Source organism: Echiichthys vipera (genome assembly GCF_963691815.1).
Source record: "Echiichthys vipera genome assembly, chromosome: 14".
In the NCBI taxonomy this organism is placed as follows: domain Eukaryota; kingdom Metazoa; phylum Chordata; class Actinopteri; order Perciformes; family Trachinidae; genus Echiichthys; species Echiichthys vipera.
The window spans coordinates 9,512,227-9,583,689 of NC_139839.1; the positions used below are offsets into that span (position 1 = coordinate 9,512,227).

Consider the following 71,463-nt stretch of genomic DNA (forward strand, 5'->3'; position numbering starts at 1 on the left):
ATTTTCAAACCAGCTACAACCTAGCATTTTTTCATCTTTATACAAGGGACCATGACAGAATTGTCTAAGCATACATGTCCCTAAGTTTTTATGATCCCCAGAGGGTCATGTAATCATTCTGTATAATATAAATGTGAAAATTGCCAAAATCGGATTTACAAGGTTTTACCAAACAACAGTGTTTGAAGTTGTTTTTTTTTACACAGGAATATAGAAGTATAAAAATATATGAAACAAAAAAGCGCTGTGAAGTACAAACACATATTCAAAGTGTAGAACTTATGAAGCAGGCCTTTCTTGCCACGCATTACTGTCTGGCTAACATACATCCACTACACACTCTCACACTCAAATACACCATGTCATACCACATACAGTATTATTCTGAAGATTAAGAAATGTATTTATATTGGGTTGAGACATGTCTATGGCTGAGGTGGATTCAGTACCTTAATACTGCCATACTGTAAATGTGCACTGTATTATGGGACTTGTTTCAAACAGTGAAAGCAAACACATTACAGAGAAATCATTTGAAACAAGCTCACTAAGGTACTTTTCATTAAGTACAATTCTTGGGTTTGAAGTTGTAGTTAGTGGTTGTCGTGTTGTTAGTAGTGTGAATTGTGCTGACCTGAGATGGTTGACTTTTGGGCCGATACTAAGGCATTGCTTGCCTCTTTATCACTTGTCCCTTTGTGTGTATGTGTGTGTGTGTGTGTGTGTAGTTATGTGTGTGTTTGAAAAGGTGGTGTATATCAAGCTGTATTTAGCTGATCATTGGTACTAGACATTGTAATACTTTTGCTGACACATTACAGCAAATACATGCTGCAAAATAATATCAACTACATTCATGAATAAATGTTACATTTTTGCCAAAACCCCCGAAAATGTGCATTGACAAATAGAGCATAAATTAACAGAAAGTGATCAAGTGACACTGTAAAATATACAATTTACATTTTCACATCAGCCTTTGCATTCTCTTAACATTAAAGTACAAATTATATTGAAAACGTCCTTTTTGTCTTTTCTGTTGAAAGCTTATAGGTATTTATTTACAGGAATAATATGTTCCGATTGATGATTAATAATATACTATCTGATATATATACATACCTATTTAAAGATATTTTTGGGGGGACATGATCCCAAATTTGAGTTCAACTCATCCTGTTATAGAAAAATGTACAGTGCCAATAATCAGGTTTCTAGTAGATCTCAGACTCTATCTGGATCTCTTTGATTATGTTTTTGTTTTTTCAAATATGCTTAAAAAAATAAACAAACGTTAAAAACAAGAAAAATAAGGGGGAAAAAATGTTTGACATAATCACCAGAGCTATAAACACTATAAAACAAAACATAACAATTTACTTACTATGCACTTCTCCATCGATCAACACAATGAAAAAATAATGCATTTTTATGAGCAACATGTAAACACCAGTGAGGTTATTGTAAATTCTGCACAGTTTTCAATCAAAGCTTACATTTCAGTTGTTGGGCAGTACTCGTGGAAATTCATCATTGTGTAACTCTTAACAGTTGTAACTGATACATAAATGCTTTCAGAAAAATGTCAATATTATCAATAACATCAATATTTGAAATACCAATCAAACCTACTTTTTACAAATTGTAATCACAGACGTATGCTTATTTGTGAGGTGAATGAAACAGAAAAAAGCACAAATGAAATTAAGCAATTCAGTGAGAAAGTAGAAAGTGAGCAAAAAGACTAATTACTGAACAGAGCATGCAGTGAGACATAACTGCATGTGGCTACATTTTAAGTAAACAATTAGAATATTAATCTTTAAGTATTCACTCACACCTTCACTATCAAAATGAATGGCATACCAGGAAAAATGAACCTTCTGAGTTGGATCGTTGTTGTTTTAGGTCAACTAAAAAGAATCATGTGTGACAAAGGCTCCAGTAACTTGTTCTAATTTTAGTGTGATTTTTGAAAGATATTTGGAGCCACCTTCAGACACTGTGGTATTCTTGTAGGTACAATATTCACACATGAGCCTTTATCACTCACAGCAACTTTAACTCCCTTGATGCAGAAAAGAGGTCATTACACCAGAGTTCATTCATACGGACATTGTTGCAAATCTTTGGGGAGAGGGATATGACACTCTTGTGTATTGCAGTCCTAGTTATACTTCTGCATTTTAACCTTGTTCTAACTGAATCCGAAAGTGTAATAATAGTCATACTTATAAAGTTCCTCTTAAGTGAGCCGCCATAAGCACCAGGTATAAGAAGACGTAACGCTGTAGCCTCTATGGCTTTTGAGAACCTGTGTGCAAAATCTTTATAAAAGCTGTTCTTTATAATCATCAATCCATTTTGCAATCTGGAAAAACCTATAATAATTATAATAATGTAACTTGAAAGTCATTGGCAACAAAAGGAAAATCATCTGCGTAGAAAAATTAGAATAATTGAAAATAATGGTTTTAAAAGATATTTGAAGTTTTGTGCTTTCTGGCCTTTCTGTGGACCAATGGAGTCCTTTTAGCTGTACCAGCTGTGTTCTTGTTGAACCATGAAAGAAATATCATAGGCAGTAAAGACTCTTTTCGGCAGTTGTTTTTTATCCATAAATTTGTATTCAAAAAGTGACAATAGAGACCTGGAATGGATTTTTGTTGGTCATAATATCACTATAATAAATGCTTTACAGGTGATAGTTATGTACACATACAGTTAAGTCGTCAGCAAAGGCATCTATACTATGTATATGTTTGCTGGGAGTGGAGTCTAATATGAATAATTCTAATAATAATAATAATACAATTATTTTGGTGAGACACATTTTCTATTTTCTCTCTTTTTGTCAACTCTCTTTCAGCAGTTTGACACAGTACACAATACTGACGATCCAAATAACTGTATTAGCTGTATGCTTCTTTACATTATATCATTTTTGACCATCAACAGGCTTCTTGAGTGCAATCTGACTTCAAACCTGTATGTTTTGGAATGCTCTTAGTTTATTACTTAATGACACCATATTAAAATGGTTCTTGAACTGAGAAAATGCTCACAAATAAATTATATAGTGCTCGCAGTATATTAAAGTAGAAAAAGATCTTTTTGAAATTTCTTTCACATTACGTTATATTGTAAATTGTCCTTTTTTAAGTAATATTGGTTAAAGTAAATGGACATTTGAATATATCAACTTGTCAATTTGTATCTAACTGATGATGACTGATATGATATTTTGGCAATGGATTGTATGATGTTAATCTAACATAATAAAAACAGAAAGTATGGAAACAAACTTTTTCAAAAAATACACAAGATACACAATTCACAAAATATGTAGAATTTTAACAATTACTTAGGAACAGGCACCTTATATGTTTGTAATCTCTCTTCTATAAGGTTTTCACGTGTTAGCCAGCAAATGTGGTATTCCAAGATATGACGGATCCAGTCCTGAATAAAGTAATTCAGTCCAGTTTTACAAATTCACATAAAAATGAAACAAACCAGATACAAGCAGCAAAATGAGCAACACATTTTGCTGCTTGTTCTTGCACTCACTGATGTCCTTTGTTTCTCTTAATTGACGTAGTAAAGCCAGTAAACAATGTTGAAGAAGGAGAAGACAGTTGGGAAGATAATCCTTGACCATTTGTCAATAGAGTTTACATCAGTCAAGTCTGGGATGGTGATCTTTAGTTGTGAAGCACGCCTCCGTAGTCGACTTTTCTTTTGAGTCATGTGGCACTCCAGAGTGTTTCGGCCAAAAGTGTGCCTGGCCAGCCCTGCTTTGCGGTACTGTAGAGTTGAGCTGTCGTATGTCAGCATGGTATTTCGTGGGTCATTGAGACCCAAAGCCAGCTCTGAAACGCCCATGTCATTCTTGATGTCCAGGGTTCCTAAAAGGATGTTTTCATGTGGGTCCATCTGGAAAAGAGTCAAGTTTGTTTTTCATGGAACATCATTCTTTCTTTTTAAATCACATTTTATTAAAATTAATGAAAAATTAAGTACAAAATTTCAAAAGAGTGGCAACTATAAGATTTGATTCTTCAGGATATATTAATTGACTAATCAGCAAAATAATTATGACAATGTGTAGCTCCTGATTCATTATTTATCATTATCTATTGTGTTTTAGCGTCTTTCATCTCATTTTGGTTTCATCTGTCCAGCACCAAACAGCAGACAGACAGAACTTTAGTGACTAGTTGATGAACATAAAGCAACATTTGAAAGTTAAAGAATCTGATGTTCTTTCTCAGGAGTTGAAGATCTACTTCTAGGGTAAAAGTTATGGACTATGAATCAATATTGTGTTCATATCTTTTTCTTGCAAGTGGCTCTCAAGAGGCATTCAAAAATGTAAATGTATGTTTAAGATAATTTGATATTTTTGAAATGGTTTCTGCAGTACCTTATTCTTTTGATCACCAAGTCCAATTGTGGCATCATCCACAAAGATTGGTTCCCACATCGAGTCATGACCGTCAAGATCCCTTTGTTTCATTCTCGCGTACAGAGTATCGTCTCTGCCAACTACATTCCCCACTAGCCACTGGATGCAAACAGAATCACCATGGTTACTTGAGCAACTGAAAAGTATGGAAGGAGGTTACATGTGTGTAGGCGGTATCAGTCGGCAACAAGGAAAATGTTATGAAATAATTAAATCCTTGAGTTCAGGAGTAAATGCAAATGTGTGGACAAACTGCTGCACAGAATAAAGCATACTGTAACAGAAGGATTCGAAACACAAGTGTAGTTTTAATTGTCTTCCTTTGGCTTCACTTTATATGGTATTAATACAACCATTTTTCTGCTCAGTGTAGACAGGGTTTGTATTAAACTTATATAAGCACACCCATGCACAGCCATGTTATGGTGGTTAGGTAGCCATTTTGCATCTCTGCCCCTAAGCATTTGGATCCCATCAGCTGGGAGCAAAAACTGGGAAAGTTAACACAACTCTCTCTAGCAAGACAAAGAGCCAAGTGGCTCTAAGACCTTCTTTTCCTCTGTTTCAGCTGGCAACACATCTTATTTAGATTTCAAACAGGGTTAGTACAAGCTTATTAGGCTGGCTTTCCTTCGCACAGTGAAGGGAGGAAACATTAGGTCAATCCTCCATTTGAAGTGGTGACATTTCTTTGCTTTGCTTGTAATTATGTTTCAGCTCCTTAGCTTTATGAATAATTAAATTAAAATGTTGCAGCAAAGTAAAGACTGATGTGATTTTGTGAATCGAGAGCTTAGAAAGTTGCTTTCACTTGGAAAAGTGACAATGTGGAGCTCCCACTGAGTTTCTGCTTGCCTCTACATATGCAGGTTTTTCTGCATAAATGAAGGCATTTTTCAGGAAATAAATATTCTGAATTTTGGGAAATACAGGTCGACAAACTCCAGAGGCAAGCTAAGCTACTCTTACCTTGTTTGGATCCATCCTCATCTTCTCGTTGTTGGCTGTTGTTAGTTTCTCAGCTGCCCTTTTCTGACGTTGAGGGCCCCGTCCAAAGAAGATGTAGTTTACCAGTGCGTACTCCAGCAGAGCCATGAAGACAAAGACGAAGCAGCCCATGAGGTACATGTCTATGGCCTTGACATAAGGGATTTTGGGGAGTGTTTCTCTCAGGTGGGTGTTAATGGTAGTCATTGTGAGCACAGTGGTAATACCTGGTGAAGAAAGACCATATACATTATAACAGAATATAAACAGTATAAATCAAGAATGATTTATAAACCACATATCAGCAGTTAAAAATGTACTTACTTCTTGCATTTTCCTATCTATTAAAGCAAGTTCAACAATCACCTGAAAGGTTTACTTACTGCTCCGACTGAATGTGTGCCAGGTTTAATTCTTGTGACTGCAGAACATCTTTGTGATCTACTTGATACCATGTCTGTGCTTGATTAAACCTGCCAGGATCAATGAACCCGAGGGGCTTACCGCCATGACTTCAAACCATGCATAGGGAGCCGGGCTAAAAGACATACACTTGAAGTGCTGCAGCAATTTAAAATTCAAATGTCAACCTCGGTCTTGTTCATTAGTGGAGAACTCCTACTGAGAAAAGTTGTAGACAGTTTTCAAAAACCTCGCCCAGCAAGCCGTGGGGATAGTTACAGTCAGATTGACTGTGCTGAGTTTGTGCTTATTATGAGTGACACACTAACTCTCATTGGTAGTGATTTAATTTCCTGTTCTTGTCATTTTGGCAGCAATGGATGTAGTTTGCTCAAAATAGTGTGTGTCTATGGTATTATCTGTATGCAGGCATTATAAATTGCATGAGAGGCCTGATTCTAAAGCTTAAACCTGATTTTCATATAGCGCTCACAAATCCTCCCACACAGACCTGTATATTCTACTGTGAAACCGCACAAAGCATGATTATTTAAGGCAATTTCTATTGAGAGTCTCAGTAAACAATTACTAAATTAATTTACATCTGTCACAAAGCTGTCAGGTGACTTCCGCTCAAAATAGGATTCAGACAATTTTCACAAGCTGTTGCTGCAAGAGATTAACAATAACAATAAATGATTCCTGCAGTACAGTGGTCATGTGATTCAGCCATTACAGGCCCATTTTAATGCCTCAAACCAGGCCAGAGTAAAGTGGTTCCTGAATCTCGTGTAGATTGGGGGGTGACCGAACATTTCCCACCTCTGCTGACCCGCCTCCATTACGGAGCATTACCTTTTTTTTCATTAAATCCCATGAATGCCCCCCCTCCCCCATCCCCGATCACTAAATGCAGCTCAGTCGTCAATCAGCGAAATTGCCTTGTCGACTAAAGCAAGGGACGGGTAGAGGGATGGATGGAGCTGGGTGGATGGAGTTGGGTGAAAATAAGACAGGGAGCTGCTGATAAACACAGTGTAAGCTAGAAGCTCGATACAAACCTCACAGGCTACACAGGGTTTACATAATCAAGGATGACGGGGGGGAAATTGTGACTTCCAGAAAAGCACAGAGGCTCTGGAATCAGAGTCGAAACAAATCAAACTGGTCATCCATCATAATACGTTTGTGACATACAGTAACATTTGTTGTACTGTGATAGATGTCACCCAAGGTGATTTTAAAAGAAGTGAGACATAATGTAGTTGCAGATCAATCCAGTGCCATTCTTTAAAAACCGAATAAGGATCGGAATAGAAAGTCCGAGCACAGTAATTGAGTACTGAATTTACAAAGGTAAAAATGTGAGGTACAATTTGAACACCCGTAACAACAGAATTCTTTATAATAAAAAGTCAGGGCCTTCACAGCCCTGCAAAGTTTATCTGTGATGGTTTATGAGTTTTTGCTATTTACCAAAAAATCTTTCACCTTAGACATATTTAATACAGGACACAGGTCAGACCTGTAGTATTGCTTTTTACTTTGTCAGTATATTCAGTGTTTAGGTTTGCTGCCGACCTGCCTGACTTGATGTGAAAAATGTTGTACATTTTTTTGCTTAACTTGGTCTCTCATCTTTATTTGCCCTTCAAGTGAATAATGTGAATGTAATGAGGTAAAATTGAGAAATAAAATAAATCTATATCTAGCTTTCCCTGGTCAGTCTATTTCAGTGTCAGTGCAATCTTATTTTAAGTGTCCGCTCCAGTGTTCTGTCAATCTGTCTCACCTAGAGCCACTCTGGCAGCAGAGGCATCATAGTTGATCCAGAAGGAGACCCAGGAGAGGATGGTGATAAGTATAGAAGGCATGTATGTCTGCAGGATAAAGTACCCGATGTTTCTCTTCAGCTTAAAACTCAGGGATAGACGAGGGTAAGCACCTGCAGAGAGGGGATAGGGTAAGAAAAAACAAAACAACAACAAGCAGAATAAGTAGTGTTAGGTGATAGATTTCCACAATGTTTGCCACAGCTGTCAGGTCTCCACAACTTCACAAATGCACTCATTTACACCAGGTTTTCCTTTTAGAGACAACTCCCTCCCAGTGTATATGTTTGGATTTCCTAAGACCTCAGGTGCTAAAGGCATGGTTAAATTTAGATGCTAAATCTTACTTTTTAAGGTTTTGGAATGTTAGTTTTGATTATTATTAGCAACCAAAAGCTGACTATTGGTAGGGGTAAAAAATCCTAGTTTCTGGTGTAAGTTACTTTGTTCACCTATCATTATTCCTAGATTTATAAATCATGTACAATAAATCCAATGTGGTCTGACATTGTTATCCATTTTTGTGGCAGAATAACAAAATCATGGTACATCTGCCTTTGCTACTGAACGCTACCATAAATTGCTTTTTAAGGTTTTGCTGGTGAGAAATGTCTCTCAGAAATAATCAAAATTAACAAATGTTTATTGCATAATATGTCAGTTATTTTTTGGGTTCATCTGTTAACATTTTACTCTCTCTCAAAAAAAGAAAAGCAAGTGAACAATCTTTATAACCCTGGAACTAAGGTAACATTTGTCGAGACAACCAAGTAGAAAGATACTCCATGAAAAGCATCAAATCTGCTGATGAATGTTTAGCACTTTGGCTTGATAAATTATTATTAAGGTTTTTGTAAGGATATCCTCCAAAGTCTTTTATCAACAATGGCTACGACAATGGTCTCTTATCCCTGGGTTGTCCATTGTAGAGGCAACTCGTATAGAAAGCCATGTTTGTGGTGTCCACCAAACTGAAGCATTAACTCTCTCCAGAATTATCCAGTTTCCACTGCCTGTGTTTGTGTTTACACACAATATTGTTAAAAGGTTTGATGGTTTGTCTGTTGAGGGTCCTCGTTTTTTGCTTATCTTGCTTTATTTAAAATAAGCCCACGGCAGGGGTTTTGATAAAGGCAAATTGTATCAGCACATATATTTCTCTCCTTAGGGAATTGGCTGTATTTTGATTTCAGTGTGTTACAAATGAATGGGGGAAGGCACCACAAGAGGAGCTAGAATACATTCAGAAACAGAAGATGGGCAACGGAGGAATATGTTTTAATGAAAGCCCCAACAACCCACCAGCCTCTTGTAATGTCACAAATCCTATTTCATTTAGCTAATGTTAGCATGAGCCACCGAGAGAATCCCTGAATAATTTTTTTATGAAGTGAACAAACAGCTTGGCTAAAAAAAATAAATAACAGGATGGAGGTGCAACCGTGAATATGTATTATTCATAAAGGAAACAATGACATTGCCTATCCTTGGAGTGGAACATGACACTTGTATTGGGTGAATGCCCAAGCACTTTTGCTGATGTTTGCATCTCTGGGAGCCCCCAGGTCATTCACTCTATTCGCAAAAGACAGCATGTTGAAAGGGAATCCCCCGTTTACCATATATTTCTATGAGGCAATAAAATCAGGCACACTGCAGGGACAAACTTAGGCAGTTAACAAACGCATGCACACATGCATACAAACATTGGGCCTCATGCATGAAATGTTCGTAAGCACTGATTTGAAATTGTACGTACAAACAGACGATTGGCGTTTTGTGCCGTGAAATATTAATAACGATGATGAAAAAGTAATTTACTTCATGAAAACAAAGAAGAAAAATGTTCTACAATTATTTCTTTATACATGTTTTAATTTTAAATGTTTACACTTATTAAATATTATTAGATCCATTCTAAATTATAATGAAATAAATGATATAATAATAAAGGGATTTTATTTCTTGTTTTTTTTAAGTTTATTTGTTTCTATGATTTGTGATTTGTTAAAAAGTGGGTTAAATATGCTGAAGAATCTTCTCAACAAAACTTCATTAAGTAATGTTTGTATCTCTGTAGAGGAAAAGTTTACTTTTTATCTTTGCTGTCCTGCAATTCTTATTCTATTATGTATTTCTGTTCCTTGTTCTTTCTATTCTTCTGCTGTCTGAGTTTAACGTGACCTGTCAAATGTCAGTGGCTAGTTGGTTTGCACACGGCACTGGGTCTGCTGCCCCATATGGCTTTGTTAGGGTGTTTCCCTTTGCTAATTCCAAATTGCCTTGCACGCGCATTCAATTTATACTCAGGGTAAGAAAAGATTGGCTGTAAGCACATATTTTAAGAATTCCACGTAGGCTTTTCTTATTTTTCCTTTTTAATGCTTTGTGCAAGAACAAATATAAGAGACAAATAAGAAAACATTCATGCATGAGGCTCATTGTGCATTCATCAGAAAGCATTATGTTATTAATAGGGTTATGAGGAATGTATGACCCCTGCAGACAAAACAAGCCGTCTTATTGGTTGAGTCTATGTACATCTTGCATTAGTGCTCTGCGCTCATTCTCTACAGTACCCAGCAACTGTATTCAGCAGAACTGCTGTCCTGCTTGCAATTGCTCGCTTGCATGACAAATTCATGAATATGAAAATGCAGAAGTGATGAATATTTAATTGTATCAGACAGCATTCTTTTTGTTTATTGCTGTTAAATAAGTCATGGTGTCTTTTGTCTCCTGGGATGGTATTTCATTCCAAGGGTTGTATGTGCATTTGTACATTTACATAACATTTCTGTAAATTATTGGATGCTATTTTTCATATCAGTAAGTGCAAACTTAGTCAATATTTGTGAATAGACCTATAACCTCTTTGCATCAGCATAATAATAATGAAATGCAACAACCCTGAGAGACAGAAAATAATTCAAGGGCTTTTTAATGAAGATAAAGGCAAAGTAAGAATAGTTAAGTGTGTGTGCATGTACAAAAATCGAACATATATGTTTGTAGGCAATATTTATCTAAGTTTTTTTTTATTGGATTGCATTATGTTGTACTAGAAATTATGTTTTTGTGTTTCCCTGTACATTCAACTATAATAAATACATTTCAAACTGTATGTTACCATTACCTGTGGAGAAAACAACATTCTTGGAGATGAGCTTATGATCCACAATGGAGAACTGTGGCAGTTCGATCTTGTCCACCCCCGTCACAGCATTGTCTCCTCCTCGCCAGTAGAACTCAATGTCATCTGTAGTATAGCCATCTGCAATAGGGTACAGATCATAGGATTTACTGAGGACTGTTAATGGTCTGAACAGTACATAGGTTCATAATCATGTCCCGTCTGGATCCCGTAAAATCCACTTAATTAATCAATATGCATGATTAAGTTTGCATTTGTCACCGTTTTACATTCTGATGACAGCAGACACAGTAATTGGTCTTCGCTTCACTGACGTTAAGCTATGAGGTTATCCACAAGGAAAGGATAAAACTACGTATGGATTTGTGCTTGTCTGCTATATTTACTGACCTTGGTGGTCCCAGATCCGTGTATCCCAAATTGGACTAGACTGGTGACTAAGAATGAATGGAGGTCTGTGAACCTAGCACCTAAATGCCATGACACTGTCAAGTGGCAGCTCTGTGTTGCTGTAATCGTTCAGTTAATGTGAGCGAAAGTTGAGCATGACATAATATTAAACACTTAGGACAAATGTTGATTTAACCTTGTTTCTGTACTCACACAGTTCACTAACATGCATACATTCAGCTGCCAAGTACAACCAGAGACAAGGGGGCCACTGAATACCTCCACCGCATTGTTTATGCAAGTACACCTCAACATCAACTGCTGAGGTACCCATGACCAAGGCAAGCCTATTCTCATTCTCAAGCCATTAATCATATCGACACGCACCCTCAGCGTGTGATATAAGGCACCCTTGAGCATCTGTATGAGACACACAGGGTTTTCAACAATAAAGCCATCCGCAGCTATATAATACAAATGGTATTGGAGCAAATGGTCCAGAAGTGATAGTGATGAAGTTAGTGGAAGGAGGAAGCCCAGGTAGTTGGGTGGTCAAACAAACACAGACTGTTGTCTGTTGAGACTGCTGTTCGTGTCCTGATTGTCTCATGCCCATCACTGTAGTTGCGTTACCCACCTACTTATTTTAACTGCCCAAGATAGTTTGGTTTGAATTCACACCGTTAACTACCTGTTCCCATTAACTGTAGTGGAGCAACACAGTAGGACGGGCAGTGTGTTGACAAGTGATGGCAAGGGGTCCTGACAAAGCATCTGATGTGACGAGTTTGGATTAGAACCGGTTAGATAGGCACATAATGACGTCTCAGTACGGTTATCTTGACAATAACTGAAATATGGAGAGTATGTTAAAACTATAAATAATTAAATGAAGTCAAACATACAACATTCCATATAGTGGCTGGCGGAAACCCTTAAACATGTGGCTACCTATGAGTCAACTTTATTATGTTTTGTCCCATGAGTAACTAAATAATTAAATACCAAGAGAAATAATGATTAAATAACCAGGCTTGGAATCCATTTTCATCTCTAAAACCCAGTAAAATCTGCAAAGGGACAAGAAGCAAGTCCATTAATATTAATCTGAACCAAAGCTACTCGCTCTTTTGCGCTCATTTTGGTCCAATCAGTGGAGACATGGACAGCAATGCGGCTAGTGGGCAGGAGCAATAAATGATTGAGTAACATTGTGCTCTGTAGTTATAGCTGAAGACAAGTGCTGTTAAAGAAAGAAGGAAGTAAAGTAGAAATGTTTCATTAGACCATGAAACTTAGCTCTTGCATAATCCACCGCCTAGTGCCTGCTTTGGTGCAGCTGACATGTCTGTTGACTTCAGGTCATAAGAGGTTTGATCTCCAAGAGTGAAGAGGAAGACGATGAGGAGACGAGGAGAGACAGGAGACAGCTGGAGTCCGTCGATTCCTTTAGAAGGGTCGCTCACTATTAAAGCCAAGCTAAAACTATGTGAAAGTCAATTAAAACATCAGTTTGCTGATATTATATTTTCTACATGGCTTGCAGCGCTGGATTGTATCGGAGTTCTGACACTGAGGAGTGTATCGAATCGTGACCTTGTTCTACTGAGAGGCAGGAGGCCCCGACTTGCAAACCACTCTGCTTCCTCAAAACAAACAACTATTGTGTTTTAGTCTCATGAAAAAAAACTGATCAAACTGTTCATTCGACTGGCTCGTGATGTGCATTTTGCATTTTAGATTAACAGCAGGGGATGGACTGCACAACCAATCAGGAATGTTTTCAGTAACACAGCATGTAACATGAAAATCATTTGAGATGGTTGCAACAGTTGTTACAACTGCATGTCTGCTGCAATGGGGATTTGCGTGCATGTTAGTTGAGTTTGCCTGAGCGATTATTGTTATATCATTTGAGTGCAGGCATGGAAGTTTACTCTTTTTTTTTTGCACTAGCGTGTGTGACCATTACTTTGTCAAAGCTGATGACAGGGAGATTTAGCATCTAGAAAGTGAATTAAAATGACTGATTTGCACGAGTATGCACATAATGGGTGCGTGTGGGATGGTGGTGATATAGAGGCTAGACTTGATGACAAATGAAAGCATGTTTGAGGGAACAATTTAGAGATGAGACACCCACACTGTTTCATTGATTAGTGCATATACCATAGACCGTTATGCTACACCTCCTCTCCTCTTTCTCCTCTTCCTCCTCTGGCCTTGTCTCCTTTTATCCCCCACATTTCTTCTCTAACTTGTTCTGTTTTTATCTCATTTCCTCCTACCATTTTTTCCATTTGATTAAACTTTTCCCTTTCTCTCCTCTCTGTTATTTCTGTCATAACTGCTATCTTGTGTCCATCTATCTTTTATTCTACCTTCTTTCTTATCCCCCCCTACTCCCACCCATACCCTGCTCTGCTTAATTAATACTTGTGTGACCTATTTAGTTGCTCTGAATTATTAACACAGACTCCTCAGTGGCTGCTTTTAACACCCTCACACTCTGACATCTCTTGGTCCTCTCCTTGAAAGTGGAAGTGCTCACTTCATTTAAATATACTCTTTTTCACTAAAACCCCCAACAAATATATATTTCCAAAACATTCATGTATAGTATAGATTCTGTACTCATGTGACATCATCACCTAACATAAGAGGCAATCAATAGATTCTCAAAAATGTTTTCCAAAGGAAATAAGTAGCCAAAGGAAGGATGGAAAAAATTAGATTAATGTGTTCTCTTCTCTCAGTTACAGTAAAAAGCCTGGCAGCTGTATTTTGAAACAACTTGCAGACGATTAAGTGCTTCTCTACTAAGTGCAGAGTATAAGGAAATTATATTAGTTGAGATGGGATGAAATAAAGGAAGGTCAGGGGCAGACAGATATAACTTAATTCTGTATACATTTCTTAAGTGATAAAACCCCGACTGAACAACCTCCTCGACTTGAGATTCAGGATTTAAATTTGAGTCAATTCTTTTCAGTCCCAGAAGATCGTCTCCGGAGGATCGCAAAGCTCATTCCATTGGTGACCCCCTGTTCTTTGCTTGTGTGTCACCATCAGGGTCAAACACAGGATATATAAAAATGTATGGGAGATTGCCGTTACATTTACAACTAGAAGGGCACTCACCGACCTCAGGCAATGCATGCCATTTCTCAATGCAATGTTATTGCTGTGTTAATGCATGTTAATGCATTAATGAAAGTGAAAAATAATAAATGCATCTGGCCAGTGATTCGGATCCACTCAAAAATTGTAGGGGTTCTTCCTCGACCCATGTTACAACCTTCCACCAAGTTTCATTAATATCGGGTCAGTAGTTTTTCCATCATCCTGCTGACAGACAGACAAACAAACAAACACACCGAGCTGAAAGCAAAACCTCCTTGGCAGAGGTAACAGTGATTCCCTGTAGAGGACGAACCCTTTCAGTTATGCACCACCTCACACCAAAATGTCCACACTTCTTATGATATATCTCAAGATCTAGCAGTCAGATTTTAATCTGAAATTCTCAATCTCAACGGAAGGAAACCTTTCATCTTAATGACCCCGTGGACTTTCTCCTGGCACCTTTGAGAGAAGCTCTACAATTTAAACAAAACAGTATATGCAGATATTATATTGAGCTGTTTTTTAAAAATGCCCACAGTGTCTAAAGATCTTAAATCCAATGGAAGAGAGTTCTGAAAGTAGTAGGTACAACCTGAAAAGCACAGTTTCTTTTTGTTTTGAGCCTCGAAGGAGGAACAACCAACAAACCCTGGTCAGGGGACCTCAGAGACCGGCTGCTGTTGTAGGGCTGTAGTAGCTCTTTGATGTAGGCATGCATCTGACTACGTAAGGTTAATATTACGGAGGGTAGGTTTTACTGAAGAAATACAAAGCCAGTATTTTCAAACACCTTTGGGTAACACCAGCTAAGGAGTTAACAATCATGTGTGTACACACATCCAGTAAAGAGAAGTGGATGTCATCAGAGTCTATTATTTGAGCAGGCCCTCATATTTTTGACTGCCCAGCTACCCAATCCACTACCCATCTGACTTTTCAATTTTGCATCACCTCACTTTCATACTTGAGTTATTATGTAACAGTATTTGGCACAGATAGATTACCCACTGTATGCAATTAATTGAAATGAGTGAGACTGAGGAAAAAAAGAGATAAGTAAAAGAGTAAAAAGAGTAAAAAAGACATGATCTGTAATACATCGCAGACAAGTAGGAGTATGTATGAACTAGGAAACAATGAAATGAGAAAAGATGAAATTAGATCCTGGCATGAGAGGCAAACTCATCCCTTCAGAACAAAAATATATATATATGGGTGTGACAATATGTATTTTACGCTAGCACAAAGGCTTCTCTTATGGATTCCAAAGTCTGGGAGCGTTGGCAGACCAAAAATAAATGAAATTTTTCACGATAGCATCAGAGGAGATAGCAATACAATACTAAAGCTATTTAACTGGGACTCTGGCATATCTCCCTGACCAAATCTGCTCCCGGGCTTTTTATCAAGCTTATGAAATAATATCTCAGTTGATTTGTTTTAATGGGCAAAGACAGATTTTGGAGGGGGATAAAACATTGGCTTTGATATTGCTCTGGGCAAAACATAATCAGGGACAACAAAGTTTTTTTGTTTTTAAAATGATGCTGTGAAACATCATAATAAAACAGTGCACACTTTCAAATATGGAATAAACACCATTGCCATTGTGACATACATTTCAAAAGGCCACACAGATGCACTAACAACAATCACAAAAATCCTTTTAACCGATTTCCTTCACATCTATAACGAGAACAGATGGCTTTTTATGATTACAGTGTTTACAAACCTCGCTGAACATGTCGCAACAGATGTCAAACCAATTTATTCACCATGAATAGTATTGAAGATTTTGGATGCTGCACCACCTAACAAGCTGAGATTAGTCCAGAAAGCACACAGAGAGTCTGTGGGAGTGTGTGTAAATGATGACATTTATGATGCATAGTGTCTATTGAAAATCGATACACAGTTCAATCTAACCCAGACCTGTAGCGTTCACAATGTATGCAAACACACACACACACACGCACACACACACGCACACACACACACACACACACGCACACACACACACACACACACACACACACACACACACACACACACACACACACACACACACACACACACACACACACACACACACACATATGGGCAAGTAAAATAGAACCCCCTGAACAACTGGCTGCCTCTCGTGAGCTGAGAAGGCTACTCCACTCTTAAATATGTCTCAGATGAATTTTTTATTTCACGCAGTTCAAAGCGACTTTAATGTTATTCCTGGTGTCCAATTAAAAATGTCTTTCTAAACTTTTGCAGTACACAGCGAGCTGCAGCTGACTACATGCCTGGACAGGGACAGAACATCTAAAGATAAGATAAATAAATAAGCCATGCAAGCCCAAGAAAACCATCCACACCCTAGAGGATGAGTGCAGTTTCTAAAAATGTGCTCTGATGGGCACAGATAGCAAGAGAGGGAGAGATAGAGTGTGGAAGTAGCTCTGTCCATATGATGTGCATCACTGGTGCAGAAAATATAACTATTACTTGGTAGAGATGCTGTAATGAAATGATAGTTTCATTGTGAGTGCACAGGCACTGTGTGAAATAACAGTCGCAATATGCCTTTCACTCCCCTCTCAGGAATAAACAGGGATGTCTGTGCATGATGTGTGAGGATGTGATTGCATTGGTGACTGCAAGTTTGTCTTAATTTGTGTTCTCTCAATGCATTTTCAAACCACTTCAATTCCCAATTTTGCTCCTAAAGTGCCATCTGCAGTCACACGCTGTATGTTAAAGCTTATGCAGCTGATCAGGCCAGAAAAGCCTTTGTGTAGTATTCAGTGTTTAACGACTCAGTGACCCTACTCTTGCTATGATTTATTGAAAAGGTGCACAGCTGCTCTACTTTAAGTCAGTGTAACATCTTTAACCAGCACTGGCTTCCTGCGAAGGTAGAGCAGCGGTGTGTATACTGTACATTGTAAACTGCATTACTGTAACAGTGACCCAGAACATCAGCAGGTTTAACCCTTTTCAATTATGCAAGGAATGGTATTTCCTTGTACTGAGGTAAAATCTTGTGTGGTCTACTACGCTAGTTCTGGATCACGCATGCATTATAGAGATGCTGAACAAGTAGTAGCAACACAAATACAAGGAGAAATGGCTATAAACCCAACCCTTATCAGTTACTGCTAAACGTGAGGTTAAGGTAGCGGGGTCTTAAAGTGATAGTTCGGCTTTTTGAAGTGGGGCTGCATAAGGTACTTATCCATTGTCAGTGTATTACCTGCAGCAGATGACGGTAAGCATGTCGCCGTTTCAAGAAGCAGACTCATAAGCTGCTGTGGATGGGGTCATCAGCTGCAGTGAAAAGTTTTTTAGTCACCTTAAAATAAAACGTCCTACTAAAAAAATTACCATCAGCTTAGGTGAACGCTTTATTTTTAGAATATTCTCACTGCTTTACCTGGCCATCAGATAGCCCTCTCCTTTGGCACTACATTTTCTTAACGTATTCCTACACATAAGTGCAACTGAGGGTCAAACTCTGTGGTTTATGGAATAAAAAAGTACAAGAAAATAAAAATGAGTGATAAAGATAACAGCTACAACAAAATACCATTCACTGTGAAGACAGACGGATCCCTTTATGAGTTCACAGAATAACTTTTGCAAAAGGTAGACTGAATCTCTCTGGAATCTTGAAAAAAACACTGTCTGTGAGCAAGTTAAAGCTGTGAAAATATTTTAACCATAGCATTCATTTAACTGAAATGTATTTTTATGCGTGTCTCTTTTAAATAGCTAAAATATGTTTAGAGTGCTGCCCCCGGCCAAAGCTTCTGGGTTGGGACTCCTGTCTGCATCTAAAAACAGGCAGCAGGCTAACTGTCATCTGCTGTAGATAATACACTGACTATCAATTAGTACCTCATACAATCCCACTTCATATCAGCTGAGAAGAAGAAGTTTATCTTGCCTTATATATATCTTATATATATATATAAAAACAACACAGCAGGTGCAGTGTATTTTTGTTATGAATTCCTTGGAGCAGTAACAGCATTACAGATAACAGCTGAGGAACAAGGAAATATACATTTTACCTTCTTTCATAAACTATATTCATATCCAGGGTGTAATTCTTATGATCTAGCTGTAGCTTTCATAGTTATCACCTATGTTTATAGATAAGCCAATAAAGAGATCCCCATGAGTTATTATGAGCAAAGAGATAACGTACTGTCTCAAAGCCCTGGCTGGATGAGAAACTAGGAATGAAGGTATGAGAAAACAAGATTTTCTTAAACTACAGGTAGAACTTCTTTTTCACAATCGACCACACCAATTTCCCAGGAGGCTACTTGAGTCAAATTTCTCTAAAGTAACAGTACTTTTAGAGTGAAAAAGTCTGGTACTCCTTCCATCCAGCATCAGTCAGACTCTTTCTCTCACACTGTTGTGCAATGTGTATGTATTGCATTGTTTTTATTCTTTGTTTATTTCATCCTTTAAAACTCCAAACAGTACAAAATATAGGTGAGAAATCTGTGAATCTATCAAACCATTAGTCACAGATATGGCGGGAAAAGTCCTTGGGCTATCCAGAATGAATCATTTACAACTCTCCATCCCCACCACTACAGTATAAGCAGGAGGTTTTTCCATTACCTCCCTCTGTGTGAATTCCACTTACTTATGTCAAGCATGCTACAAATAATGAACACACAGAACATGATCCCAGTCCATGCATTAAGTCCTAATGTTACAGAAAATCAAAAATGACAATAAAATGGTACAGTTACAAGGCTTGTGTTTTGTGCAGTTTACGGAAGAAACTCTAGCAGTAAACAAATGCATTTGATGCTCTTTTCTCCAGGCTCAATTCAGCTATAATCAAGTCCAGTGTGGTCTCAGAAATGTATGTAATATTTCTTTTTATAAAATGACCTTTAACTTAACAAGTGACGGAACTGTGTAAATTGGGAAATGAGAACTTTCTGAATGATTAATGCTCTGTTATGATGTGTTGTGTGTGGATACTTGATAACGATAACAGATGAATACAGTTTCTTGGAGACTTGAAAACAATAGAGTGGCTCCACCCCTGCTTGCACAACATAACCGTGCTGATACAGCAACCGCTGTACTGAAACAGCTTATTCCGTGATTAAAAGTTGTTAATTACACCAGGGCCAGCAATTTAACTTTTGCTTAAAATAATTAGCAGAGATCAGCATTAAAGGATGAAAGCTTGATCCATTAAAGTTCTCCGACGTTATTTACAACCTGTCAAAACTTATTAACTCACAGGCATCACTCAGTGGCTCAATACCAGGATATTAGGAGACATTGGAGCAATCAAAGTGAATGGAAACAAGTCAAAGAGAGAGAAAGAGCAGCTACTGAAATTACAACACTGGAAAATGTGCGAAAGAAGAGAAATGACCAAGGGAGACAAATAAAAACACAGAAACAAAAGTAGAGACTAGGGTGGTGTGAAAATTCACAGTCACATTCAGAGAGGAGAAAAAATTAGCCTGGCAATTTGCGAAAGCGTTTCAGTTTAAAAAACCTCTCAGTTCATTTTCATTTTCTATGAGGCGATAACATTTGGTGCAGATCAAGATGCCCTTGGACGTTGTTGCAAAACGACATAGTGCTGGGTGCAATGCTTGGTCTGTTTCAAAGCAGGAAAATACTTGGACTAGAAAAATTCAACCATCCAAACTAATGAGTTGAGTCATATAATGCAACACTCGATCTAAGTCAGTCCAAACCAGCAGAGATCCACTTCATACAGTTGCTTCATGAGCTCCTCAACTCCTGGGACTCAGATGAAAGAAAAACGAGGGAACGTGTGTTTTTTGTTCTCAAATTATTATTGGCCAGACACATCGCAGTTTTAGTTGACTGCGATGTGTGCACTTTGCAAGTATACTGTACACACATATAAACACCCACATCTTTGCATGCACGCACACTCACACATGCAGCTGCAGTTACTTTTCCCAGGTCAGTGCGTTTTAAACTACAAACCTGTCACCAAATTAAAAGAGAAGAATGTGTGCTCAGGGTGCTGATGACTAGCTGTGTTGTGAGGCACACTCAGTTGTGAACAGCCAATGTTTCTCTAGGTCTCCCCCTAACTTGCCTATCATCTTTCCGTGAGCCATGTTCAAATAAGTACTTTAAATGGACACTACGCAGTATGAGGTGACATTTGCATTTGCAAGCGCTACACTTTCTCACCAGAGGCCCGTCCAATTAAGTTTGATCAAGGTGTTTTTGCTTGTTGCACCCCTTGGCAAATGAAGCTATAGATGACAAGTAAGTATTCTTGTGCGCGTTTCTAAAATTGAGGATCCAAAAATAAGGCACAAGAGTTTGTTTTTTCCTCTTGATTAGTAGGAAAAATATTGTTGTTCAACATATATATAGATCTACTGCCATATATCCTTTTTGGATTTGAGAAGATCCCTAGTCTGTGTCTGTGAGTTCCTCCATTATCGAGATATTTCTGACATATTTCTGTCCACCGTGCCTTTATCAAACATAAAGGTCATTTGAATCTCTGCGTGAGTGACAATTGTCCTCGATTTCAGGTTCAGTAAGGGGTTAAAGACACGCAGGATAAATCACTGGCAGAGGTTCAGTGATGTTGTTTCTTAAATGAACAGTTTAGATTTGATAAGGAGCTGTGATGCCAAATATACTGTCATAAATGAGAGGGGGAGGCCTGTGGAGGTGGCCTAAACTCACCTTGTCAAAACTATTGAAAAACAAGTTTAATTGGTTTGTCCCCTCCTGGTTTCCTTTAACAAGAATGTGTCTCATCCTAATCTGCCACAGCTTGATTTCACTTCACTCTCTGTTGGCGGATTTCCACTATTGAGGATGGATATAATGTGTGTTTTAATTAAGCATTTTATATAAACAAACTGTTTTCATGGGAATGATAAGATTTGATGCAATATGTATTGTATTGTATGTACAGTTGGTGCAGTTGGTTTATGTGCGCAACCTGCACCAAGCTTAACCATTCCAGTCCATTAGCTGACTAGCATACAGTAGAGCATTCATGCATTCCTGTAACTACTCACAGAAGACAGCAGGCTGCTGCTGGACAAATGGCCTGTTTCTGGGTACAGCGCATTTTACAACTTGGCTATGGAGCTGTGTGCATCATTAGCTTTGTATACAGAAATTGCCAGGTCTTACTCTCACATCTAGTGGAAATTAATATTTTTATAACAACAATGACTCTGTTACCACAAGCACATTGCTGGTAGTATCAGGCCTCTGCTTAACTTTACTCTTTAACTGTAATGTGCCGCCTTGAGTTAAAAAAAGACTTAAATGGACTCCTTTGCTCCTTTATGCTCTATTTCCTTTGCACACTAGTTCCAGCTGTAGACTTTCCAGTTCACTTGTTCAGTTGAGTGTAACACTCTTTAACCATCTCTACAGGGAAACTAAAGATTCAGATTCAGATGCAATTAGTTATCAAGTTGTGACGGAGGTTGAGCAAATTTAATTATCCCTGTTGTAGATGCATGGTGAGGATACCCCCTTTTACCCCCCCCCCCCCTACTTTCATCCCTCAGTGTGCCAGAAACTAACGAGTTAGGGTCTTTGGCATTTAAGGAGCAGTTAGCATAGCAAGTTATAAAGAAATAAGAAAGTCATGTGAGAAATATAAACCTGCCATTTCAGGTTTTACTAATAAAGTCTAAAATGAAACTAAAGACATCCATTATCCCACACTGCTACTGAATTGATGACAAGGAGAGACCGATGGAGACACAGTAAAAGTCCTTGGCTGCCTTAAAACCTAACCTTAAAACCTAGGATGCTGTGGTTAAATAGTTGTTGATGTAAAGGTGCCACAGGATAGCCCTTATGATGTACTGATCATAAATTGCTGTCATTCGAAACTGGGTTGCAGCTTTGAGCAGCATTAGCAATTGCTCTACTTTATCATTGCAGCACCATGGACAGCGTACATTACACTAAGTAGTCTGCCGCTCCAGTGAAGTTAGAGACACTCATTGAGCTATGAACATTACCTCATTTAGTAAGAGCTATCTGATAGCTGATTAAAATGATGTTACCTAAACTCCCACCAACCGCACTCGGCCACATCAGTGTAGGCGAAAAAGATCCTCATCTTGGAACCAATTTTTTTTATGCAATAAAAACAACTCTACAGAAAAGATCTAAACTGACAGAGTTCATGTTCTTCCTAGTGCAGCAAACTCGGTTGAGGGTTTATTTTGGAAAGGAAGAATGCCTCTTATTTTCCCAAGGGAAATACGGTAAATTGGATGGGAAGGATTATGTTGAAAATATTAAAATAGAGTAAATCCTTGTATTACAGAAAAGCATATATTGTTGAGACTCAGTGCAGGTCCAGTCACACAACTCCTGACAGCTGACTGGACAAAGCTGAGGCCGTGCCAGTGTATAAGAGCACAGACCCTTACTCCAGTCCAGAGGTTTATAGCACTGACAAGACAAAAAAAAATAATGAAAGGGAGGAATTACTCACAACTCTCTATCTCGAGTGTGCAGTTTTGCTCATCCAGTGGATACCTTCTCAGGTCCATCATACAAGCAGCGGTGGTAGTGATCCTGAAAATAAATGACACAATATGTTCAATTCATGGCAGTGTGGAAGAATTTGATAGACAACAACCGGCTGTTTTCAAAAAGAAAAGTAGAGGTTAGGTTCATGAATTATAATAATATATATGGAAAAATGTTAGTACAGTTCAACCTCATTCGCGAAAGTACTTATAATAACATCCCAATAACATCCCACAGAGCATTTATCATCCATTTATTATCCAATCAACCATGAGAGTAAGTAAGCATGACTTAAAATCTTCAAAACCTAAATACGGGGGCCTTTGAGGGTTAAGGGGTGGTGGCAGCAGTGGTGTGAACTCCACTGGGGATTACAGCACTAAAACTAATCCTTATGTCCCAGTTTTAGCATTGTTTGGATAATCCTGTGGGTCCTCTGTCAGGCCCCACCTGAGATGCGATCCACAGCAGGGATCAAACTCACTGGGACAGCAGTGGTAGCTATAGGCCAGAGATAACAGTGGAAGTGTGTGCACTCTGACTAGTGCCTGTCATCATGAAATATGTGGGATGACATCCCAAAGGATTTACAAGGCAACACTATTGCTTGTATTTAATACTATTAGCACTAATTAGTACTGACAAAGGATACGTAATATAAAACTGCAACTGGTTCTCTGATGTTTGTCCTCACTAAGAATCAAAGCTCCTTTCATGTAACAAGTTCTTAACCCCTGAATTGTCACTTAGATTGAAGAGTCTTCAGTGTCAGTGTCAGTAATGAGGGTTTCCTTGGCATGGAAGAAATTCAGTGTTGATTTATTTGATTTATTCTCCATTCAGTTTGTATTTCTCTTTGTATTATTTTCTATTTTAGTAAGAAAAACACCTCAAACGTTGATGTTTTGACTACCTTCGCAGCCAAAAGAGCCAGCTCATCAAAAAGTCAAACACATTGATATAAATGATTACATCGTTGTTCGAATTATTTGATACTGAGCCTGTCTTTATTTAAGGACTTGCTTTAAACACACAACTGACATTTTTGACAAAGCGAACCACAGTCTTGATATCCATACTCTAACTTATGTTGCATTTGTAAAGCGCATACATAGTTTGTGAGTAATAAACTGCGAAATGTAAAAAAGCAGTTTAAATCTGGATTATTTATGTGGAATCATTGCTCATGAATCTTATATATATAAAAAAGAAAGGTTTTAGCATAGTAAGTGCTTTTGTAATAGCTGCAAACACCAGCTGACAAGGAGCTATAGCCTTCTTCTTCACTGCCCCGATCTTATTTTGTGTACATATGACAGTATATTAACTAGTTGCCTTCCAATCTCTATCTAAACAAATAGACAGGGATGGATAAAAATGGATAATGGCAGCAGCCAAGCACGAGTCAATAGATAAGGTTATGCTGTCCATCAGACTTTGTGTAGGGAACATAAGGATAAGGCTGGGAGTATTAGGCTGCCATTCTTTCTCTGGCTCTGGTCTTCTGTGAGAACTTGACTCCCACTGAGGGACTTGCCACAGAGCAGCACAGCATGGTGGGTAATCGTCTAGGCACACCTGACAAAATAGATAAATTTGTGCCAGAGGAAAGGCTCATCTTGAGTCCAATCCTCTGTGTTACACAGCAGAGATAATCACCCTCGTATGTCTCTCTGCCTCTTCTACTCTCTTTGCTTTCTCTGCTAGTCCATTACTCAGACCAACAGCCACTGGAAGGCCAGTCTTTTTTCTGTCCCATAATCAAACTTTTCCCAAAATCCGAGCAATCTCAGATTAATGCAATTGCATATTGGACAGCATTTGTCAGTAAACTTTTGAAACGACAATGCTCCAATACTTTCACAAAGCCAATATGGTCAGTTTGAGAAGCATCCCATTCTGTCTGAAAAAATGTGTCTGTGTCAAAGCAATCAAGCTCTCCACAGGCAACACATGGTAAACTATGGTATACCCCTCCAAAATATCTGTTATTTCAAAGTTCTCAAATTTTTAAAGGGGTACTGGAATTCACCCGAACTATTGTACTGTATATCATCTTCTCACACTTAATGATGATGATGTCAGCCACCTCCTCGAATACAGAAATGACCAGTATACGGTTCCCATAAATAACAAAGAAATGACCAAAAAACCCCATAGGATATTGTGCCTCATGACCCAAGTAATGATGTGATCATTCCATCACTGTTTTGGCTGACATGAGGGTGAAAATAGGAGGGAAACTCAAGAGGACAGACCTTTCTTTACGGCAATCATGTTGACATGTCATAGTAGAAAAAGGTGTATTCAATAAAATTCATGATAACCGCATTCTACTTAGGGGAGGGCCTGATATTGTGAATGCTTAATGGAACTGATCTATTGTTAATGTTAGTATTTTCACCCGTGCTTTTACTATGACAAGTCAAAATGTCTGCTGTGATTTTCTGGCTAACTAATTTCATTTATATTCTGTTTAAGAGATGTACGCTGTTTTAACTGCCTGACATTGTTTCGTTGCCTGGTGTTACTTTAGAAGAGTGCAAAAGCTACAGAAGGTCCTCAATTAAATGTTGTAAACATACAGTAGTTTACAATGGGTGGCAATTAAGGCTCCTAAAGAGGAAAAACATTTAAAAAAAAGGCTTTAAAAACATGCTTATATTTCCCTAGCAAGAAACCTCTTGCAGTCAAATAATGAATGTACACTGGCTGTTTGTTCAAAGAGCTTGTGTTTGAATTGTACAACGTGTATAAATTCAACAACTTCATTTCCCTTCTCCTACCAACAGTTGCAGGGGTTTATTTGATGATCCTAGTAGTTTTAACAGTGTTAGTATTTTCACTGAGAAACTGCTTATTTAGTTGTTATGGGATGATCAAGGGCAAAGAAGCAAAAGAGACCACAGGAGTGTATAGATGAAAAGAGAGAAGATGAGAGAAAGAGACAAACTTGATGTCAGATGAGACAGTGTTGGGACTATCATAACAGCACCTTTTAAAAGCAATAAAGAAGTTGTAGGGATGAGCTATAGCATTAACATGCTGTTTTATATTAAACACCTCAGGGGTTTCCACCACCCAGAGAGAGGGGAAGGTTGTTTAAACCTAAGAGGTTAAGATACAGTCTCCTTTTCTTTCTCTCTTGTCTCCTGTCTTTGTCAGCGTTTATTTCTCTCTGATGGATTTGCTGCTGGTGATGGAGCTCTGTGGCTTCCAAGTGTTTAACCAAGGAGTAAATTGCCGGTTACTTTCTGGCAACTTTCTGATCTCTGTGTCATGATGGAGTCAGCAGTGTAGAACTGAGAGCAAGAGCCTCTGTCAGAGTCTTTAAAAAGATAGTGGAAAGGTAAAGGTTATGCATGTTTCCGTGGGGTTATAGGTGTGCATGTTTGTTATGTTGCTGTCACTCTGTGTGATCTGTGTTTGCAGCTGTCTCGCTCTCCATTTACCCTCACATACTTTCCAGCTTGTCCCATCCATTAAATGATGCAAAGCCGATGCATTGCCCGCCCGGTCTCAGTATAGTCCTTGGTTGCTTGGTTACTGCCTGAGAACACTGCCAACTGCTCCAACTGAGCCCCATATGTTGCATCACCTGCAGTGACCCTCCATATTTACCAGATTGTGCTCGAAGACTTTGTTCCAGGACGTATCAAACTTGTGAGGTCAAATCAGGGCCAAGTAGCCTTAAGGGTTTCCAGCAGTCATTGGGATGCAGACCAAGTAACACTCTCATACTCAAAACAGACATGCTTGGTGGAAAGTAACTAATGATATTTACTCAAGTGCAGTACTGAAAGAGTATCTTCACACATTTCAGTACATACCAGTACATATTTGATATAGTTTAGCATACTTAAGTAGCATTTGATGCTACTTTATACTTTCTCTTTTTTTTCCCACAGTTATTTGCAGACAGTCCTCACCAAAAAAGAACAGTATTTGATCCTTCAAGCAGCTAAATATGGCCCATATTTATGTTTGTTAGTAGGCCGCAACCTCTGGTGGCTGTGCTTTGGACGCATGGACACACATCAGTGTACAAAAGAGCACCTAAGTCTGAATAGGGAGGAGGTCAGGGTGGTGAATGGGTCAAACAAACACAGGAGACCAGAGTTGTGTCCTGTATTAAGCCAAAAGTCAACGTTGGCTTTTTAAAGCTGACCAACGTATCAACGTTCGTACCTAATCACATCACGGATGAAACTACTTCACAGATTTACGTCATCCCCGCAACAAACATACAAATTTTTATGCAAACTATGATCTTTTCTGAACCTAAGCAAGTAGATCCATTTCACAACGTTGCACCATGTTTAAAACTGCAACTGTTTCACAGAGTTCAATAAAATGGTCATATATTTTGTTTTTTCAAGAGTCATCGGCAAACAACCTAGTCTGTCATTTTGTTATGAGGAAGTGTTATTTGACAGCAAAATTCTAATTTTTTTTGTTACTTGCAGATTCCCATATTACATATAAAGCATATGATAACTGTTTAACTTACCTCTCACATGACGGCCTCACCCCAGCTCACACTCCATTAGTTCCCCGCGACTAGTTTATTCATTGTAGTATTTCTTACATTGTGGTACGACCACCTTTACTTCCATACATCATCTGAATCTGGATCTTCCATTGGGTTTATTTCTGTGAGTTTTATTCAGAGACACAACATGTGTTGCAAGCAAGAACTGCATTTTTTTGATATTTAAGATAATGACAGCATTCAGAGAGCACTCATCCCCCACAACCAGCTGGTCCCCACCTACAGCCTTCCAATAAAACATAAGGAGTAGAATGCCCACGGAATCAAGTCACTCAGATGCAGTGCCATTAATTACATATTCAACAAAAATCACTGCTATTTAATGTTGGAAGGCAAAATATTATGTTTGCCATTTACTGTCAATATTTAGTCAACCTTATATGGATTATAGCAATCATACATATATTATCCCTAGTCCCTATGCGCACACTCCTCAGTTAAAAACACACTAGTCAATTCAACAAAGAATAATCAGGCATATCCTGCAGCAAATAACCCTGATAAAGACCAATGGCAGGACCCTCCTTTAGATGTGCCATCTCAGGGCTACCCTGCTTGAGAAATACTGAGAGGCACTTCTGTTGCTTGTTTTGGTTCGCCTTAGCACTGTTATTATACTTCCTCAAGTCAATTTCTGCTATTTGCTGTTGTTCTTCACAGGTAAAAGGATGCCCTTGAAATGGTGCATTTGAAGATCAATGTGGGGTTGTTACAAGTTGTGAGGAAAAAGAACGCTAGTTTGTTTGCCAAAAGACGTGTGCACATGAATGCATATCAGCTCACAAAGAGGTGCAGTTAGCCTTTTAGCCCCCATAATGAATCCCTGGGATGAAAGGGCAATTCGATTCATGTGTGTGTGAATATTCATCATCCGTTTGTACATTATCTGTATTTCGCCTTCTCTACTATCTGCATTTGTGGACTGCATCCAGTTACATATCCAATAACGAGCCTCAATGATAAGATTTGTCTCTTCATCTTGCCATTTACAGATAATGTGACTACTCTTTCCTTATTAAAGTATGCATATTGCGTTTCTGTGACAAATTAACTATTAACCTTGATGCACAGATTACTATGAACCCTGCTATAACCAATAGTTAGAAGAAGTGGTTCTAGGGACACACCTTTTTATTATACCCACCTTGTAACTTAAAAGTTTTGTCATGATGGGCACAACATTATTATATCATTAGAATCTGAGGATTCTCATAAATCTGAAAAATGATGATGATGTTATTCCTCTAAAAGGGCTGTACTTGAAATAAGTACATACGGACGTTTTGTCACATGCTCTAACATCGTGTGCTGCCAGACCGGCTATCAAAACAAAGAACAGAGGTTTCTCGGTTCTCAGAATACAACACACACGAGGGAAAATGACTTCATTCTTTGCTCAGGACACCATTATCCACTATATCTTTACATAGAAAGATACACATTTGTTTGCTGCTACTGTATAAATTAATGTTCAGTACAGAATCTTAATAAGTTGTAAATCTATATTCAGCTGGTCAGCACTGTCGCCTCTCAGCATAGGGGTAAACCGGTTGAAGATGGATGGATGGATGGATGGATAGTCTGATGTTGCTTCATAAAGTAACATTGCCGTCTACCAATCATTTAGATTTTGTTAAATATTTAAAAAACGTTGAAAGAGAATGTTTCACATAGCTCAGGTAACGTATTGCCTGTTTCTTATTCAGAGAGAGCACTTGTTTTATGGAGCGATACATGCTGAATCTATTTTTTGTTGAATAACAGTTTGTCTGTCCGCCCACCACTGCGTCACTGCTGGTAGCCTGGCAACCTCACAGTGACAACTGCGACAGGGAAGTCACGACGCCTGGGTGTTTTTTACCTTTATTTATACAGCGAGAGTACACAGAGCAATGCTCTCTTTTTCAGGAACATCTTGATAAGTTACACATTCACACCTGGAAGTTGCCCAGTACAACCACAGTCTGACCTGCTGACCATTGAGAAGCTCCACTGGCGTGGTTGGGGTTAGGAGCCTTGCTCAAAGGGCACATCAGTGGTAATAAAGAGGAAGGGGCAAGAGCTGCTGACTCACTTAAACCGATGACCCTCCGGTCACAAGCTGGCTTCTCTATAGGCCACCACTGCCTTGTTCACCTAGAAAACACCTAATTCCTCATATAACCACAAACGGTTGTTTTATATTTCTATTTTTGTGCAGGATAAACAAACAAGACACAATGTGTTTGTTAGAGAGCTTTAGAAAAGTTGTTAGGTGTATTTCTTAACTTTGAACAGAGCCATGCTGGTTGAACTGGCTTCCAGTTGTTATGGCTCCACCTATGTTCTCAATGCACAGACATGAGAATGGCATTGGATCTTCTCGTCTTCTTCTTAAAAAATAAGAAATTATATTTATTCCCCAAACATACTGTAAATGCATTAAGAATATTACATATTGTATTTTGATCTGTATCCTATTAATGATAGACTTGCGGCATTCTAATTTGCATGACACTTATTATTCATATTTGACTTTCTTTGGTGTAGGATTTAACTCCGGATTTGTGCAGTGACCCATTTTTGTTTTTTTAAATCTTAGGGACTAGTTTCATGAAGTCTAATTCAATTTACAAGCATAATAAGTTCAATAACTCCATAATTTGTATTAGGCTTTCAGGGAACAGTAACATGCTGTATCTGCATGTGCTGGGTGGATTTGTGTGCACTCATTGAAATGTGTAAGATCCCATGACCTAATTCAGGATTTGCAAAAATCTGGTTGTCCTACTTACATGATATTGAGTGTTATGAGTGATGGATTTCTTCTCCCAGTTTCAATCTAATCCCACTTCATCTAAAGTAATATTTGTGTTCCATATTCCAAGTGATTATGGATTTTCATTTGCATACTGGATTCAAGAGTTGGGTTGATACTGTAGGTTATTCGTTTTAACTCAAATGCCTCAACGGAGGGAGGATTTGTACCATTTGAGTTCCATATTTTAATAGTCTGACCCTTACAATGTGCTGGTGCCTGTTCAGCTTTCTTCCATATGTTTTTCTCTACTTTTGAAGTAGAACAGTGCAATGCAATAATCAAGCACCGTTGTTTTTAAATGTGTAGCAGAAGTTGCTACAGTACTGAATGTCATTGATTTCCCCTGTGGACTGAGTGTGTGCCAAGGCTGTCACTGATTTTAGTTTGAAAACTCCCTTAATTCCCACATTGCAGTAAATAAATACAATTTAAAAAACATAACTTTCAAATCTATCAATCGCTTTGCTCAGTGCTGTGTTTAGTGTGAAGGAATCTGATGTGTAATGCTTATCTTTTACATCAAATCTAGGGTCTGCCGATCACTTTAAACTCAGCTATGATCAGAAAGAATGGCTATGTCAGAAAACCAACTGTAAATTTGACAAGATGATTTGGTTTTTACCAAGAGGTTTCTGATTTAATCTGAAGACTATAAAATGTATCAGAGCGTAAGAAATAACTCTAATAAATCCGCTTCTTATTCACGTAGCACTCATGAATGCTCTGACATAATTGGACACCCCATTCAAGTGAAAGTCCCTTGCCTCTGGTAATGATACATTTAAGAATCTCATTACTGTAACTTTGTTTGGCAGAAAAGTCATCCGTGGGTAAACTCAGGAATATATTCTGTATCATTCTGACAGTTTTTTTCTTTTTCTTTATTCATTTAATTCAAGGCCTTGGCACTTGTTTCATGAAAAGTATGACATGACTGATCCTTGATCTGAGATAGATAGTCTAAGAAAATGTAATTTTCAGATGGTGAGTAGCTGTCTGGATTAGGTGCTGCACTTAATGTCTCTTCTTGAAATGTGTCTCTTTCTTTATACTCCTTTTCTCTAAATCTGCTCTCCATTCCCCCCCTTCTCGTCTACTCATGCTGTTATTACAACATCCACCATAACCAGCAACTATTTCCACTTCTGTTATCATAGAAGTGTTCAGAATCTGACCTACTTTGACTTCAACACAATACTTCAATCAAACCTTGGCAGAGATGTTTCTTTGGTTGACATGAAAGCAGTAGAAGAGACATAATGTAACCCTTACAACATGCTGAGCACTGTTACAGGACATTGGGTGAGTAATGAAGACGGACAGCGTTGATGAAGAAGACCAAGGAGAGCAATACTGACAAGGTTTCTTTCTATTCCTCTCCTTAACACCTCTCTCTATCCTTCTTTGTCTCATTGCCTCTCTCTTTATATATTTAATTTCACTCTCCCACTGCAGTGCCAAAGCACTGCCATAATGACCATTAAGATGTTATGGTTTTCAATAACCTTTTTAATAGTTTGGGCATCAGAGGCCTATTTGAAAAATGAACTGATGAGACATCAGTGAGGTGTGAGAAGTGCACTGTAATCATGTTAACTTTGAGCAGTTGAAATTCAGGAGGATGGGTCAATCAATTTATATTGTACAATAGGGGGTTTGTTTCCAGCAACTGGTAAACAGATGGGACATGGCATATTAACATATCACACATGCAAAAGTCTCTGCTTGGGGAAATATTCAATAAACCATCTATGTGTGGGATCCCTGAAGAATTTTTACAAAGAAAAGACCAAACTTGATGTTTTGTAAAAGTACTCCAGCCTTTGTTTTCACTCTCATTGTCTCAGAAACTCATCTGTCACACTACATTTTGAGAATATTGTGAAAATCACAAGCATATGCTCTTTAATTGTACCCTGGTAGGAAACATGACGCAGATAAATGGGTGTTTCAATCATCTGACAAAATGTCATTCAAAGTCCATCTAAAATCACAATTGGGGGTCCCATTTTGCCGTCAAAAATATACCCAATGTTCAATTCTTTGTAAATGGCTTTTTACAAATTGAAAGGAAGAAAAGAGGTGAATATCAAGTATGTTCATTTTCCTCTCAGCCACTGAAAGAGCATGTCAGTGCATATGATCAAGCAATTAAAGGGAAACAAACAAATGTGTGCTGCAAGTTGTAAAGCTCACAAGCCAAGGCCGGACAGTGTTTTGATATCAGAGGTATTGAAGAGTGAGAAATAAAATCAACCTCTAAACTTGCCTTAATAACATTTGCAGTGAATTTTTTAAGCGATCTAATGTGCTGCAGCTGACCAGCCATTTAGCTACCTATCCTGCAAAACTGACATCATAGTGGCAGTGCACTGTTCTCTGGTGGGTATTGGTCATTAATTCACCAAGCCGAACTGCAACGCAAGACGTGTGGAAGAAGGAAACATTAGCAACAAAGTGAATGTAAGTTGTTGTTCAAAGCCTGTGGCCCTTGTCGCTGGATGGCCTTCAGTCACTTTGATTTGCCTTTGATAGAATGATTAAGTTACTTATTTATGCAAATAAACTGTTTAAAATGTAACAATTTAATTGGTCGGATAAGGATAAATTCTCCATCTGGGAAATCTCAAGTAACAAAAGCATTTCAATTGGTTAATGCAAGGATAAAGGGCACAATCACGATCAAAAAAATAAATAAAATATAGCAGAAGTTTCTCTCTTTCAGGTTCTAAATACTTTCTCTAGGAGAGAACACACAACAATGCAATTCACAGAGCAAATGTGAATGCTGTAGCAGGAGATTATGCAGAGACTTTTATAAAACAGTTAAATTAAGTGTTACAGAAGCCTTTAGTTGTTGATGTGCACATGTCCTGTAAATGAGGACACAAGTAGGTCACTGCATCATCATAATTTTTGCCCAGGGGCAATATTGCACCCTCACATCAGTAGTTTTCTTCATCCGGCTCTAATGAGCTAATTACTGACTAAGTCCGATGCAGCAATCATTGACTCATTGTTGTATTAGAGTTGGCAGAAATTGTTATTTATACATCTATATTTTTCTCCCAGGTTGCATGTTTACTTTTAAAAAATTAGATAGTTGACTGACAAAAACATTAAACATTAAGTGTGAAGTATTTGACAACATGAAGTCCAAATTACTACAATTTGTGCAGTGTAGTCTATCATTAACTGGTGCCGTACTAGTGCAGCATGGGAGCTGTATTTTCCTGTTTATTGTCACTTATTTAACATTTTGATCTTGTTGGGTAGTCAAACATGTTATTTTAAGAGATTAAATCTCACCTTAGACCGTACAGTACGGTACCGTCCGGGTGCAGTCGGATCATTCTATTTTTCACTGTGACACCGTGGACAAATGATTTCTTGTCGTTGAGGAAATAGGTGTCGGGGACCCAGAGCTGGTCGGCCACCCGGTTATCTAAGGTCAGGTTGAGCGGAATCTCAGAGTAGGACAACCGTTTGTCTCGCCAGGCCTGCTGGAAGTACATTGTCAAGGTGTAGTCCTGAAAGTGCAGAGAGGGAGAAAAGGAGGACAGAGAGGAGTAGGGAGGGAAATAGACAAATAAGGGGAAGGAGACCGATGAATTGGGCCGGGAAAGGGAGGAGGAGAGATATAAAATAGAGAAAAGATGGAGACAAAAGAGAGAAAAGAGAGAAAAAAGAGGGTTATTCCAAATAAGAGACCATTTTACACAGCTGCTCCATTACACTTTTCCACTGCAAGCTCTCCGATTAGACCAGACTAGGCTTCAATATTGAATGAAGTTCACTTAAAAGCAAATGGAACACTAGGAGAACAGGCCAGAAAACTCTTGGTACAAAGCAATGGGGAATTCCTTCTTTTTATAGAGGTTGAGACAGACAGTGTTAAAGAAAGTGTGAATGTGTCAGAGGGGGGAAGAGAGACAGATGGATGTTTTGTGTGTGTGTGTGTGTGTGTGTGTGTGTGTGTGTGTGTGTGATGATGTATGATACAAATGTGTGTGGGGATTGCTTGCTTTGTTAGTTTGTGTATGCGTGACATACGTAGAAGAACAAGAAAGAGAGACCACATGTTCTTGACAAATTACAATAACCAGTAAGCAACCTCAAAAATCTGGTAGAATAGCTCCTTTATGCTCTATTTGCTTTGACAGTGGCTGTCTTTCAGGGATTAAGTATTGCTTGTGAAATGAGTTCACTATGTTGTACTTGCATAACATATTCACCCATTTTCTTCTGGGTTTCCCCCCACCTTGAGAATTGGTAGAACATCCTCGTACATCACATCAAGTTGAGCACCGACAGCACGCAGCCTTTGATGGACTGTATATGTCTGACATCAAAGTGTGTTGGACATATAATATGCATATTTGCCTTCATCACATGCATGGATAGGATGAGGAAGAAGACTTTGCAGCGGTGTGACTGAGGCAAGCTAGTGTACATCTATTTTATGTGGACATTTAGAGCTTTTGACCACTAGTTGTGCTATAGAGCAATATTTTGAGTATTAGAGTAAGTGCACAAGGTTGCAAATCTACAGCATATGCAAATGCAGGTTTCATGCAGTTTTGCTGATAGCAGTTGGTAACACTAGTGTGGCAAGAGATGTACCACTTTGCCAGCAAAGAGTGGAGAAAATGAAGACGACTATCTACAAAATATTAATGTCAACCAGCTCAGAAAATGTTTTATTAGGAAGGAAATGCATTTTATAAACCTCAATAATGCATACAACTTAGAGTATTATGATGAGGAGAACTGTGAATTTAAACATAACTGTTTTTGTGTATAAAAACAACATGCTTTAAAGTCAAATTCATAAATATTCAGAGCACTGACAAAACACTGACAAACACAAAATGCCATCGTTAGGTTAAGGCAACACAACCACTTGTTAAGGATTAGGTTAAGATAGTGGGTGGGGTAAAATAAGTGCATTTGTAATCTAACTACATGAGCAGGACAAAAACCATGATCTGGAGGAAAGTCAATGATTTGTTTAACCCAACCCAGCTCCTTATGGAGCCTTTTGCTCTCTTAATCTTGGTGCACTTGCTCTGAGCATCTAATATCACCGCGGATGGGTTTACAGTTGAAAGCCCGGTACGTTTGTCAAGCAGTGCCAAAGTTGACACCCTGGGATTGAGAACAGGCTGACTATACAATGATACAGTTTTCTTTTGTTCTGATGGCGCACACACAAAACCCCAAACACATACAATAGGTTAATAATTTATAAACAAATAGGGGAAGTTTGATAACTTGCAGCAAAATTCCCTTATGTTATATCTAGGACACGATAAAAGCGTCACGCCAGCAGTCAGATGCTCATGTAGCTCACTGAAGTAAGTAGCCCACCAATCATCCATGAAAAACGAAGTTAAATAAACTTGCTGTCTTAAGGAACTTTTTGTCATGACTGGCACATCCACTTCCTGGCAAAGAGGCTGAACATGCATTTTTGAATATGCCCGTCGGCTACAGATCTGACATCCCACAGCACCTTGGGAACTGGAGGCTTGGATATTGACTGGATGGAGTCAGGAAAACAACAGCAGATTTTCTCAGTGAAGCCTTTGTTTGACTTAAATAGGTTTTGTCATGTTGTTGTCTGTACCTTACTTGACTTGAGGTGTTGATAACCACATGTTAGAGAACTGAGTTTTTCAAAAGACATAAATAGTATAGTGGCAATTCTACCATTCAGCACTATGGGGACTTGGAATGGGAATAGACTGATTTCAGTAAATCCAGGCGGATGGAACTGATGGAATATCTTTTTTTTATTTATAGAATAAATGCTGAAATTTTTTATTTAACTTAGTTTGAAGAAACACATTTAAAGGGGTATATGTAAAGGCTTAATTAGATGTTTTATTGTTGCACCAAAAATTAGGCAGTTCCTACATGAAAACATGGAAAATCTGGTGTAGGCAGTATTTTCTCACTTACAGACTAAATAACATTAGAGGTCTAATATCTGGGTGGCTTTACCCTTGCACCAAAAGATCCTTGGCTGCACGTGCTTTTTTCCCAACACTTCCATCCCTTGTTGGTGGTTATGTAACAGCTCACACGCTACTCTTTCTGGCGCGGTGTGCTGAAGAGATGCTTGTTGCCATGTAGACCTCCTAAACTACCTCCGCTACACTCATCAGTACACACCATCAAACAGGAGGGTTTACTGTGATGTATGAAACATCAGAGGCTTCATCTCTTTCTTGTGGGCACACACATACACACACACACACACACACACACACACACACACACACACACACACACACACACACACACACACACACACACACACACACACACAAGCACACGCACACACACACACACACACACACACACACACACACACACACACACACACACACACACACACGCAAACACACACACAATCTCGATAGAAATGAAAATGACAGCTTTGGTGTGTTTCAGTACATCATTTCTATAAATACCACATCAAGAAATTATACATGCACCATGTGTGAATCAATGCATTTTGTGCATGTGGGTCTACATAGATACATGTGCTATTTGTGTATTTGTGTTTGTTGTCCAGGAATCACAGCCAGTGTTGAACAGGGATAGAAAAAAAACAATGCAGCTGCGATTTTTCACCCGGAACTGTGGATGCGATATATAATATTGCAATATGTAACAGCATGGATTACAGTAGATAGCAAGAGTCATGATCTTCTATATTACATAATTTGCCAGCTTCAGAATTCTTAATAGGCATAATTTGTAAAAGCTATCTGCCACTTTATCATATGAACAACTCTGCCCACCACAAAGTCCACTTTTCTGATTCTGAGGTGCTCTTAAGTAGCTTTGAAAAAAACCTGACAGCCATGATGGAGTAAGATGGTTCTACGCAATGTGGACTGTAATTATTACAGTGTGAATGTTTATATTGTCATCCCTGAGAGCCTATTATGGCAGGTCTTTCTACATGAAGAAGTTTTGATTTGCTTTCTGGGAGAGGGAACTGTGTAGGTGCCACTGTGGCTAGTTTACTGTGAACATAAAGCTCTCCTCAAATACAGCCATAGTGTGCCCCTCTCTTTTTTCCTCTGTGGGAGGAGGAGGCTGTAAATCACCAGAATAACTGCAGTGGCTGTGTGCATGTAAGTGAAAGGGAGGCTGTCATAACAACAATCATAATGAGCATCAGTACATAAACTATATGTTGGAGAGAGAAAGAGACAGCGGAGGAGGAAAGGAAAGGACAGAGAAAGAAAAGAAAACTGAGAATGATGCCCGAAGAATGATGTTGGATTTATGAGTGCAGAATATACTCTGCTGCCAAGCTGCCAAGGAAGGGGACAATACAAAGTGATCATTATATTCTCAGACTCGAAACCACTGCCAAATGTGACGATCCATTAAAATGAATAACTAATATCCAGTCCCACAGAACACCTCCTACTGTGTTAATGTTTCTTCATTTTGAAGATTTTCAGTTAAATACATTTCTTACGAATTGTGTTAAACACACTATAGTATTTAACAAAAGCCAGTCAGTTGATCAATCAACTGTCAGTGCTCAATTTTTCATGCTAATCGGGTTGTTTTCTGTTCTAAAACCATTTAATCCAGAAGTATAACTCATAGAACTGAAAATGACATAATTGAAAGGGAAATTATACAATATACTTCTGAACAAACTATCCACACCTTAAAAGAAAAGGTCTATCTATATGTAAAACACTTAATATAAAGGACAGTAAGTACTGCTGCTTTGTACACTAAACATGTGCACTACAGCTACATCATTATTAAAAGCCTGCAAGGGTGCGCTCCACTGCGGGGGGGAGAATCTCGCGCTGTAAGATCATCTCTATTCAATGTGCCTATTCTGCTCACCTGACCCACTGTTGGCATACACTGTACACTGATGGATGCACTGTCATCACCATTCTGCAGTGGCTGTCTGAGTGAGAGAGGAATATTGAACAGCCTACAATTATTCGCTAACACATATTAAAATTCCGGCCTCGTCATCTGGAGTCATCTAACCCAGAGACACAAACGGGTGAAAAGCCTCAATTAGTCATAATGACTAGGGTCCTATCTGATATGAAGGCAGTTTGGGCCACATGTAAGCCTGTAACTGATATTTACACTGCTTGGAAAATGCTTCATATGCAGATTGTGGAAGATAAAAGAAAACATTTTGTAAAAATACTTAGCACCTTTAGGCAGTCTCGGTCTGTTCAGGTTCAGATGGAGAAACAAATCTGAAATGAAAGTCTGACGAATGGATTTTTTTACTCAAGAATACACAGTGAATGAGGAAACCTAATAGCTGTAATAAAATTACCATGATATAGTGTTTGTGTTTACTTGGTTAATTATTAGTCAGGAAAACTGCTTAACAGATATCAAAACTGAGCTGCTAAGTGGTGAATTTCATCCTGCAGTGCAGCAATGGCTAGCAAATAACCAGCCGGATCTCATCCCCAGGGTATAAAATACCACGGTTTTGTGATGGCCTTTGGCGTTTGATATCCACGCATGAGGCATCCTTGAGTGTCTGTATGTAAACCCACCCACGGCAATATCATACGCCCAGAGCAAATTCTCCTTAAGTAAGCTCTAAAAACTCTGCCAACCAAGGAGAACGTGATTCGTGTCACGTTTGTGTTCCATTTGTGTACAGTGCGTCACTGTCATGACATTACAAACCTTCTTATTTTAACCCCATTCATTTTTTCCAAAGCCTTACCAAGTAATGTTGTTGCCTAAACATCACCAAGTACGTTTGTTTGAATCCACAACGTTAACCACGTGTTTCCCTGTGTTTAAAGCTGTGACTGTAGTGGAGTTTTGAAATTGATAAGTGGTACCACGACAAATAACAGGTTGCAGCGACACTTAGATGTGTGGTGGTCAGATACATTTTAAAGCGACTGCACTAGGATGTGAACGGTTGGGAAATGGACATTTAAAGAATCAACTTGTGATCACCTATTCTGTATGCCAAGGACGACCTAATGTTCCTCTCTGGAGCTCTATGTTTCTTACTTGAAGACTTTATCTGTGACAGAGCACAGTTCACACACTCTCTAGTCCCATCCTGATGATGTGTTCCCAAAAGTACCCTTTGTACGCTTCAAGTTCGTGATTCATTACTGAAAGGGCATATTTTACAGCCAGACAGAGGCAAATATTCCAGACAATACAGTAAATGCTTGTTCAGTTAGCCCTTCAGCCACCCAAATTGTGTTTCTTTTCCAAATAGTTCAGCTGTCAAAGTATAAACTTGTGGAGAACAACAAACAATTGGAAAAAAAGATGTTCCAGCTGCCCACTCTGACCTCGTCAACCCCACTCATCCTCCAAGCTGCCCTGTCCACTAACCCCTCACATCTCATCTCCACCCCCGCACCACGTGGCTTCTCTTGGGCTGAGAACAGCATGAAGAACTAATATTAAGCCATTCAGTTAGAATGTTCTCAGCCCTCCTACAAACTTTACTTTGTGTATGATTTAATTGTTACAACTTTTGTTGTATTTGATCATGTCCCTGGATTTTCCTTTCTTTTTAAAAGCAAGTCCTAAGAAATGAAATCAATATGTTGTTTTCATTGTCTTCCGAAATGAGCCTTTTGTGATCTACTACCTCTACGGTTAATGTTTGGCTGGGTTTAGGCAAAAATGGGCTTTAATCAATACTTTACAATATTGCATCACATCAGTATGTATAATAGGAAAGCGGATGCTTTTAGTGATGATAATAATAATGATGATGATGACGATGATTGTTTTTAGCCACATTTAACAGCTATTTTCATATTAAAATATTATGAACACCCACTGTATGCCCAACACAAAAGGGATAAAGGCAACATTAGCAACTAGCTCATACATTATGTAGACAAAAACAGAGAGTAAATGGCCAAAAACAACTGAATGCAAATGTTGGTGTGTATGCTGGATCTGTAAATAAACAACTGTTCAGATATAACTGCCCCCAAGTGGCCAAAACAATAAATTATTGCAAGTTCACAGCAAGAAGGTTACAGGTTTGCGTCCCGGCTGGGGCCTTTCTGTGTTGAGTTTGCATGTTCTCCCTGTGTCTGCGTGGGTTTTCTCCAGGTTTTCCGGTTTCCTCCCACAATCCAAAAGACATGCACGGGTTAGGTCCTGTCCAGGGTGGACCCCGCCTCACGCCCAATTCCAGCTGGGATCGGCTCCAGCCCCCCGCGACCACAACAGGGACAAGCGGTTGAAGATGAATGAATGAATGAATGAAGTTCAAAGTTAGGGAAATGTTATAGTTCGGGTATAATACGGTAAACATTAGCGAACAACGGGGTCAATATTTGCGTTGCCTTGAGAAGTCATTCTTAATCAAACATAGGTCACATTGGGCCTTTTGAACAACCAAACTGATACTGTCGCTTTTTTCAGTGGAGGTCGTCTTTTGATGGAGCAGTTACGATATAAAATGGAGGAGTATGAGGAGGACAAGTTGAAGGAGAAGTAGAAGGACAGTAAGCGACAAACTGAAAAAATGTGGTGTGAAGGGAGGAGGATGAAGGAAGAAGAATGGATGCTTAAGTCTGCAGGGAGAGAGAAAAGAGAGAGGGATCAGAATGAGGATGACAAAATAGTGAGTACTGGTTAATATCTCTTTTTTCCCACTTCCCTTGAAGCCAATTTTCCATTTCAGAGATGTGGAATGGTGTGGTGAGTTTGCTGGAAGGGATGGGGGTTGGGATGGCGCGGTGGGCGGGTTTTAGAGGGGGGTAAATGAAAGGCACTGGAAAGCTCAGTGGAGCAGTGATGCAAATTACGTATATTCTCAAAGCTCTTCACTTCCAGTCTCTGATTTCAGCACCAGCAATGACTTCCCTCTCCTACTTTCTCTCCTTTCTTTTATCCCTTTCCTCATCCATTCCTTTCTTCCTCTCTTTCATGTTTTTCTTTGCATTTCCCCCCTCATTCTTTTACACAAATCTCTTTCCATCTACTTCCCCTATAGTTTCCCAATCTCTCCTATAATCCCTCTCCATCCCTCCATCTGAATCTCGGAGGAGCTCCTGTTGCATCTACTCGAATGTGGTTAGGAAAAAAAGGAAAGCGGGAACACATTGGCGGGGAGTGTGAATGGCTTGGATCATTACTGCTAATCAGACACAGCCTGAGCCGAAGGGAGAGAACAACACAGGTGTTGGATCAGCCTCTGGGGTGCTTTATGGGTTTTGAAGAGCCCCATAAAGGAGTAAGATTTGAATATGTCCTCCTAAAAACTAACTAACATAGAGCTTGTTCATTTCCAAAACTAGCATATGTTGCATTCAGGTAAAAGCGCACCCAATCAACCACATGATTGATTGGCAAAAACTATGGACATGATATCGTACAACTATTGACAAACCATGTAATTGCCATGTCACTTTGATATTGATTTTATTTGTGCCTTTTTCAAAAGAAGTGTTCCTCTAAATTATTTCTATAGTGCACTGACCTTGACTTGTGGTACCCAGACCTAAAGAGGACTGCCTCTGAATCCTCATCTTATCTCTTTGCCCCTCCTCTCTTTGAATTACTTTTAGTGGGGATCCTTCCACCACTCAGCCACATGTCCATGTACCACACTCTATCATCCACCTACTTCAGTTCCTCCAAAAAGCCCTCCAACAACAAGTGGCTTTCAATTTCCTGTGTCCCGCAGTCCTCATGCCGTCAGCGACAGAATATGAGGAACCTGGCATAGGGCACAGAATTTCTAAAGAGGCCTAATAATAAACATGCCTATCCCCACAGATATGAGTGACATAAATTTCCCCGGTCTCTGGAGATCAGTGTACAGAGTCCTTAAGATTCAGCTGTGTATCTGGAACCGGGTGTGCACTGCATGTAGTAAATCCACAACAGGAAACATAAAGGGTCTGCTTCAAAGGTTTCATTTGCCCAGTTTGCTCCAGAATAAATAATGCTTGTATATTTAACCCAACAGTCAGATTGACAGCTTAAACATAAATCTTAAAATATATCAAAATAGACAGAACATAAAAACAAACAAAAAGAAACAAACAAAAACGACATTTCCCTGATAAAAGCGCCTAGACTCTGTAAACTTTATGTATGTTTTTTCCCCTGGAGACCGTTCTTAGTATATGACATGTCACAGATTAGATGACAGATTTCATTAATGCACAGACTCTTGTTTGTTTACTTGTACGATGTCTAACCTCCCTTTCCATCACACACTGCTCCTCCCTCTCTTTCTTTCTCTGTCTCTTGTCCCTTTCTCTTTATACCCATTTTCCTGCAATACTCTTTCATCATTTACTCTGGCCTGGGCATAGCTTTCCAGAGAGCTTTCTGCTGAAGGTGAATCAACTTTAGAGGAACCTTTATTTTTCTTCCTCAGAGCTCTCCCAAAGCAAAGGTCCACAGCTTTGCCAGTTGGCAGTCGTACAGCTTAAACTGACTACATACAATTTATTAGAGTCGATCTGAGCATGCGCAGGCCCTTTTGTATCCCCGGAGAGGAGTAGAGTGGAGTGGCAATTCGGAGAGGGTTTAGTGGGTTGTGGGGGGTAATGGGGAAGAGAAGAGAGCCCAGAACGGAACGCAAATTATTAGGGTGGCCTTTGTATCCCACTGGAAGACAGGGGGGAAGTTGATTGAGGTTTCACTCTCAGCTGTCATTCAAACTCAATGGAAGGTTAGCTCGCCAAAGAGATGGAAGAAAAATGAGTCTGTCTGTGCACGTCATTTGTCCCACTTACTGCTTTCCCTGCTTGAGGAGATTGTGGGTGTGTGTGTGTGGTTCGGGAGGGCATGGATGTTAATACATTGTGTATACGTGTTTGCATCATTGTGCAGCTAAAGATGTATAACTGTATGTTCTTTTAAGTCTAAACTTGCCAAATCTCTGTCTTTTTGGTGCTGTTAAAGCTGTAGACAGCTGTCCTTTGACTTCCCCACATACACGATGCACATACAAATACCTAGATGTATCCCACATCTCATGCATTATGGAGGTCTGGGGAACTGAGGAAGAAGCTGATTGCTATTCAAACAGAGTACCAAGAAGCACACACCACATCTACACATTGTCAACAATGAGATAATTCAATATATAGACATCTGTGGATCGATGGCGCATATAGAGCCAGAGTGAGTACAGAACACTGGTTATCAACCTATATCTGAACAATGTGTGTGTGTGTGTGTGTGTGTGTGTGTGTGTGTGTGTGTGTGTGTGTGTGTCTTTGACTGAATGTCTTTTTTCATTGTCTGTACAGAGTTGTGAGAGTCCAGATTTGATGGCCTGCGTACAGCAACTCCTTGAGCAAGGACACCCTTGAAGAAGCAATATCTTCTCGCAGTGGGACTGACCTACAAGAGGCACAGGGGTGCTTTAGGAGGTGTCAGATTGAGAATGTGTATGTGTGTGTGTGTTTCGTGTGTGTCAGTGCGCGTGTGCGTTTTGGCAATGACATACAAGGATAAAGATAGAGACATTGTATTGTGAAAAATAATTCAATCACCTTCACACTACTACGTACCAAAAACAAAAATTATAGTGACGTGAGGGACATGATGACTAGCTGTAGAGCCATTCTTGAATACAAGCAAACACATTTTTTTCTCTTTGTAAATTTAGAACAGAAAAAAAGGTGAAATTGAATGGCTTTCCCTCAAACTGGCTTGAATAAAACCCACTGGAACCTCAAGATATTTCTATCAAGAATAGAGGTATGGTGCTGAGAGGCATGAGTGCTCCAAATGTTTTTTTTCTTAAACAAGAAATAGTCCTATAGTAATGCTAAAAGTATGGAGGACTGTGTATTCTGAAAAATGTTTGTCCCGAGGGCCGTGCTCGTGCAATAAACTATGCATGATATAGCAAAACATTGTAGAAGTTATAAAATGGTAAATGATGACGGTAGAAAATGTTAGAGCTAAACCGGTGATTTGTTGTGTGTCACACTGAAGTAGTTCCCCTGACAAGCAACGTAGCATACGCGTCACCGCTCTTTAAAAGTTTGGCATCCGTAGTACTGATGCGAAGTTAGGAGATGAGAGTGTTTCCTTTGTCAAAACTTTGCAATGTTTTGAAATTCAATTGATAATATTAAAATCTTTTTTTAAATAATACTTTGGCATCTTTTTTATGCATGTATTGCTTTATGATACTGTTATCTCAATGAAAAGTACTGAAACAGATGTATATGCAACAAAAAGAGGCAATTTATTATTTGACCGGTATCTAACAGTCCCCTTGGCAGGTGAGCCAAAAAGTTCGTTTTTTCAGCCCTGCACGCAACAATGTATAATGATAGTTAATAATAACTTAATGTGAGCATCAAAAAGCCTTAATACCCACAGTACTTTAGAATCAAAATGCATCTCACACAAACCCACACATGCGTCGTGGTCAACACTAATCCTCACAATGTTATTTGTTTTTCCAGAGAGTTGTTCCTCTCCTCATCTCACCCTAACTGACCTCTTTAGCTGGTAAAAGAGATCAAGATTATAGGCTTGTTTTTTTTTTTCATTTTATTGCTATTGGCGAAAAAGAATCTACAATCCCAATTTTACTTACAATATTTTCACAAGAAGTCCTTTTTGCAATCGCTGTCTAAAGTTCCATATTGATCACATAGAGGGCAGGCTGTGTGCAGAAAACTTAAAAGGCATTGTTCAATAAAAATATAATATCTTCTATTCCAGAGGAGGAGATGGTAACAAAACCTAAGAGTTGACTATTCCTCTTCCTGGCAGATTCCCACACTACTTACCAAGCAATTAAACACCTAATACTGCAATGCCATAGTCATGTAGAACACACTTACCAAGGTATGGACACATGATTCTTCCATGCAATCTTCTCGAGATGCACAAGTAGGAGAAATTCCTTATCTATAAGGAAAGCACTGAAACACTTGAATGACTATAACCTCTCATCAAGGTTTTAGTTTCTCTCTATCGTTCTATAAGGCTGAATAACTAAATCAAAATTTAAAAAAGAATCTGGAAACGGTTTCAGGCTTCATTTACAGTATAGCTGCTGATGTAAAGCTCCCTTTAATAGCACATCAGACAACAGTATCACTTGCTCTCGACTTCATTTCCTGGAATCAAAGTACAGAGGGAACTACAAACAAAGCTATAACCTAAGACCCTGGGCAACAAGACTGTGGAGACAATGATTTGTTATTTTTCTGCACTGCAAAAAATGCACATTTAAAACTGAGCTCAAATAGTCGTTAAATAGCTGGTTTATGAAGACAACTAAAGAAACTGAAGTGATGGCAAATGCATCACTCAAACCAAGAGCTACTGATGCATTATACCTATTGACACTATCCCATTATCAGCTGTTAATGTCATGTTCAACTGCTGTGAAAACCAATCCACACCCGCTGCCTCTCCTGTTTGGCCATTATCAACTTATTGTATTTTGACAAGCTGTGATAAAGCTGAATCTAGTCTTGTTCTCCATTGACAACTGGCAGTTTCCACTCACTGTGAAATCTGTGTGATAGTGCCAGACATGAGCCAAAGCACAGTGACCAACCGAGGCTTTGATGACAAGACACAACAGTAGATCCATGTGAGTAAATCTATTCAGCTTTTAAGAAACACACACATCAATAAATATAACCTAAAACACATTCATCTTGCAAAAATCCAATAGAAAGCCCTTTGAAAATATAGCCTGGCAATATCAAACCCCCCAAAATGGAGCTTTTTGTAAATGCTCTCCATTGTGTATACCATTCAAATCTGCTGGTCACATGTAATGCGTAAAGTGGACATTCCAAAGTATCAGGCTATATGTGATTTCATAACACATGGCATGCGCTGCAGTTATCTTTCCTGTCAACCAAAATTGGTGTTGCCATTGACAAATGGTCATGCTGTTGGTGACTGCTGCGTATGAAATACGGATTTGATAAAGACTCTTAGTACATCAGACCATATATTATTATTAGCCTGTGTGAACAGTTAGCATTGATCAAATCACTGTTTAATACTCGTGCAGTTGAGTGAAAAATTGAATTAACTATACTGAAACATAAACTATGTCATCACAGAGGAAGTCGAAAGGAACCAAGTGCAGTTTTCCAGGCTCAGACTAAATGAAGCAACTTGCCATTTGAGTGTTTCGAAAAAAAGAGCAGTTGATAGCAAGTTGCTAAATAAGAAAAAGGAGGTTGTCAGGAACATTAAAATATGCCGTCAACTTTGTGGCGGTAACGTTGTAGTCATGCGTCTGAGGTGTAGTTCATCTATCTCCTCCCATTACATCTCCTTCCTTTATTGTTGATCATGCAAACAGTCCTATGAGCTGTTATGGCACATTTATTCATTTGCATCCACGTTTCTTATAATAATCAGATCATACCAACTCTGATCTGGGCCTCCTTCAATGTCAACAGTTTTTAATGAAAAATGTGCAATATGGCCCAATATTGTAAATTGATGGTTCACTTACAGTTACACAGCGTTTACTGAGAATCAGTTCATACTTGTACTTGTACATACTACTTCCCAATACGGAATTGGAAGAGAAATATATATTTTTAAATAAACAGAAAAACACTTACAGATTCAGCTAGTTGTTTTAAATTGCACCCCAGCTGGGGCTGAGACATTCTTTGTCTGACAACAAACACTAAACCACATACACAAACCTGCACGCACACTCAAACACTCACACACTCACACAAGATTTCGACCTCTGTTAGGTCACTGCAGGTGGATGAGCCAAAATGAAGCAATCTCACTCTACTCACACTTTATGGGATATCATACTGAGTGTGTCAGTGTGAACATGTTACCTTGATTAACAATCTAAAAATAGGTCCCACAAAATGATGAGTGTTATCCCCCAACAAACGACAGAGCAGTAGCTTACACACACTCAAGGCAGCAGCAGTAAGAGAGTGTTTAAATGTGCTGGAAACAGTGTGCTTTGGAGTTTATGAAAAACAGATCATTGCAGTAAAACCCATCTGTAGTGTCTCAACTATTGCTAAGGTTAAAAACAAACAAGGTCGAACCCTCATTCTCTTTCTCATCCTTGATTCTTTGTTCCTCTTACCCTCACTGATCTCTCCGTACAACATGTCCTTTGTATTAATCAAATTATACATTCATAAGGGGTATTTGTGAACTGTAGAGTGGGTTGAGCAGTTCATTTTGTAAAAGTTCAAGTGAAGTTCAACAAGTGTGACGGGTATTGTTTTCACCACAACAACTAAACTAAAACTTTAAGCCGGCGAGTGAGCAATAGCACACAAACACATAGAGTGCGGACAATGAGCAGAGAGATGTGTCGATTAACCCACTTTGATTTGTACCTCTGTCTAATCCCCCTGCAGAAAAAAAACCCGGCCTTGTATCATTATCAAACAAGCAAAGAGAACACATAAGAGAGACCAGAGAGTGAGAGAGAAACAGAGGGATGAGCAGAGGGTAAACATCAGCTTAACACAGGACAGGTGTGGAAATTATTGCCCTGCAATGAGCGAATCGTGGCAATATGCTCTCGATCCAGCCATGCTTTCCAACCGACAAGAAAACAAGATGCTTCTGTTTAACAGTTAGACCTACAGCTGCATGTCTGATGGCTAAGTATCCACCCCATCATTCATTGTCACAGGCAACAGTGAATCAGATGCCTAACTAGTGAGCTTGTTTAATGTGGGGTGAGTGATTACACGCCTTCCTTCCCCCGACATTTAGAGCTGTGTTATTAATTGTACATAAAACAGTGTCTGTAACATTAATAATAACATAAGAAGTACATCTCTGTTGCTAATGTGTGTGCATATGTGAGTGCACTCCAATTGGTGCATGCCACTTAATGTATCATTATTAGATGTTGAATAATATCATGCTCAAAAGATATCCAAATTTGAGTTGAGGGGTATAACAAGACACAACAAAGCGGTGATATGTTGATCAGATGATCCTGATCAAACACATGAATAATGATTTCACAAAGGCCTACAACAAAGTGTTGCTGCAGGATCTATGCTTAAAATAAGAAAGGGCCTTTTCTACACAAATAAGGGGTGAGTGTACACCCATATTAAAGCTGAATTTTCAGTTACATAACTGTTCCCCCCACATTTTATGTTGTCTTTATAATTCATGTTACATGTCCTGCTGGTGGCACTAGACGAGAGGAGTTTGAGAAGCAAAGAAAACAAAGATCACAATCCAGGAGAATAAAAAAAATATAAGGAAGGGAGTTTGGGAAGATAGCACACTAAGCTGGAACATGGAGGAAAAGTATATTTTAAAGAGTATTCTCCGAATGAAAGGACAAAGTTTGGTCAACAGCAGAAACCTGTTGTACAGACTACTGATGAGATCTAAAGAGATATCTGCAGTGAGGACAGACATAATGGCTGCCTACTGCTTCAGTCAACATTTTCCCAGATATCTTTGTACACACAGTTTATGAGATTTTGACTGCACAAAAACCTGAGGTAATCATGGCGACAGCTGCCCCAGCTACTCCCCCTCCTCCTCTTCCTGTTCCTGTTTTCTGAATTCTTTTAGCCTATCAACAAATGCGAGTTTATGCGTGTGTGAATTTATTGATGCATTGCATGTTTTTTAAGTACACCTCCACTCAAAAATGTGTTTTCTTCTGTTTCTGTCCTCTAAAATGTCTGACATTGACTAGACCGACTTGTATCTGAACACATTTGTCACTAGAGAGGTGGTTTCACATTCCTCTCCTGCAGGAGAAGATGTCTGTGCATATCTCTGAGCTCTGAGATTTAAATGGCAAGCGTTAGTTGGAACGTCACTAATCCATAAACCTATCGCTTTCTGATATGTGAGACATTATTCGTTGGGACACAAACTTCGCCACAACACCTACAAAGAAAACTGAACTACTATGCTACTGACAGTGCCATTACCATTCTGATACGCCGATCTCAGAGCGCAAAATATTTGTCATCTGAGTCTGGGTCTGACTGACAGCAGGTTAAGGTGGTCTCTGATGTATTAAGTCATCTTGAGCCGTTCGCGCGGTTCAGTTAAAACCTCGGGTGTGCTCGTCAACCTCCAGTAGAAGCTACAAGTAGTTACCGAAGAGTATCAAGCGGCCTCAAACTACCACAAGTATGCGCGGGCACGAGCAGCGGGGGGGAGGGTCGAGGCCAGATGCAGAATTCCTCAATGAGGAAGAAAGAGTGTGCCTTCAGCTCCTCTGAGGAAATCCATATTGAACAAAATTTTAATCATATCGGAGTAGTTTAGATATTAGGAGATCTATAAGAGATGCCAATTTTGTGAAAAACCAAAGGGCCTACCAATTTCATGGTCCACTTTTTAAAACAAACAAACAAACAAACGTATGTGATTAATTAACTATAAAAAGAGCGATTTTATTCCATATTTAAGATTAATGGTTAACTGCTGTTTTTAAGATAAATGTCATTTTAATTTAAATTTTATACATACATATATATATATATATATATATATACATAAACGATGTTTACTGATCTAATTTGTAATGTAGTCTAGTTCCTCTTCTATGAGGGGAGCTATAAAATGCCACTTTGTTGCTGCTTTTACAAATATTTATCCTAGTTTTCTTTTGCTTGTTTCTCCTCATCCATATTAAGTGAAAAAAAACATTTTCCCTTATTTTATCATACTGATCCCCATACTGATCACAGAAACACTACCACTGTCATCATCATTTACATTGAGTAGATTAGTTTTGCTAATGAGCAAACACCTAGCCGCATTGTCACTGGTGACATAAAAACCCTATTTTCAGTATACAAACAACCCACTTAATATCAGTCCTGTTACTGCATTCAAGTGGCACATGGTGTATTCTAAATGGATTAATAAAACTCTATAGGGAGGCACATGTATCTAAACCTTCAAGCATGAATAATGTACGTTGGGGCTTGAGTTGTTTCAGCGCTCCACTCAAACAATCCATCCATTCCTCCTTCACTTTCTCAACATCCCTTGTGACTTCCGTCCGCACAAGATTGCAGTATTATCTGTATTCGTATGTTATTTATACAGCTTCTGTGTTTATTTTGTGTTTTTTTCTTTATTTGCTGAATCTGATGATAAGAGTAGCAGGTTGCTTAATATTAATTAAGGTGGAAAAGAGGAAGCCAGTTGGAAAAGATGTAGCTCAATCAAAGGTTTATAGAAAAGAAACTGAAGATTACTCAGCAAGTGGGCTGAAAATGTTTTGCCACCTAAGGGGTGCCACGTAACCAATGCCTAATAAATAAAGGACTAAAATAGACGGTCAAGAATATAAATGTTCCGTACAAATACTAATGGCATGAGGGAACATAATCCACCATAACCTTGTGGACTACTGGTATCAGACCTGAGATTTGTTCTGGTGACTGGTGTTAGAGATACAGCATTGGTCATATTTGTGCATTGTGCAGTGAAGTGTTTAAGGGTCGATTACATAATAAAAAATCACTGCCCTAACCTACAGAATACTGTATGACATTCATGGCGGGACCACCATACAATGTGTAATTCACATGACCTATACAGTACACACAGTGGCCAAGTGGGACTTGCTGGATATAGGTAAGTCACTAACTCAATGCTAACTGTGCTATTTCTGATCCATGACTAATTTAAAGAAGATAAAAATCTACATATTGTGCCTTCTTAAAACTTTACTATCAACATATTTATATTAGTAGTCTGTAAAATGACTACATGTAATGTGAAAGGGGTCATCGCAATGACAATTCCACATGGGATTATCACCCAACTGCCTTTTTTCTCAGCTAAACAGAGAAATTTAGCATCTTTCACATCATTGCTTTGGTTTTATGGTAACCTTTACTGTTTCTGTTCAGACTAACCACTACCAACTAAGCTGTTTTAAGCAGCAGCATGTAGCAAAAACATGTTCCGATAAACCCACTGGATACCATCTGCCCAGCACCAAACTGAAAACAGACTAGGTAGACAAGTACTCACTTGTGAACACAGAGGCACATTTAGTGGTTAAAGATACAGATATTTCCCTCAGGACTTGATGAATTCAAAAACAGGGCTAAGGGAAGAGCAAATATTGGATTTACATCAATTGGGTGTCCAGAAACAGGAATTCAATTGAATGCTAATGTTGCGTTGTGTCTGTTGGAAGGCAACTTGGCAACTGGTGGATGCAAATAAGTTGTGTTGTGCAAAAAAAAATTATATAGTTTAAAGGTTTTGTCAATATATAAGTTATGATCATCTATACCTGCATCCTGAAATTTTAAGATTGTTCTTGTCTAATATCTGGATTGAGTAATTCCCTTTTTTTAAATGTACATCCTGCAGCAGAGTTAGTACGGGGATTATATCATGTTGACACTACTTATGGGAAGGATATGGTTAACCAGTCATTAAGTCATAAAATGGCTATTGTGTTCTTAATGTCTAAATTGTCGATTGATTTCTTCCCCCATAACTTTAAATTTCCTCATGCTGTTATTAAATATGCAGTGGGGTCTGTTGTAAGTCAACTGCTATCCTTCAGTGCATATACAATCCTATTCAAGATTATTTTTAATGTAACTGTCTTGGAACAGGAGCTCGAAGATGAGTTCGGGTTGTTTTTATAAGCCAGACCAATGTATCATCCATCCTAAGCAGTGACAATAAATCAATACTCTTATCATTAGAGCCTGGCTTTCTTCATACATTATGCCGCTTCAGCTCTCTCCATTACAACACCAAGTATAATCCTTGCTGAACTCTGGTTGAGTTTGTCTCTGCTCTGTTACATAATTCAAACAGCTACTTTCCTGGAGGCTATGCTAACACACCAGTTTATGAGGAAGCATCACTGGAGAATAGCGAGGGATTAGGATTTGAGAATGTGTACTGTATATGTACATGGGACACAGAGAGAGTACATCCTCACTAGAGACATTCTAAGTGTACAAGCCGTGTATGTCTGTGTCTGCCCTATATGGTAGAAGGCTTAATATAGACTGTGGATGAGAAAAGAGACACTGCAAGAGTCCCTCCAACGGACTTTAGTAACTAAAACTTTTAATCTAGCAGACCGGAGTAAAGCACTTACACTTTTACAGTAAAATCTAGAATTTGATTGGCATGATCAACCGTTGCAAATTTTCAAAGGAAACAGTATTATTGTGCTCATTTCTGTGTGAAGCTCATATTTGTGCTTCACAATACCCGCACCAATCATGCTACAGCTCTGTGGATTACAAGAACATCTTAAACTGTACTTGTAGACTGAATGCTTTATCACCCAGAGTTACATCTGGGGACTAAAGGTCAATCCATATTTGCTCATTAACTTGTTATGAGTTTTAAATACAGTGTGGAGATCATTTTAATAGTCTGACAGCTCATTTTGCAATGGGAACAAAGTTGAAGTGTATATATTTCTCCCCACAATTGGAAAGTGTTTCAGCCTGTCTTCACACATTGTCTCTACACTCTCATTAGTTACTATGCAACCATCATGGAGCAGGCATTTGGAGAGAATTTGAATACATGACAAAGACTGCAGGGATCAACACTTGTGCATAATTTTGGTGAAACCCAGCCAAAAAAAAGTGTGTGTGCAGTGACAACATAGATGGCACGGCAGCCTTTCAAGAAATTAAAATTCAGTGGCATTCATCATCTTTAGAGATCAATCGCATCATCCATCTATTGACTATTATCATTAACATAACACTGAACTGATTAGAGTGAGGTTTTCCTATGCCATTGTCATTATACACTTGGCATTAAATCGGTAAATCTGTGCCACGAAAATTTGTTTAAATCATATTGACTAACTCTTTTGGCTGATGTCTGCTTACATCAGCAATATACTATTGAAGGCTGCTGTGAAATAGATATAGACAAACTACAGATGCAGACTTAATATCATTTTAAAGCTCTCAGGTCCCGATTAGATATTACAATACCACATAAGTGCTTCCACAATCTTACTTTCCTCTTAGTATCAAATGGCAAGCATCATCTCTTTCCTTTCAGCCAAAATCCATTATAATGTAACCATTTGTGAGATGTATAGTATAGACTTAGTTCTCATTGCAATCTTAATGCATTTATGGCAGACATCCCATCAGAGGCGTCTTCTGCTTAGAAGTGAAAATAACTGGGTACAAAAATGGGGGGCTCTGAATTTTAGTAGTTCAACAAGTTCAATAAGCTCCTTTTGACCTTTACTTGCATAAATAATGGTATTTCTGCCTTTTTGAGGAGGATAAGAACTTGAGTTCATCCTCAGACAGGAGTATTCCTTCCCCTGTGAAAACTGTTGGATTAGGATTTAAGTGCTCAGGAGCTCTACCAAAAGCAAACATAGAGTTTTAAAAGGAAGTGGAAGAAAATGCAGAACTAGAATTGCTGGGAGGAAGGACAAAGAAAGAAATCAACCAATTCCTTTATATGCCTACTGTACCTATTCTCCGTTCTTTCTTTGTCACATGCATAAATTAAGGCTTGCCAAGCCACTTGCCTGGGGTTGAATGTCTAACATGATATCTGTATTCAGTGTGTGTGTCCCTCGCTGTATGTCCACCTCTGAGTCATGCAGAATGAACCCCCAGCAGCAGTAGGTACATGACCTTCTCGCCAACACCAGCACCGCTCCTGGCTCTCCACATGGTAACGTGTTAATGTCAGAGCTCTCTCCCCATCTATCTCTGTCTCTCTCTCTGTGTCACATACATACAGAGGTGAAAAATTTGACTCCTAGGTCTTACACAACCATATCCCTTTTCTCCCTCAAAGGCTTGGGACGCTGGCCCTGACACCCAGGAACAAGTGACCTTTCATGGGTATGTAATGAACACCAGCCACAGCTTCCTCATTCCATGTCTGGCTCCGGGCCTAAGTGTCATGTAATGTAGTTTCTGCATGGTATATGACTCAGTAAAGCGAGCTAATGGTGCCCAGTTTTAACCTTACAACATCTAACCTCATCTACCTTTTTCTAAAAGCTTGTCTTTAATTAAGAAAAGGTAGGACGGGATTTTGAGGTAATGCCGTGCGAGATGCTAAGTAGCTGGTTGTGAATTTGGACATCAGAACTGCTTACTTGATAAATACTGGAGACTCCTTTTGGACACTTGTGCTTGAAGGCTTGCATACTTAGTTTGGTGATTAGTCTAAAGTGAGTGTAAGGCCTGTTGGATTTCTGCTATGTGACATTGGTAACAAAGTGCTTAAACAGATGGTTTAAGAAAAACTTCTTTGCAGTTTCTTATTTTAATGGTCCCATATTCAATACACTATGTTATCACCCATTCACGACTCTGCTTCTTGCGAGTCCTTCAACAAAGAGCAGTGGTGGGTTGTTAAAGCATATATTTTAATTCCAAAAGCATGGGTGTCCGTAATGAGTAATAGGACACTGTTGGATACATCCCTCAGTGGCATCTCTCCATTATCCTCAACCCTGTTTCTCATCTGTTCTCTAAAGAAAGTACACAGTGTGGTTCTATACCCGCACCAAAAATAAGTGGCAGACAGAGAGCCAGATGGGGGAGAGGAAATGGAAGAAAGGAAAGTGCTTCTATGCCAGCTGCTATCCTGAAAAGTGGTTACATTTAGGAAGGGGAGCAGATCAAAGATGCTGAAACCATTACACACACATGTGGCCTCTTCTTTTCACAGGACTCCAACGGGTCAGGTGATAATGAGTCCCCTTTCACATTAGATGGTGTTTAGTGGGCCAAAGCTGACAAAGGATGGGGATGATCAAAGACGCTGGGCAGCACTGGCTTTGTGTGTTTGGATGGTGAGCGGGATCTTTTCTTGTTTGGACATGTGTGTGGGTGTGTGTGGATATAAGCCTCGGCCCTGACGCACTTCTGTGTAGGAGTAATGAAGCTGGGATATAGTCTTTTTTTCTGAAAGTTGTAGCCCAGAGGGGATGGTAGAAGTTCAGAAAATAGAAAACAAAGCACTTTGAAGTGTCCTGTTGGCTAAGTTGTGGGACATGTAGTATTGTACACTTGCACAACCCTAGCTACAAATCTTGCTCGTGCCCTCTTTGTTCTCTATCTTTTGGATTTCACTGTCTGCTTCATGCTATCTAAAAAGAACAAGTGCCCCAAGTATCAACATCTCTTTGTTGCCTCGCACATTTGTGCGGCCATTTAACATAAAAATATCACTACCTTTCTATGTACTGAGGAATGCTACATATAAATGAAATGGAAATTCTTGTATGCATTAGGTGATTATGATGTAGATACAAAAAACATCTTACATAATACTTTAATATTTTATTCCTGGAAATGCATCCTATGTCCATCCAGCCATCCATACTTACAATATAGTGCTTGCAAGCACTCTTTCACACAAACACACACACACACACACACACACACACACACACACACACACACACACACACACACACACACACAAACACACACACACACACACACACACACACACACACACACACACACACACACACACACACACATGCACAAACAGCATTTTTTAAGCTCTTGCATCGGTTACACTGGGAAAATAAGCCTTTAATTTAGGATTCAAGGCCACTGCGGGGGGCTCTGCAGACCTGAATTGTGTATGCATGTGCTTGTGTGTGTGTGTGTGTGTGTGTGTGTGTGTCTGTGTGTGCATGTGTGTGCCTGTGGTTGTGCAGGTCTTCTGGGTAAACCCATGCAAATAGATATGGCATCATCTGTCCCCTCATCTCATCTTTACACATCAACATAGTCTACATGAGCACAAGGATAACAACACGAGCAACAGCCTTTGGGTACTGCTGCCAAAAATATTCCAGCGTGTAACCATTCGCTGAGATCACAACATGACTCATATCACAGCTAGTAACACCAAAACAACTGCAAAAACAGGCCACACAGTGCCAAATATGGGGAAGTTGTAAATGAAAACAGCAGAGGTCAAGCACAGAAAGAGACATTGTTACAAAAGTGAAAAAAACAAATCTCATGCATACTCACATAAATATCAATTTTTGCCCACGTCGTCAACTGTATCATAAGTGTCAAGAGTGACCTTCCATGATGATCAAATGCAGCCTTGACTTTCTCTTGAACTGAGGCGCAGTTCTAACATCTCAACACTAGGAGGTGCACTTGTATGAAGCAAAACTTAATCTCCCCTTGTCATATCCACAGCTCTCAAGTTCTTCCACTGTCACTGTTTCTAGTTAAGCATAAAAAAACAACAGCCATAACAAACAATCCAAAACATTTCTCAAGAAAGCAACATGTCAGTACAAAAATATCACCAGGGTTGAGACTTGGGCTTATGCTATAACTTTGCATAAAAGAAAGTGGCAATTGAATTGAACTTGTATTCCCCCCTCAGTTTATTGATTTAGTGAAGTAAGTTATGCTTGTCTTTGTGCCTGCTCAGCAAAATCCAGCAGCAATCAACTTATGGGCACCGATCGATTTCAAAACCCCAGAGAGGTTGAATCCATGCCATCAACCCTCAAATAAAACAACCGTTGCCTATTACGTCTCAGCCCCACACAAGTCGATGTGAGTGATCGGGGAAATACCCATTTACACAGACCTCCGTCTAGAGGGGGTTTCCCCGGTGGTTTGGGAGGGTATTCCCCATGGTAGGTTTATGTTCATCAGGAATTATTAGTCCAGAATGGTCATCCATTGTCAAAGTAGATATGGTAATGGACTACTTACCATATTGACTTCTGATACCATGTCAATGCTGGCTATGTCTATATTCATTCCCACTCCAACCGGAGCACCTATAGGACAGATCAAAACAGCGGTAAGCGACTGAAATACTGTGGGCTACATCAGTTGCAGCCTGTATGATCCACTCAAGCATTTTACGAAACACCGTTCATCATGTGTGCGTGATGAAAACACAGATTAACACGTGAATGTAGCTTTTGTCAGCCGAATAATAGTTTACAGTGTTCATTCCGGGTGGGATTAGACGACGCTGAGCTCCAGTAAAAGTGCTGGTAATTCCCCTAAAAGTTTATATTAAATCACCCAGCCTTAAACGTGCTTGCAACACCTGGATTGGAACATGAATAGAAACAAGATTGGGTACCTATTTGATTAGGAATTCCAACAGACGTGCACTGGGAGTTGACAGCCATCTTTTTTTTCTTTTTATAGTGTAGTGATTTTTCATTCAAATGAAGGTGCTTTTGTATTTTATCGTCCACATCCATCCTTCTACAACGAGTTCTCTCTTCGTGTCGCTTCTCTGGATTGTTTTGGCACATTTTGCTCAACTGTGTCATATAACATGTCATAGACTATGGGAGAAGCCGATAAGAACTGTCTTTTTACTTTCCCAGATTGCAACAATAATTGAGTTATCGGGGATTACACAGTGGTCATTTACACACTGCACTATTATACGGGCTGACAAGGCGCAAACTCGAGAAGAGTTGGTGATGATACGAGTTCATTTACCTCCGAAATCTGGCCTCAATCGTATATCATAACCTTTCAACAGTCTATCCACCGTTTCTTTAACCACAGACATATTGCTAGGGTCACCAGCACTATGGAATAAAACAGAGAGAAAAAAGGGCACAGCAGATTGAAATACGAGACATTCTTGGAACATAAAGTGTGCAAGTATTTTGCCGTCAGTCACACTAAGAAAAAACGAGTGGAGCATCCTCCGACCCTCTCACTTACCTTTGGGCGCACACCACGGTCACTACGAGAGGGAACACCCAGACGCAAAAACACCTCATTCTTCTTATTCTCAACACTGCCATACTTGTGTTATGTGTATTTTTCTTTTAGTGAAGACAGCCGAGGTCCAACTTATTCTTGCCAGTGCAGTAATTCCAATGCCGGGCGCATGCGTATTCCCGACCACAACATCAAGAAGCCGCGCTGCTGCTGCTGATGGTAGTGGCAGATGTAGTACCTAGCCTCGGAGGAAATTTAAAAGGAGAACCAAGACTACAAGTTACTCAGGGGCACATGGGGGTCTCCCTGCTTTCTTAACACCCGGTGTGACTGTTTTACAAGCGGCGACTGTGACGGGAAACTCGCTGGTTCGAGCGCGGGGGCGAGGAGGAAAATGTGGGTGGGGTTGTCTCTCCGCTCCAGCCGCTCATCTAGTTGTCCCCGAGCAAGGCACTTAACCCCGTTGCTCCAGCAGAGCTGCCCGGGGGCTCCCAGCTGAAGTCTGGACTGCACAGCTCTTGTAGTCTAAATGTAACTTCTTGAACACGATCAGGACTAGAGAGAGCATTCAACTCAACTTTAGTTTTATCAACCACTAGACTGCGTTTTCAAGCTGACCACCCGAACCCAAACTTTCACTTCTTAAAGTGTACTGCCATGAAAGGCAATAGTGCGATAAGATGTATATTATTGGATTATATTGTATCTGCATATATATCTTTTGTGTTTATTGCAAGAAACCGATATTACTCAGTGAAATCATCCCCCGTGCACGGGACTGAAATCGCACGTGAGGCAGACACGGAACAAGGGAGATAAACTGTAGCTTGTAGTTTTTAGAAGTACTGTCAGGCGGGTCCCATGGGAAAGCTGAGGGAACAGAGCATCATCATCATCGTTTGCTCACTCCCTGCTCAGAGAGAGAGAGAAAACCCTCAGTATCAGTCGTGACTCTGTCCATTGTGCTGAAATGTGTGACTTGAAGCACCCCCTCTCTCTGACTCTGTCCATTGTGCTGAATGTGTGCCCCTCTCTCACTATCGCTCTCTGTCCACGCATAGGAGGGGTTCCGTGCTGTAAATGCATGCCTACACCAACAGTTGCTCATGCATCGATCTCCAAGCATTTCGGGCCTCTGACGAAAAGAAGCGTGGCTTAATACTCTTGAGCGGCGCGTTGCCAATGCAGTCAGTGCCTCGGGGATGGAAGCGGGATGCATGGGGCAGAGCAGTATGCACTGAAGCCTACACTCAGCACATCTCTCGCAGCTATGCACGCTTGTGGCTCCACGCACTGGTAAGCAGGATGTGCGCCACTGTGTTAACTCGGACACGAATCGTCATGGATATGGTGGGATCAGAGGCGGATGCTAGAGCAGTGAGCCCTGTGTAGGAGTCCTACAGTTGCTCTCCTGCCTGAGAGAGGAGGGGAACAGAAGTTGTCCTACCAGGAAGATGCCAAATTAACTGAACTGTACTAAGAAAAAACAAGCAAACAAACAAACAAACAAACAATCAGCCTATAATATCATTCTACTCATGTTTACATTTTGTGGATTTGTTCATATTAAATATTGGAATTTATTGTATTATTTTTTAAAGATCTGCACCCTATTTGACCTGATGGGGGTGCTGTAAAATATGAAGAACTGAAATGTCCAATGAAACTCAGTTTGAATTGGATAATAATCAGTATTTTATTTCCAGCCCCATTGTCAAAGATTAGTTTGGCAGCTGCATTGCTTGTAATTTGCTTTATAAGATCCTATACATGTAAAACATAAAGATTGAAATACAGTGTATGCAAATACAGGCACTTGCATCGTCTTACCCGGTCTGTTTGTTGCAGTGCATTGCCTTACGATTTAAAACATGGGTCATAAGTAGTTTTTTCCCAATATCTTATAATGCTTAGCAATGCACTACTTTAACCTAAGGAAGCACATGTGAACATGTACAATCTTCAACACAGTCTCTCCCAGGTTTAGAGTATGTTGTCGTGGTATTAACCTTTATTATATAAGTCATTTTGAACTTTTAAATTATGCCCCTGTAGAAATGATTTAGCCATGCAAAGCTTTGAACAGTCATATATCAAAGTGCTTAATGTCAGACCTCTTTTGTAGCTGACAACTGGTATTTAACCTAATGTGATGTATATAATACAGTGTTTGCTTTGATTTAATTACTTGAAAGCTTAAGAACCTTTTTTATAGAGTTATCATTACTCTGACTAATCTGTAAATTGTTCTTATTACAAACAACATTAGATATGTTGTGTCCATTGTACAGTTAGTAGAGATTGATCAACATTTCTTTTTTTGGCATTTGTCAAATTCAATTAATCAACTGGAGACACATGTTAAGTTTGCAATCACTCTAACCTGAACTATAAGCCATCCCTTCTATACACTGCCATGATGCACTCATTCAAAATAGTGTGCATACAGGATGACGCTGTTAACCAGAGTGGCGGAAGCAGTGAGTACTCTGGCCTGTTTCTAAAGAAGTGCCTGTGCCTGCTCCGGGGCATGCAGTAAGATCATCACCATGGACAGCACTTTTGACATTTGGTAGATATTTTCCTAATGGGCTTGCCACCATGTTTTATGTCAATTATGTAATCAACTTAAAAAGGTCTGCCATGAGACTCGAACTCCAAGGTATTGTTTTTCAAGCATAGACAGATTTTAGTTGCTGTCATGAAACGCAAGTCAATCTAAGTAATGTGCATGTGTGTGGATTTGTGGCACAAAAAAAATGCTCACTATCCATCAAGGCTTTACATATTATGACCTTTTATAGCATGCATTTCATAGCTTGCTAATATTCATCAGAGGGCGAACAGATGGTGGAACCATAGAGTGCTGCACTAATCACAATACTGTGAGTATAAAAAAAGTTATATTATAACCCTTCAATGTCAGCGGGTGGATGTTCACATCCCTTTAAAACTGGCACTGCGGTAAGAAAATACACTTTGAGCTCCTATGCTGTTCTAAATGCCCGACTTACCGAATTGTTGAATATTCCCAAAAAGGGCTGTAGCTCACCTATTTTCTCTCTGAAAAAAAAGGTCCACAGTGTCTAAAAAAGAGGCATTTGTTTTGTTTAATGTCAGTAAATGTGTTTGTTTACTGGCATCTTGGCAAGATGATGGAATAAAGTGTATGTGTAGGGAAGAAGTGTGTGATCTGTGTGTGTGTGTGTGTGTGTGTGTGTGTGTGTGTGTGTGTGTGTGTGTGTGTGTGTGTGTGTGTGTGTGAGAGTGTGTGAGTGATTAAGTGAGAGAGAGAGAGAGAGAGAGAGAGAGAGAGAGACCTACAGAGATGACTCTGTGCCTGAGTACACTGATAACACATCTCAGTCCATTGTCAGCCATGACTTTGACTTTTTTTGCAATAAATAACCAACACCAGCAAATATTGACACAAAATGTCACACACTGGGTGTTTAGTTAGGCATAACATTTGATGTCAAAAGCTTTAGTTCTCCACACATGCACACACATTGCCATGGTTTACTTTGGCGGACCTGTCTTTCTGGACTCTCCCCATTGTTAATCTGGAAAAAGTTTGTCCCCACATTGTGAGTATTAGAAGTAAACATTTCAGGTAAGATGAATGTGTTAATACAAATTCTTATTTCATCACTAACTTCTATCATTTTGTATTTCTAAGAAAAATAAAAATCATTACAAAAACAGGTTCATATTTACAGTGATTTGAAGTGTATTTAAGTTGAGGTGAAGTGAAGCTATGATTCTATCTCTACCAAACACATCTCATACTCAACCTTGCTAAAGCTATTGTAAAAACTTAACCAAATATTGGCAAACTGCTAAAGCCAATGCAATCAGCTTTTATTTATTTACACATTACAGGCAATTCCATAGGGGCGGTGGTAGGGAAGAGGATGGATTACTATGCAGTGCTTAATAAACCTCTACAGCTTGTGGTCTTACTGTGGAGCACCTGGTCTGTTCTCAGCAGGAAACACCTCCCATGGATCAACTGTCTGATATCCATCCAGCCCCACAGAGATGGAGTGGCAACAAGCCAAAGCACATGGCCGAAATACAGTAGCATTATTTCACCCACTTACTGTAATAGCTGTGTCTATTCAATGGCCATTAGCTGAGATCCAATGAATATTTAAATGTAAAATGTTAAGGTGGGCGCCTGTGTGTCTATCCGTTTGGCTTAAAAATAACCCATAGTATGTCCGTTTAAGCTTTGATGTCAGATAAAAGTAGGAATAACCCAACAACATACTGTAAGCTTCCACAGTTAACTTGCATAACATTTATAGTATAATCAAACATCATTTTCCAGTCGGAGATGAAAACGGCATGCACTCTGCCTTTCTCTGTAATCAAAACATTCTGTACAGTTTTTCTGTTTTAGGTGTACTGCTATTACAACATTGACATTGCTGATTAGATCCCATTAACTCAGCTGGAGAGCTCTGTTAGAGGCCTGTGTTAGGCACATTTAAACGATGGCCTTGTAATTATTGACAAGGTGATGATTTAGGTCTATGAGACACAAAAATAATTCAGAAACCAAAAATCTTACACCCAAAAAACTGTGGTGTACTCATTACTGCCTTTTTAACTGAGGTGGAAATTATTGTTTCTATTTATTAATTTACTTTTTTTTCTCAAGGAACTTTTTCCTGGACAGGAAATGCATATATACAGATAATTTGTCTCAGTCCTACACTGTTAAAATGCTCCATTAAAAATCAAAGCCTTGTGTTAAAAATGTAATTCAACTAGAAGTAAGTAAGCATTACTGGCTGAATGTACTTAAAGCACCAAAAGTAAAAGTATCCATTATGCAGTGTGCCCTCTGTTTGTATTAAATAATTATATAAAATAATATTGGATCATTGACGCATACCAGTGTAAGCAGCACATTTAACAACTTGTGATGAGTGGTTTAATCTACTGAATAACAATGCTTTTTATTCTATAAACTGAGATGTTAAATACTAATTTACACATTAACTAGTGACTGCAATTTTCAAACAAATATTGTGGATGACAGTATATTTGCCTGTGAAATTTAATAGAAGTATAAAGTTAAATAAAGTGCAAGTTCTAGTGCTCAAGTAGAGTGTATGTATTTCCAAATTGATCTTAAAGGACACCTGTAGTTTAATAGGTTTTTTTTACAGTAATAAATTATATTGTTCATAATAACATCGTAGCCAATTAATTTGAAGTTGCAATCTCGAAAATCACTGTGTCACTCTCTTTGGGGACCTATAAGCGGTAATTGGAGGCACTGCTTGCCAGTAGGCAAAGCAGGCAACTGCCTGGGGGCCTGAGGGCTGACCAACTTTAAATTACAGCAATGAGAAATCGCAAAGTTTGCAATGACAGAAGGAGACCTGAGCTCCCTAAGGGGGCTCCACCTGACTAGTTTTTATTGTTCTGCCGCCCCCCTTTTTGTTATTGTTCTTCAGATTAATATGTTTGAATTGCAAGTTCTTTTAATGTTTATGTTCATATTTTGAAAATAATTAACTTTGAAAATAGCTCTGTGCACCTTCTCAATTGTTTTGTACATAATGCTGATGAACGCTGGATTGAGGGCCCCAACAGACTCTAGAATTGCCTCTGAATGCCAGGTGTGTTTTAAGATTTCCCTTTTACTTGTCTTTGAAGTTTCATCATCCGTAGTCATCACTCTTTGTTTGGTCGGCTGTAGTAACCGTTAACTGGCATCGCTAGTAGAGGACGGAAAAACAAACAAACACCGCTTCACACGTGAGTTAACGGTCAAATCTTTTGCGTTAGCTTCACCTTCTCTCTCTGGTTGAGTGACCACTGCTGGATGATGGAAAAATGTGTCATTAACAGTTCACTGCTTGTGATTTTCCTGGGAATGTCACCACATACTTGGTTTGCTTAATGGTTTAGCTCCTCAGGACATGTCTGACTTGCTCACTGATCCTAACCTGATAAGGCCACTATAAGCTCATCAGGCAGAGGCCCTCTAGCTGTACCCAGAGTTAGAGCCAGATCCACTGAGGGGACCTCCATTTACTGTGGTACTGCTCTCTGGAACAAGCTGCCTGATGACCTGTGGTCCATCATACCTGTTTGCACGTCCAAAAGCAAACTTAAACTTCCTATTTTCTTAGGTTTATGGTTAATTACACTGTGTGTGTTTGTGTGAATTGCAATTTGTATATGTTGTTTATGCCTTGATCTCTATGTCTATACTTAGATTTTTACATGTTGTCTTTCAACATAAAGCACTTTGAGTTGATGTGTTATGAAATGTGATGTATAAATTAAATTGCCATTACTGCAAATGCAAGGGCTTTCATCAGTGTGCCATTAGTCTGGCTTATTGAATGTACAGTGCTTGGTTAAAGCCTGACATCTGGCGCGTGAGACTTGCATGTCAGGAATTCTTCTCCCCTTCCACTATCTCCGCAATCTGTTTTGGACTTTAGTGCCTCCCAAGAAATGCAAACCAGCCATAGAGTTTTTTTCTTCCCATCCCAAAAAGTAATGTACAGTGAGTGTGTCATGGCACAGGAAAACAGTAAGTGTCGACTTGTTTACAACCTGTCTGATTATTGACCTGATTTTGTGTTGTTGCATTCTGAGATGTAAGCAATTATTTTGGACAGTTGTTATAACAACCTAGAGAACCAATGGGTAGAACATATAAAAATAAAACACAACCACAGTTTATACAGTAAAATAATTCAACTAATGTGCTATATCAGGACTGTGTGGATGTTGATGATCAGAATATCAAAACTTTTTTGACCCCCTGCATCCAGACTGTGAGGAGCTGACATTTTCATCGCCAACTATCTTCATGACTTTGTCACAATACCTCATAGATCCATAGTCCAACATGTTACCTACAGTGGTTGCACTTCATCCATCACAATTCACCTTTACTGTAGCCAAATAGCCCATCAATATAGCCTCAAAATGCCCCTGGATGTGTCCTGGACTGCAGGGTTCCCATGCTAGCCCTGGCACCACCAGAGGGCTGCTGTTGGCCAGGATCTCTGCCCGTCCCTGGCAAAATGTCACTGTGGTGGTTTCGACCTCTGAAGTGTAGATAAGCAGGACAAACGAAGTCCATCAGCCAAACTGGATGCCTCATTACCCTCCCTCTACCAGAGGAGGTGCCACCTGCTATCTCCTCAAGGTTGTGGTGTCCTTCCCCACCTAGTTACCACCAAAATGGCAGATAGTTGGCTGATACCTTCCCTACCTTCACACATTTTCCCGCTTCATCAAACTCTCTCAGTCTTTCACTCTGCCCCTGACAGACGTTGGTTATCATTGCCAGAACTGCTGACAGGAGTCCAGGGTGAGTGTCAGCTTTAGCCACAGTTGGAACGGGTGGAAAGATAGAGGGAGTGAGGGAAGGAGGGAATGATAGGATGATTATTTGAGGGCCTCTGCCAAAAACCCATCTTTTGGTGACTTGGCGTCAGAAGTGATGATTTAGACGATGACACAGGATGCTAACACAGCAGTTGGCCTCTAGTGTCACTGTTTCACCATGCCACCTGCAGATCACAAAGATCAAGAGCTACTGTGACACAGTGAGGCCAACACTTGATGCCATTCAAAGTGGCACTTAGTTTCAACGTGGCATATCAGCTATTTAAATAAGGGAGAATACTATGTAGTAAGTAAAACACAAGAAGCGGTCCAATGGTGCATTATTAAGGGATTATAAGTATGGAATAAAACATTTTAATTGAGAAAGTTAACCAATCTCTGTATTCTGGTGAATAAATTGCAACCTTGACAGACAACCTGCTGTTTTGACCAGGTCGAGATTAATCGGATCAACTCAGTTTGAAGACACAGCTCCGCGGAGTAAGCCAAGTACCATCTCTGCAGTCACACTGACTTTAACTTGACATTGATTATATTTCCATAACTACAAGTGGTAACCATAGAGACTGAATACTAACTCTATTCTTACATCTGCTGAAGGAGGACTATTATTTACACGGAACACAATTAGCATCAGCTCAATGATTCGTGTCTTTCATAATTAAACGAGTATCAGAAAAACACAATTTTTAACTCAAAGGATACTGTATATAGCTTCTCTCCTGCATATCATGGTAGTTTACTGTTTTATATGTATGTGTTTGTTTGTCTGAATGCACACAATATCTTATTTGCATCATCTGTGACGTTGAGTCTTAGAGGTCATTGCTGCTATTCCAGGGGGCTTTGTTTACCTGTAGTTAACATCAGTAACTGTGATGGGAAATAAAATACACTTCCAGAGCGACACAATTTCCTCAACATATGGCTGTTTTGACGTTAGCGGTGATAAAGGGAAGTGTATTTTGGAGGTCATTAATGAATCGCTTTATTTTGGCACAAGAGTTAATTGTTTTTTGTGACCCCATTTCCAGGGTAAATTAAGTTTTATCCTGCACAGTATGAATGCATGGGATTGCATTTAATGTTTTGAGAACTGCAACAGTGATTCAGAAAACGGGGAAAAGTGTAGATAAGCTTTTCAGAAATAGAAATGTAATAGTTACACACAAAAACACATTTTTAAAGCAATACATTCGTGAACACATTTTAACCCATATAGTACACATCAATGCTTTCACCAGTATAATACATATTTAATATATAAGATATTATATAGACAGTTTATCATATATAAGAATAAAACATAAGTTTGCACATGTAAAATATTTGAGTACATATACAGAAGCACATGTAAAGCATGCCCCAGCATAACACATCGATCTACAGTCCTAGTTTAAACCCCACTTGAGATATAATATGTGTTTTAAAAGTCAAAGACGTAATCCTTAAGTATATTGCCATTGTTAATTGCACTTGTGTTTTGCCTTCTTTGTGTATTTCACTGGGGACCGTGGGCCGAGCTTTATGCTGCAAAAGTTTTCCTGCCTTTTCTTTTTCTATATTTTTTTCTGTCTGCAGTTCATAGGTCAGGAAGGAAATAGAGCTTTCTTAACAAATTGTCTTTCAGTTAAATGGATTGGTTACCATAGAAATGGTAGCACATTTGTTTTCATCTACTCCTGTTATGCGTGTCATACATATTTATAATGTGCTCTTGTATGTGTTTGTATATAGTGCACATGTGCAAACTATTAATAATATATATGGTGGGTACGTACACATTTTGTTTCTGTGCATTCACAGAAATATTATATGCATAACATTTACATTTATAAATATAAAAACGGAGGCAATACAGTTTATTGAATTGACTTTCTGTTGTTTTTTACCGCCTTTATTCCCCCTTCTCTGTACTGCAGGCTGTTGGCAGCTGCCCAGCATAGTTCATTGTGAAGCTCTTGGCTGCAGTCAGGCAAAAGGTCATCTGAGGCAGTGAGGACAACTGTTTTCTCAAAATCAACATTTATTTTATCTTACTATGATATGTTTTGGTCTCCATGGAAACTGCAGTTGATTTTTCCCCCAACATGGAATCCGCTGGAGGTGGTGCAGCACATCATGTCTGAGGAGTAGCGATTTAATAGAACTATGGTTTGTGTATTATGGAGGAGAGAGAAAAGGCTATCCAAAGTCCCAAAGTTTTCAAACCACTAAATGTAGTTCTTACGCAATGCGATGGACGAAGAAACACTAACAAACACGTACTGCACAAAACATAACCCCTACTCTTAGCTTAATATATTTGGAAATCTTCATCATCATAATTCATTTTCTAAACCCTATATCCAAATTTATCAACTCTACCACTCTCACCCCTAAAACATCCCTAAATTCAAGCCTACATTTTTTTAACTACTACATACTGACTGAACCTCAACACATACAGTAACCTTAAGGTAATTCTAACTTTACCCTAACCCTTCACCTCATTCAAATCACTCTCAGAAGCAACGCCCAGAAATTCCTCACCTTTCTATTCTTGCAAACACACACACACACACACACACACATTCTACCACACATACTGACTTCTACTGTAAGTGGTTACCATAGATACCACATGGTGAGGCTCATGAAGTACAGTGGGTCCATCTCACGTGGGAGCTATCATGTATTTATAGAAGCACTGTGGTGTGGCCAGAAATGAGTTAAGACAATGCACTTTTGGGGGGGTAATAACATGGAATGAAGTGCAATATCAGCGGTACTGTGAGCCACAGTGTACTAGTATGTTAGCAGTGACTTTGAATTGTCATTGTGTGTAATGCTCCAGTGTAATAATAATAATAAGTTGAATATTGGAACTGTCTGTGGTGCTAAAAGTACAGAGAGGCATTCAGAATATTCAGATCTTGAGCAAAAAAGGGTTTTTCTGTCTTCTTTTCATTTCTTTCTTTGTCATCCATTCATGCAGCCTTTTTCCCTTCCTCTCGGCGGCGTGCCTCTGTGTATTTTAGTGTCAGCCTGTTTTCCGCAGAAAAAAATTGAATGACTAGCACGGAGCAAACAGCTTAACAAAAAGAGCCTTTCTAGTTCTGCCATCTGAGAGTTCCTTTTCCTTCAAAAGGTCAGCGAGTTTTGAAAAGTTTCTTACAATAATCTGCTAGCTCTGCAGCAAGCTGTGTGTTACAGAGAATCAGTTGCAGAATACATATCATGGCATGTTTAATTAAATCCTATTTTGTTGAATAATGAACTAATTAACAAACTCCTACTGAAGGCTTCTTTTCTCCTTCTTCAAAACACATTGGATTTTGAAGTACTGTATGTCCCCTTATCTTCCCAAAGTAATTGTACTTCCTAAACTGACATAATTGAATTGCTACCCATCCTGGCATACGGGGTGTATTGTTCTCAAGGAATGAAGCATACCTAATTACAATCCATCATTATCACTACACCTGTTTCTTCTCAATTCAGACAGGAGTCTAACGAATGGTTGTTAACTGATTATATTTTGTGGAAATATTGTCTATTTGATATAACGGCTTCCTATTATTTAACACTGTTCACTTGACATGGGCTTTTAAAACTAATAACCAATTACAGCAAGGTATGAATTGGGCCAGACAGAATAGAGAATGAGATGTCAGAAGATGTTGGCTATGGCAGGATAATCAATGATTCACCTGTGCTGACTATGATCTCTATTAAGTTTCAGTTTGTAGGATTAATATCTGTTTTGTGTAATGATCTGCATTTACGCAGCTCCCAATTCATCCAGTCTTACCATCTGCTTCTCAACTCTCTGAAGCTCTTATGTTTGGCTGGGTGCCTGACAGAGCACACTTTGCATCACTGGCTTGGTATCCAGGAAGACAGTGATCCAGTCAGGAAGACAGGCATCACATTTTAATAGCTTTCTATAAGTCAGTCAGTCAGTCTTCCAGCCATTCAGGAGATGCATAGCTACTCAGTACACCATTCTATCAATGGGCCATTTAGCCAGCCAGTCAGACAATCAACCAGCCAGCAAGCCTGTATATGTAGGAATATAATCACTATACTTAAAGGAAAAGCAGGCAAATAAGACACATATGTATGCAAGAACACACATGTGAGTGCACATGTGGAATCCTAAATTGAAGCCATAGCAATCATCTCTTACCTAAAGTGGGTTGTGCGACTTCAGACGCCTCTCAGTGTCAAGCATGAATTCAGAAATGTACTGTGCTAATTCTGTGTGATTACTGAATAGACTTTTGTAATCGGTGACATGCCTAAAAAGCAGAGATTACTAAAGACCGCATGTGTGTGCCCAGCGCATGATACGTAAAGCTATCAGCTAATAGAGGTGGATTAAAATGCAATGGCTCTTTTCTGTGTCATGTGAGTGTGGATGTGTTCATACTATACATGTGGATCTCTGCTTGCTTGGGCTGTTGGAAGCCCTTGCATAATATTTAGACACATTTGCACTAAAATGAGGGAGATTATAGATTCATTCTTGTTCTGGATCATCCACAACATCCTTGTCTAGAGCCGGCAAAGTGAATCAGGTCAGGACCCTTTCATGGTCAGTGCGCTGTGGTTGGTCAGATGAGCTGACCTCACAGTTGATAAGATCAAGTTGATCACAGCATTAGGGTCCGATTCATTTGTATCAGCAAGCCAACAGAGACTGAACCATCAACTTTTTCATAAATTGTATAAGATTAAATTTTCAATTGCCACCACTGCTACTCCAGTATCTACAGTACAACTAATGATGCTGCTCTTACTTGCTGATACTACTTCTATGTTTACCATTCCTACTATACCTACTGATATTCCCCCTATAGATCTACTTCTACTACTACTTTTTATTCCATCGCTACAACTCTCAGGTTGGTGGGTTGGAGGGTTTGATTTGGTCCCCCAGTCCCTGAACACACCATACCAAGCAACTCCTCTACAGTGTTGCGCCACAGGAAGCTGCTTCACTGTGCCTTCTCGGAAGAAATACTCTGTTTGTGTTGAACAAGTGGAAATGCAAATTCCTGTTACCTTATGTAAACTTGAAATCCTACTGAACTTTACAATTTTCACAGTTTTACAAAGACTATAGAGCTCTAAATCTATCCGCCTGGAGGTTTTCAGTGAAAACCAAGAGGAATCTCTCCATCGCCCAGTAATGTCTAATCTTTGAAAGGACTAGCTCTAGATGCTCATGACCTAAAAGTGATTTGTTGTTGTCTGCATATGATTCAAATCATATTTTAAGATCATTATATAACTTGTGTTTTGAGTACAAGGAGATCAGAGTTGAAGGATTATGTTGCATAATCAGCCTCTCCGCATTTGAATGCTGTCAGAAGAATATCCTATATTTTTCTTCATCACATGAATTATTGATAACATGATTATGATAGTCCTTATAATGGAAAAGTAAGTGCTGAAATAATGTACACTAGCTCACTGATCAATGGAGACAGTGTAGTGAAGACTCTTGCTGGAGTTGTAGCATCGGAAAATTTCGGATCTTTGATTTCCGTTTATGGTTCAGAATATAGGTTCAGGTAAATTATGTTCAGTGCATAGGTCATAATTAGTGACAAATGACATTGCAGTCAAAAGATCCCTCCCACTCAATGTTGGTGCAATTATTTCACCCAACCTTTAAAATACAAAAATGTTCCACTTGGTTAGCATGCCTTATACCTTTACCCCATCAGTTGATGGGTGTGCACAGGTATGTGTATGAGGTATGCCACTGAAAGCACAACTTTACTGAGCATCAGTGAACATGATGCAATTGTGTTTTGCATCAGGAATAAACTCAGCGCTGTAGGAATAGCTTTGTGCGGTGTCCCCTTGCTCTATGGATAGTTTGAGTTTGAAGTTGCTCTAAATGTATCTACCACCTACTCCACTCAACCACCCGACCACTATATGAATCACAGTTCATCATGCTTTATCTCTAGTACCCCCCCCCCCCCCCCCATCCACCACATACATACAAACACAAAAGAGGAGAGGGTGTTAGTAAAATGACATCATTAAAAAATGATACTGCATTCGAAGGGTCACTGGGTATACTGTCCATTGATATGATAGTACTTTATTTGTGCAGGCT

The 71,463-nt window shown here is 39.2% G+C and overlaps 1 protein-coding gene across 3 annotated transcripts; it reads right to left on the bottom strand.

Annotated features, from left to right (window-relative positions):
• Positions 1-3,588: 3,588 nt before the first annotated feature.
• Positions 3,589-33,788, bottom strand: gabrb2b (gamma-aminobutyric acid type A receptor subunit beta2b; the record flags this gene model as incomplete). 3 transcript variants are annotated; one of them, XM_083927600.1, is made up of 7 exons in its annotated part: positions 33,568-33,788; positions 22,869-22,951; positions 10,826-10,963; positions 7,650-7,802; positions 5,438-5,682; positions 4,427-4,567; positions 3,589-3,936 (listed from the first exon to the last, which is right to left on the bottom strand). In XM_083927600.1, exons 1-7 carry the CDS (start codon positions 33,771-33,773, stop codon positions 3,589-3,591), a joined length of 1,314 nt encoding a protein of 437 aa, XP_083783726.1. In that variant the 5' UTR covers positions 33,774-33,788. The 3 variants fall into 3 exon arrangements, with proteins under 3 accessions (XP_083783726.1, XP_083783728.1, XP_083783727.1); XM_083927602.1 differs by lacking the exon at positions 4,427-4,567; XM_083927601.1 differs by lacking the exon at positions 4,427-4,567 and having other exon boundaries at positions 5,432-5,682.
• Positions 33,789-71,463: the final 37,675 nt, after the last annotated feature.